Below are 53,743 nucleotides of genomic sequence, written 5' to 3'. Positions count from 1 at the left end.
ACAACGGTTTTTATCTCGATATTTTTGTAGCCTTGATAGCATGAACATTCACCATAATGCATGACCCAACTTTACATTTTTCGAATTTTAGATTCTACATAAATTGTGTACGCATTATATTCATAATTGTTGAATTTTGTGAATTTGATATTGACATGAATCACATCAAATAACTGCTCATGCATTAAATTATATAAATATGCATTGAATTAATCTGAAATTGAAAAAAAAATGAAGGATTTTGTTTAGGATTTCGAGTCGAGAACCCAACCACGCAACCATGTTTTAGTAATTTCAATAAAGTCTTAACCCACCCACGCAATCATGTTGGTCTACCTGAGGCTTGTTGTGACCCAACCATATAACGCCCTTCAATTGGTTACCATATACGAAACTCACATATCGCATCTGCACATTTTTGGTTATGCGATCCATGTACCGATTTCGCCACCTTTACTTACAAAAATGGGACCTCAGCAAAGAATGGGAATCTATGTCGGATATGATTCTCCTTCAATTATTCATTACTTAGAACCTTTGATAGACGATTTGTTTACCACTTTTTTCGTGGATTGTCACTTCTATGAGACAGTCTTTCCGTCGTTAAGGGGGAGATAAAAACGTCAACGTTCCTGAAGAATGACGTGAATTATCGGGGACGACTCCCACTTTGTCTCATTTAGATCCCTGCACCACTCAGTCTAAAACTGAAGTGTAGCACATATTAGAACTCCATAACATAGCTTAGAGCATGCCAGATGTTTTTACCGATCTAGCGCGAGTGACAAGATCACATATTCCAACTGCTAATGTGCTTGCAAAGATAGATGTACCAAATGTACGACGGATTTCCCTCTTGGAGGCCCAGGACACCAACTTTGGTGATCTACATACATTAGCGACTAGCCAATCATCTGCCCCTACACATAAGCGTGGCAGACCTCTGGTTTCAAAGGATTCACACCCCCGAAAAAGGAAACCCACAACACAGGCACCTGAAGAGCTTACCTTGAATCCGATTGTCACTTACTTATTCTATCCAACTCATGAGGAAATTCTAGATTACGGAAGTTTCCTTGAAGAGACGAATCCACCTCCCGAGAATCGTGAAATTTCGATCTATTATGCTAGCTTAGATGATGTGTGGTGTAGAAATGAGATGATCGTCGATGATACATTAGCATATGCAATAGATACTGAGATCATGTTGAGCAAGGAACAAAATGCTGATTGTCGATATTATCGATTTTTCGCCGGACTGATATTTTAATAGGTATCCAAGGGGTTTTCGTCAAAATATCGCAATATTATCGATATTATCGCGAAATTTCAGAACTGTGCAAGTCGGAGACGAACGCTGGAGTTTCTACAGCTCCGGTCGACTGTAAAACAGCCCCTAGACTCCGATCTAGGTATGAAAGTGAAATAGAAGATGAGAGGAACGTTTTTATAACGTCCGTTTGCCGTGAAAGTCGGAGGTGTTTGGAAAGTTCGTCGACACCCACGGCCTCGCCGGAGATGGGTGTGCCTATTCCCGAGCCGATTTCATCCCAAAAACCTTGCAAAAACACGAGATAGAACTTCAATTTCACATCTAAGCTTCGATCTAGAATAGAAAAAGAAAAACCCGAAGCTTACCTAACCGGAGAAATTGAAGGAACTCGTCGGAGCAGGTGCGATGGTGTGCATGTGGGTCTCGGTGCAGAGAGAAAGGAGAGGGAGGAGTAGAAGGCCGTGGTGTGTGTGTGGGTCTCGGTGCAGAGAGAAAGGAGAGGGATGAGCAGAAGACCGTGTTGTGTGTGTGGGAGAAGGGAGAAGAGAGATCGAGAAATCTGTGTGTGTGTGTGTGTGGGAGTGGAGAATTGAGAGAATAAAGAAGGATAGAGAGAGAGACAGAGACAGAGGTCTCTGTGTGTCTACGTGTGTGATGTTTGTGTGCGTGCGTTGTGTGCGTGTGTGGTTGCGTGCGTTGTGTGTGTGTGTGGGGTTCCTCCTGTCAGGAGGACACATGACTCACTCAGGATTCCTGACAACTTTTACAATTATTTTGACAATTTCAAGACCACTTTTACAATTATAACTTTTACAATTTCAGACCATGGATGGTGGTTTCATTCAAAACCGTGTGCCATTGTGATATTCTTTCAAGAGGTGAAGTATCAGAGCCATTCAGAGCATTTTCGTTTCTTCTTCTTCCCTTACCCCTTTCAAAGCTGCCACTGTGATATTCTTTCAAGAGGTGGAGTATCAGAGCCATTCAGAGCATTTTCCTTTCTTCTTCTTCCCTTACCCCTTTCAAAGCCATTCCAAATCCATTCCAGAGCTTGAACACAAAGGGTTCCATATTTAAAGTAAGTTTACAAACTTATATTTATATTATTGTAATTTATACAACAAAAAAATTTGTGTGGACTCGTATGTTAATTTTTTTAAGTAATTAATACTTGCATGTTAGTTTTTGTAAGTAATTAAGTAATGTTAACAATTACATGTTAATTTTTTTAAGTAATTAATACTTGCATGTTAGTTTTTGTAAGTAATTAAGTAATATTAACAATTACATGTTAATTTTTTTAAGTAATTAAGTAATGTTGTATAATTATTCCCTAGGATAATTTTAATATGTTTAATGTTATTTATTATTTTATTAATATTAGGTTTTATTATCAAATTGGATTATTATTCATTAATATTAGGTTTTTTTTATTATCAAATTGGATTATTATTCATTAAATTGGATTATTATCAAATTGGATTATTCATTAAATTGGATTATTATTAAATTGGATTATTATCAAATTGGATTATTATTCATCTGACACACCCCGATCCGGAGGATCTAGGTGTGCTGGCCGTCACGTGGGCGTGACGTAACCATAGGCGCGACACGGAAGCAAAATAACAACGTAATTCAGCAGAAATTCAAACCAAACTCAACATAACCACCTACGTACATAACCGGACGAGTTATAAAGTAAACACATAAGTTCAGAGCATAGGTTTAAGTGCAGTCAAGTAGGACTAAAATAAAATACATCACCCTCAGGTGAATCCTACATGTCGAAAGTCTGTCAGAAAGCCGGAAAAGACCTCGAGAGCCACCAACCGCTAAATTAGAACCTGGAGGGGCGCAAAACAAAATGAGTGGGTCAGTAAAACCAAAGATTTTTCCAAAACATTTCATTTAAAACATTTCTAACCCCTCACCGTAAAACCTGTATACTTTCCCAGAAAAAAATATATATAAATACAACTATATGAAATCTCAAAACTTGAATCCCAAATCTTCAACATTTTTCAATAAAAACATGCCATGCCATAAATCAAATATAAATCAGGTGAAATAAGGAATCAATCGGAGACCCTGCAGTTGGTCCTATACGATTAATTCAACAGCTCAATATCCCACTAAGCCGGAGTCACCACCGTGACCTGTACGGCCCTACTCTGCACATCACTCGGAACTACGTAAGGTAGTCTATACGATGAAAGGTGTAAAAATACGCTCTAGTGCTTCTCTCATCATATCATCAGCGCGCATAACTAAGGTCACCCACTAGTCGGAATCACGCCTAGTGATCTGTACGACTAGCATGTCGGAACCCTCACATGGTCTGTACGACATCCACCTACTTGGATCCAAGACGAGCGTGCTGTGTGGTGAATAATATAAGCACTAACACCTAGGGTGCAGGTTATGAGCTCAAAACATCTCAACAACAACCAATTCAATGAATAAATGAACTCACCTGACTTACCTGTGCCTCTACTGCACCATGCAACATGTATGCATCATATATCAATCATATAACTCATATGAAGTTCACATTTTTCAAATAATTCTATGCATGGCATTTTCTAAAATATATTTTCACATAAAATCGTTTTCTGGGAAAAATCGATAGTATAAAGGTAATACGAAAATAAAACTGCCCACTCACTGGTAAGTCGACGGGTCGTAACCCCCGTGGCGTCCCTGGATGCGGTCGTCCTCGGGATACGTCTCACCTATATGCGAAACAACTATAAAAACGTTAATTTTAAACACATCACCAATAATTCGGAATAACTTCTCATACGATGCTCAATTTGGGTATATGAATATACCACATCGACCTACTCGACGTCACGAGCGTCGGGAAATTTTTAGAAAAATTTTTGGAGGACACACGCGCCCCCACGCGCCGCACGTGGCACGGGCCTACGCGCCCCCCACGCGCTCTTCTTCTTCCTTGGGTCGCCGGACTGGTTTTTCCGGCGACCGGATTCCGGCCAATTTTAAAACCTCTTGTTCTCCTTCGTTTTTCACCCATTTTCTTCGTATTTTATATCAAATTGAAGCCCCAAACATGTAGAATCACGTTGGACTAGTTTTAGGGTCTAAAAATCAAGAAATCTCACCGAGAAAAATCCAAAGATTCGGCCAACTTCGAAACCCATGATCCCGACGTCCAAATCCTTCAAACGAACGTCCCCGAGCTTCCTTAGGACCTCACTAAGCTTGCTATAAGCTTGAATTTCCCTGAAACACAACATTTTACGTTCGCATGAACAGTACCCAAAAATGGAGGTTTCGGATCCCACGTGAAATCGAAGGTTTCACATCCTAAAACTAGCACCAATGAACTCAGGACGTCAAAAGGATGAAGATACATACCTTATTTGCCTCGATCCGTCAAGATTTGAAGGGTTTTGGTTGTGGTCCGTACATATTTGGGTGTGTGTGTGCGAGGTCGAGAAGGAGAGAGACAGAGAGTGCTACGGGAGGGAGAGGGAGAGAGAGAGGTCCCTTTCTGTGTGGTCCACCTTAATCCACACCAACCATAAATCATCCTAACCAATTTAACAAGAAAAATCAATCTTTTAAACCAACTTAATTATATAATTATCCCTTCCAAACTTAACCAATATTGAACCATAATAATGCCACATACATACGTACCTTAGTACTCATCAAGGGTAATATAGTCATTCCACATTCCCGTCAAAAGCACATCCGGGACGGGCTGTGACATCATCACTATGTTTTATATTAGGATTTTTTTTTATCAAATTGTTTTATTATTCATTAATATTAGATTTTATTATTCCATATTATTTTTATAATTACTTAAATTTTTACAATCATTTCTTTACTTCGTATTTAATTCTTCTGTAGAATAACTTTATTATTTAGGTTCTCTTATATAACCGTCATCACTACCATATTTTTTGGCCAAAAAATAATTGTCTAATTTTCATGAAAAATAAATATAGGTGCGTTTAAGATGTCCAGTGGAGTTACTAAACGTGATGCAGCTTGGGAATGTGGAGACCCAATAGACGGAAACAAACATGGCACAATTTGCAAATATTGTGGTCGGGTAATGAAGAGTGGCGGGGTGACACGACTTAAGTACCATTTTAGTGGATTAGATCCAGCAAAAAATGTCCAACGATGCGATAATGTCCCCCCAGAAGTGAAGGCATTCATCAGCACATTATTAAAAAATAAAAAACAGCAGAAGGAAAAGATAACACATGGAATGGAAAATATTCGAGTTGGGCTACGGGGAGAAGTCTATGGCCAAGCGGTTGACAGTGATGATGATGATGATGAGGACGAATGTGATGATGACATGGGACTTGAAGAACGACGCAGTTTGAAACAAGCATTACATGCCTCCAAACAGTCAGCATGGGAAAGAGAACACCTTCATAAAATTCATAATAGAGCACAAGGTTCCGGGACAAGTGGTGGTGCACAAATGAGACATGGAGGCAGTCTTAGAGAATCACAACCAATACCACCAATAGCCCTAAGTTTATATAAGTCATCCAAAGCACGTCAAAAGAGTGTTTGGAGTTATTTCACTGGAGGTAATGTGAAGGAGGGAACCCTGCTAAGAAAGCATCATCACATCATTTCAAAAATATGGTAGTGGGATGTCAACAGGCCAGTGTTGGAGTACAACCTCCCACTCCCTATGAGATAAGAAACAAATATTTGGATATGGAGTATAAAGACATTGGCGAGTATGTTAACAAGTTGAGGTCAAAGTGGGAAACTAATGGTTGCACAATCATGTGTAACGGATGGACCGACCCGACCAGATTGTCGATCATAAACTTCATGGTATACTCCAAGGGAAAGACAATTTTTTTGAAGTTTGTTGATGCTTCAGACCATATAAAGAACCACAAGTATATTTACAAATTATTAAGGGATGTAATCATGGAGGTGGGAGAGCATAATGTTGTCCAAGTCGTGACCGACAACGGTTCTGCATTTGTCAAAGCTGGAAAAAAGTTAATGAAGCATCATAATGTGTTTTGGACATCATGTGCAGCACATTGTATTGATCTTATATTTGAGGCAATGGGGAAGAGAGAGAATGTTGCTACTGTGGTAAAAAGAGCTAGAACGATCACAAATTATATTTACAATCATAGTTGGTTGTTGGCAAAGATGCGTGAATTTTGCAAAGGAGAAATTATTCGTCCAGTTACCACTCGATTCGCCACCAACTATATTGCATTAGACAACCTACTTAAGAAGAAAGCAGGGTTGAAGCAACTATTCACTAGTGACGATTGGGCCAACCACAATTTCAGCCGCTCAAATGCAGGTCGTATGGTGGAAAGTATAGTGCTTGATCATGCTTTTTGGACTCAATCAGAACATGTGTGCCAAGTGTTTGAACCTCTTTACAAAGTTTTACGGATCGTTGACACAGAAGTGTATCCTACTATGGGGGCAATATATGAGTTGATGCGTGTAGTGAAGGATGAATTGGAAAGAAAACATGGTGCAAGGTGGGTCATAAAGATAATTGAAGACCAATGGTATAAAACATTATACCACGATTTGCATGCAGTAGGTATAAATTATGTCATAATTTGCAATTCATTTATTAGAGTATGTGTTTCTTTGAACAACATATTATTTGAATCCTCGATACCAATACAGACCCGGTGTTGGAGATGATGGTACCCTTATACGTGCTGTACATAATGTATACTCTAAATTAGACCCTGCATCACCAGCAGTTGGCCAATTTGGAAATAAGGTACACAATTAATTAAATTATAATAATTACTTTGTGGATTAAACTTTGGGAGCAGCCTCTCCATAAATGGGGGTAAGGCTAGCCGACATTCACCTCTCCCAGACCCTGCGTAAAGCGGGAGCCTTGTGCACTGGGTACGACGACTTTGTGGATTAAACTAACACGATTTATTGAATTCAGCTAACATGGTTTAAAGATGCAAGAAGAACTTTTGGAGAACCAACATCAGTTGCTGCTCGAACAAAAATGTCTCCTAGTGAGTGTAAACATATTTCACGATAAGTTTATAATAGAATTTGTTGGAGTTATTAGGCTTATCAACATTGTTTTTCATTGTAGCTGAATGGTGGATCACGTATAGGACCGATGCACCAACTGTGAGAAAGTTAGCAATCGAAGTATTATCACAAACAGCTTCCTAATCTGCTTGTGAAAGAAATTAGAGCACATTTTCACTCATACACACAAAACAAAGAAATAGGTTGGCTCATAGTAGGTTGGAAAAATTAGTTTATTGCTACTACAACATGAAGCTTCAAATTCGAGATAAGGAAGCAGAAATAGATCATGTTGACCGTGGTGACCCACTAGATGTGTTTGATATTGTTGCTGAAGATGATGATACAGATGGTAACCAACTTTATCAATGGATTAGACCTCTTCATTTAGATGATGATGAAGGCAACCCAGCTCCCAGAGTTGCTGAAGAAGCACTTAATGAAGGGATAAATGTAGAAAGAGTATTAGCAGAGGATGTGAGATCTAGCAGCACTGACTCTTTGGAAGAACTTTTGCGCCCAAGACCAAGAAACATTGGAATTCCACCTTCTTCCAATCCTACATAACCACAACATCGTGCTGATACTAATGATAGCTCTAGTACAAGATCAGGAGGAGACTCACCTACCACCGGAGGTGGGAATGATCAAGGATATAGTGGAGCTGGAGGTAGTGGTGGTGGATATGGAAATTATGTTGAACCACCTCCCGGATTTATGAGCCCCTTCATTGGTGAGGCAAACTTCACGCATGCAATACAGGATGAGGACCATGGCAGTAGGTGGGCAGGACCAGGAATTGGTGTCATAGGGAAGGACTATACTCGTAGAGAAAGAGGCAAGGGTATTTTGTCAAGTCAAGAAGATGACTCGTTATCTATAACTTCGGACTTTGTTGGATTGGGAAGTAGTAACTATGGTTATACTCATAACCAACCATTTCCCTACCCATCATATCCGATTCCTGTTGGGATGGAATCGAGTGACTCATGGACACAATCTGAGACTCAATTTTCAAATGATTTTGCTTATGGACAAGGTCAACCAATCTCGGATCCATATGGGTGGCATGTTAACAATTACATGCAAAACTATTTTGGGGATTTATCATTTGATAACTACTCTTCACAATACACTCACTCTACACATAGAGATGATGAAGATAGTGAAAAATTTGAACCTCATAGGAACTCTATGTGGTACTAAGTCACTCATGTATCTTACCATGCAATGTATAAAGTGTAAAATATTGTACTAATTCATTATATATAAATTATTATGGTGTGTTTAAACTTCTTTCATTAATTACTACATATTTTCTACACTCACAATGTTTGCCAGCTCGGTATATAATCAACTTGATAATGTTAAATCCATCATGCAATGCATTTCCTTCCAATTTTTTTGTGATAAACTAATAGATAATTGACTAAATAAACATCCTGCAAAGTTTCAAAAAAAATTTCCAAGTTTTTCTTACAATTTCCGTGGTTTCCATATTATTTTTATCGATATCGATATTATCCCGATATTTCCATCGATATTTCCGTATTTTCGGACTACCGATATTTCTGATATTATCGATATTTAATACCTTGATGTTGAGTGATGACATTGAACCCCATTTCGTTGATGAATGTCGACGTAGAACCGATTGGTCAAACTGGAAACAAGCAATCCAAGTCGAATTCGATTCACTTATGAAACGTAAGGTGTTTGGACCTGTACCTCCTACTCCTCCACATGTGAGGCCTGTTGGCTACAAGTGGATTTTCATTTGGAAGTGTAACGAGAAAAATGAAATTGTGCGTTACAAAGCTCATCTTGTTGCGCAAGGGTTCTCACAACGCCTCGGGATTGACTATGACGAAACTTATTCACCCGTTATAGATGTGATTACTTTTCGCTACCTTATCAGTTTGGTAGTTTTCGGAAAATTGAGTATGCAGCTGATGGACGTTGTAACTATGTATCTCTATGGGGATCTTGATACGAAAATTTATATGAAAGTTCTTGATGACTTACATTGATTAGATCAAATATTTCCAAACCTTGGAACACACTCTCAATTCGGCTAAAACGTTCACTCTACCAATTTGAAGCAATCCGAAAGAATGTGGTATGACCGTCTAAGTGAGTATTTGATTAGTCAGGGATATGTGAACAACAAATTATGCCCTTGTGTGTTCATTAAGAACTCACATTCTGGTTTTACAATAGTTACAGTATATGTCGATGACATGAACCTTAGTGGAACTCCTGAAGAGCTCACAAGAACTACCATGCACCTGAAGTTGGAATTTGAGATGAAAGATCTAGGAAAGACTTGATGATGTCTCGGTCTCGAGATGAGCACCATTCGGATGGAATCTTAGTACATCAAACGAATTACACTTGGAAGGTGTTGCGTCATTTTAATGAGGATAAAGTAAAGCCATTGAGTGCTCTTATGGTCGTTCGATCAGTAGATTCAAAGCGAGATCCCTTCCATCCGAAGGAAGATGATGAAGAGATTTTGGAGCCTGAAGTTTCTTATCCAAGTACGATAGCGCTTTATTGTATTTAGCTCAATGCACTAGACCCGACATCTCCTTCGCTATTAATTTTTTGGCAAGATACAGTAATGCACCAACACGCTAACACTGGACAGGTGTTAAAGACATCTTCTGCTACCTTAAGGGTACTACAGATTTAGGCTTGTTAATCCATACGGATCCTCAAGTGATGCCTCACCCTTCACTTCTCGAGTCGATTCTAGCCTTGCTGGTTATGTTGACACATGATACTTATCTGATCTGCATAAGGCACACTCTCAAATGTGTTATGTCTTTATCGTTAGAGGCATCACAATATCTTGGAGGTCAACTAAACAGACCTTAGTTTCCATTTTGTCTAACCATGCTGAAACTCTCGCCTTACATGAAGCAACTCGAGAATGCTTTTGGTTGAGAGCAGTTGTGGGCCATATTCGAAGCTCTTACGATCTTTACCCTATCATGGATGTCCCGATGACGATCTATGAAGATAACACAACATGCATCGAACAGCTCAAGAAGTGTTACATCAAAGGAGACAGCATCAAGCACATTGCGCTGAAGTTCTTCTTCTCACATCAATAACAAAAGCATTAGAAGATTGAAGTCACTCGAATCCGTTCACAAGACAATCTGGCCGACCTCTTCACCAAATCACTACCAAAGGTGACGTTTCAGAAGCTTGTTCAAGGAATTGGTTTGTGTAAACTTTCTGAGTTGTTACATTGCTATTTCTCTTTGGAATTGTGTCAAATTAAGGGGGAGTATCCTGAAGAATACTTGCTTAATCTTAATGTACTATTTTTCCTACTATTAGGTGCATTTTTCCTATTGGGTTTTTGCTACCTAACTAGGTTTTGACGAGGTACTCACCTTGGGTTGATCATATCCCTGATGACATCCCGTAGACGTTTCATTTGACTTTGCATTTCTCATTCCTTAGACTATGGATTTTGTCCCTACTCGGGTTTTTGCCATAGCCATAGGGTTTTTTTAGTGAGACTTACTTCTTTATGCAAGTTCCTACCTTATTGAGAATAGCGTTGTTCCCAGAATCAGTGCCGACGAGTTGACTTCCTCAACTTCTACATGATGTTGAATCTACCTTGAGTATTTACACACTCAAGGGGGATTTTTGTAAACTTTCCTAGTTTAAGTGTGATTGTGTAAATTCTAGATTAGATTAGATTCTAGTTATTATTTCCTATATAGACTTGTATTCCTTGGGGATGAATGAATTCTTCTCCTCTTATTACTATAAATAAAGACACTACGTAAGAGAGAATAACACACACATTCCTCTATAATTCTACAAACATATCTCTTTGTACAACCTCTACTTGCCGCCAACCCCCTTCCCTTGGTTAGATAAAATAGGCTACAACAATATTTGGAAATAAGTTTTTTGTTGTATTTTTTTTTTTGTAACGGAAATTAGTTAACAAACGAGTTTTTAGTGGGATTAAAAAAACTAGCGGACTGATCACTAAATAGATACAAATATGTGCAACTTGTTTTCAGTTTTCCATTTTAAAATAAGTGAAAGTAAAACGCCCCTAAGAATACAAAATCAATATGACGTTGAACGTTGAAATACATTATAAATTCCAACTTCACCTTATTTTGAGCTAAGCACGGCTAAATTCGAGTCGCTATGATAAAAAGTAAACAACAGTGCTGTCCAGAAAAATGGGGTGTTTAGAGGTACTGGTGTAGTTATTCGTAACAACCGTGGTGAGTTCATGGCGGCCTGTGCTATTCTAATTCAAAGAAACCTTACTGTGGGAGCTACGGAGGCAATGACAACAACGTTTGAGCTTCAGTTCGCCAGTGATCTGGGTTTCTCAAACGCAGTGGTGGATTTATCAATAGTGATGAAGGTTTACTTGACAACATAAGAGCTCATTGGGTACACATGATTGGATTGGAATAAAAAACTCTCCAATTTCAAATTATAATAAGGAGAGGATTAGCTAGGAAGGGAATTCATCCCTTATAATCTAACCATTTAACAAGTAGGGATGTGCTATTCACACACCCCATTTTACTTCTCACACATCCCTTGATAATTTATGTCCGTTGATCTTCTTCAATTCATCCGATTCGACGGCCGAAAATTAAAAAAAGTGTGTGAGAAGTAAAATAGGGTGTGTGGATATCACACCCCAACAAGTATTGGAATGTTTTAATCTTTCCATGCGTACCATTAATTTAGTATAGGTGGTCATAATTTTATATTTTTTCCCTTCAACACATCTTTAATTAGTAGATTATCAATTTCAAGGTTTATTTTTAGTTAAGCTCTCTGGAACTCTATTTTAATCTCACCTTACCCTCTGTAATTCAAAAGTTATCAATTTACTCTTTGAAACTTAAAATTCGTTGCACTTTGACTTGTGGACTCTGTCTTCTTTCTGAAATTTGTAGGTCACCTCCTAAAACATGTGGGACCCAACACCCAATAAGACTATGCCACATGTGCAATAAATTTGATTGTAAATCTCCATTATGCATCAACATTCAACAATTAGAGAACATTAACAAGAAATTGAAGAGATGAAAAAATAAAAAAAGATATTGATTAACCTGGCTCTCCCAAATGAAACACACTTAAGAAGTTAACAGATCTAAGGCAATGTGGAGTGAATTTTGAGTTTTATATAGACGACTTTCAAGTTTCAAGGAGCAAATTGGGATCAAAATCGAGTTCCAGGGGCAAAGTGAAGCGAATTTTAAGTTTCAGGGAGTAAAGTTGTGACTTTTAAGTTATAAGGAGCAAAGTAGATTAAAATTGAGTTCTAGAAGGCGTAGCTAAAAATAAGCCTCAATTTAATCATGCGTACAAATAGAAGCCCGAATTTAGAATGATTCAAGAGATAAGAGCTATGTGTTTGCTCCTTCATTCTCCTTATTGATATTGCAAGAGGTACCAAGTTCGAAACCCGCCTCGTATCTTGGTACAAAGAAAAGCGTGTGTATATATGTATATATAGATATTTTTCGTGTTTACTGAGATATAGAAAACCTACAGACTGGGCAATGACCATTGCTTTTCACCCAAGGCACAATGCATTCTTCATGAAACATATGCTTACAAGGAGTGAGCATAACCTCTTGTTTGGGCTCAAAGTCTTCCAAGCAAATGGCACACCTCTTGCTATTTTCATCATTCCCCATTTCCTCCTCATTCACAACTGTGTCTCTGTAATACAAGTTCACCCTCTGCGATATTCTTCGAAAAGGATTGTATATCTCTTTCTTCAGCTTCTGCAATGCCATCTTTTGCTCGTCACGGGTCAATCTGGAGTCTGCTTCAAGTCTAGGGGAGGCCGTATTCCATTGTCTGCCGATCATCTGTCTAGGGTTTGCCTGTCTTGCCATTTCATCGTCAAGGACCAGAATATGAATTCGGGAACCTGGTGCTGCTGCTGAACTGCGAAATTTTCACCAGTAGAAGGTGATTAATTGCAAATCATCAAGAGAGGGATAACAAATAAAATGCAAGAGTAATGGCTGTGCTCGAACGAGGCACATTAGCGGTTAGATCATATACGAACTGATGCTAAACCAAATACATATGCGTATTGATCATTTGATTGATATGTGAATCAATGACATGAAAAAATGAAAAGAAAAAGCTGCATGTGAATTGTGGTCTCGACTGCGATTACCCTGCTAAGCCAGGAGGTCTTGCAAGTGCTAGCGTTCCCTCAAATGGTCGCCTTGAATCCGACGCACCCGTTCTGGTAACCTGATTATGCAACGAAAATAGTTTATGTCATAACCTATACATGGTTTCATAAAGAAAAAGGGAAAGAAACCATACTTACCCGAGTGTCTTGAAAATTATCATACAGGGGAGCAACAGGGTTCCCAAAAGCCCATTCACCATCATCGTCCTCAAAAATCCCGAAGAAGAAGTCAAGCGGCTCATGGTAGGTTAGACGAGGATGAGGAAGAGGAAGAAGAGGAGAGTAGGCATTGTTGGTACTGCTCATGATGTCTTATGTTCTGTCCATCTCCGGAGTTTGAACTTCCCATGCAATATTGTTGATAGGTTTCGGGGTTCTAAGAGTTTTTATTCCTTCCTCCTCTTCAAGGTTTACATATATCCTTGTCAATTAAGATTGTCATCTTTTGTATTGTGGATGCTTTTTTCTGCTGGGGTGTGCAAGAAAAGCTACTGTAAATTCGACAAAAAAAGCAACGTAGGAATCGATTCCAATCTGTCTCAGATTCTATCTTTTCCTGTTTCCGCGATGTGATTGAGATAACAATGCACTCTACGGCAGAGGCTTCCCAGCATTGGTCACACACACATTCACACAACCGAACAATCAATCACTCATTCTTATGAGTCAATCAACAGTTTACAGACGCTCGTGCGCCTTGGATTTTGTCCATTGTAGTGCACTCGCCAGTTCTTAAAGTTTTTTCCTCTGAGTCTCAGCTTTCAGTTGCCACCTTTTGGTCCCATTAGTTAACTCAAGGCTTCTCAATTCTAAACATTCTTACCTTTCTTTCACGGAGGACGTTGTATGATTGAGTATGAGTCATGCATATGAAAAATTACGTGTAAGATGAAGGTAATTGATCAGGTATGTTATGAAACATATCGGCTTTCCTTTCTTCTTTTATGGCTAGCAGAAAAAGAACATAAGGTCCACATTGTTATAACAATCCTCGAATTCGAAGGGCTTGAATTTCATTTTTTAACTAAAAAGTTGCTTCAGGTCGTCATTTTCTTCTAAACCTGTGGTCTATCGGATGTCAGACTCCCAAACCAACCTGCAACGAGTAAAGAAATAGCATAAAACAGGAAGAATTATGAAGCTCAAAGCAAGGTAAGCAATCGGAGATGTAGAAGATACCTCGTGACCAAAGTTCTGCTTGCTGACAACAACTGTTGATAAAATGCATAGATGTTACTTGCTCATAGTTGAAGACAAGCAGAAGTTCCAAAAAATTGAACCCACAGACATGAAAGCTACACGAGCTTGAAGAGGAACCACCCTGTAGAAAGCTATTCCGGTCAAATTTTTACACAAAGCTACCACTTAATTTGGTATTTAAAAGTGAATTGTATGCCAGAGTATGATGTTATAGGAAAATAATTTTTCCATCACCCACTGCAAAAAAACTTTCATTATCTTTGTAGAAAATAAGTAGTTTATAAACGATTTCCAACTCTGTCAATGATGGCACTAATGGAGGCACGGCCAAATTTCCCGTACCAAAGGAGACAGAAAAAAGAGGAAATAAATCGCAGAAGAGAAAATGGTGTACCAGAAATTCAAAAAAGTGACAGGTATCCAGAACCTAAACCCTGCACAAATTAATATAACGAAAATTGAAAATATGAGTTTATGAAATCTGAGCTACAAAGTGAATGCAAATAACAATCAAAAGAAGTTTACCATAAAGTAAAGTGGGAAGAGCATCTCTTTGGTACTTCCCTGGAAGCTGTGACACTTTCCCTTGCCATAAATTGTTCCATGCAAAAACAACAGCAATCACACATGGACCAAGCACAATTTGATTTAACAAAACCTGTAAGTAGAAAAAAGCTATGAGATACCTTCCTAATTAGGTGAGATGCCTTCCAAACTAGGCTTACTTTCATTTTTTGTTTCCTCAAAATTTATTTTGGGGTTTTTCTGAGTTCCTTACAGTCATAATACCTCAAGATTGATGTAAAAGAGGTCAAACCTTCAGCAGTAGGTTCTCCACAGTTTTTGCAGGCAAAGAATGATCAAGATACTGGTACCAGGCATAAGAACCAGGGCCGTACAAAAGAAACCCATAGGAAGTCATCCGCAGTGCACGAAGCCAATCATGGTCTGAGAGGAGAGCACGTTTTACATCCTAACAAAGAGAATTTGGTCACTAAACTCAAAGGAACACAAATACTAATGTACCAAAGCAATCTTACAAGCCATAAACTATAAAGATTAGACAAGACAAGACCAATTGATGGAGCTACAAAGAGTCATCAAGCTTGGCGGATGGACCACACAAATCAACTAGGAGGCACACCATGATCTTCATAGCTTATCCATTATAAATGAATTTTCTAGCATTTGACTCCGCACCACAGAGATGTTTGGTCACATACTTGAAAAATAACCCAAAAAAAATTAAGTGAATGCTTGGATAATTGGTTTACATCCTTCCCGGTTGAGACCACATATAAGAATGACATTGCCGTAAACTGACAAGATAACTTTTCCACTTATTCATCGATGAGGGGTATCCTTTGAAGACAGAACCCAGTCAAGATGCTACAGGTCAACTCCTCCTTGCACCAAAGATCTTACCATTTCCAATAGAGACTTGATTCTTTTCCATTTCCATGCAAGAGTTCTCCCGGAAAATGGACAACTTCCTTTTCTTAAGAACCCATACAAGATTTGTCACAGCAAAAAGGATTATGGTAATATGTTTCGAACCTAGAATTGTGTTCGCTAGCGGAGCCAAAAATCTAAAAGAAATTCAAGATCTACAGTCCAAAGTGTTGATCCATCATTTCACCTGCTACAAACTTGAATCCACAATCTTCGGCTAAGCAATAGCTTAGCGGGTAACAACCTATAAGCTGAGAAATTGTAGTCTACCAGGGCCATCCAACCATATTAGGCACTTGTTCTTTCTAGTCAGTTTAAGATAACGAGATCCAAGAGTTTAACACAACACATACAACCAAGGAACATCGGTTTAGCATTCGCGCCAACTTTGGTACAGTTACAAGAAACAACATTCCAGCAAATTAATAAGTAGCTGCTGCACTCAGAAATACACAACCAACTCTCAGTTACAAACCTCGATATCCACTGGTTTATTAGCTAAAATGCAATTGGCACGTACAATACGGCCAGTGGCTTCTTGTGGATTTTCATAACCCTGCTGTGCAAAAACGGGATATGCATTTCAAAGGAGTGCCTGGGTTAGTATATGTATCATGAGCGATACGGAAATGGATCGAGTAATTTACACCGCCAGATACCGAAAAGTTTGTCCTTTTCACTCCAAATCCCAACTATAAATAATTCTAAGCCTCAAACTTTATAAACCCTCAAAATATTCTGAGCAACCAAACACATCATAAAATTCCAAGATTTATCTTTATCCTACATTTTCTCAGGAACCAAGCAGCTAAATAAAGCCAAGAAAGAGACGTTAAATTAGACAAACCTGTTGGTTTTCCGCCTCTGCTTTTCTCCAGCGCTGTGTGAGCTGAGCAATTGTATCTCCCGTCAGAGCCAGTGAGCCAGCCGTGGCGGCTTGCATTAAGGGGAACCAGTGACGGGCTCTTCCGGTTGCGTCCACAGAATTGGAATTGGAGGAGGACTGGGATTTGGAATCGAATGGGCGTCTTCTTGGCTGCTTGGGTTTTCTGGGTGATGAGGAGTTCCAACCCCAGAGGCCGCCATAGCCGCCACCGCCAAGAGCATTCATATTCTCAAGGCAAAGCAAACGCAATGTGAGTAACGGTGTGCGTGCTGCGTTACTGTTACTGACTGCGGACACGGGTCTGGTTGGCCCGGGTAGAGCTCCAGCGGACCCGAATTAGATTAGTGGTCTTTGACTCTCTCTTGGTAGTTTTAGGGGTTGGTTTGGTATTGCTGTACTTTGAAAAAAAACTGCTGTGAGAATAAGCAGCTGTGTTGTGAGAATAAGCGGTTGTGAAATAAATTAGCAGAGTGTTTGGTAAACTTTTTTGTAAAAGTGCTTTTGGAAAAAAAAGTAATCTGATAGTGGATCTTTTCATTAAAGGAGCACTGTAGCTTCGTGTGCTTTGAAAAAAAATCAATTTTCCAAAGCTGCAAATAGCAACTTCAGCTTTTTCCTTTGATTTCAGCTTATTCTCACAGCAGCTTCCAAAATAAGCCTTTTTTTTTTCAGTTTACCATAGGTGCTTTTTTTTAAGCACATCGCTCCCAAACCACCTCTAGGTTTATCCTGATTTTATTTTGCAATTCACTTTTATTTATTTAATTTAACAGTTAAAAATAGTAAAAAGAAGATGTGAAAATCACCTCGCTTCTACAATGAATCAGACGATTATTTAGTCATACAAAACCGACACTAGTGACGAACATGTTCAACATTGGAGAGTGCACATTGCCCAACAATGGATGAGCGAATAAACGGATTATTATTTCAGGATTAATTATTTCCAATGATAATGCTATAATACGTTATGGCACATTTTAGTGGAATGATCGTCTTCTAGACTTGTAGTCCACAAAACACTAGGCAGATTGTGGTACTGAAAGCAGGAGACAAGGCGTTTACGCCACAAATTACACCGGCTTCAACTGCAAAGCAATCTCATCGGCCTAATGAGGAGCCCGGAAATAGTAGAACGAGAGACACTTCAAAGAATTCTGATAAATCTAAAGAGGGTGTGTTTGTACCATACTTGATCAATTTCAAAACTATTAAGCACTGATCAACTTTATACCTTCAAGGACCCACTGAGAGGTTCACGAAGCACAAGTGTTTTTCGTCAACTAAGAGACCAATCACAAAACGACACATGTCAACGTCAGAATAAAACTCCTAAAGTCCCACATCGACCGTGGACGAAAGCCGGATACTCTCCTCAAATATAAAAGGAGATCATTTTCCTACAATTAATCCCTAATCTCATTACTGTATTTAAAATTGTCATTAGAACCCACCAATGAGGATTATGTTTTAGTCTATGTATTGTGTAACCTCTTCACTATTAATGAGAACTCCTCAACCCCGTGAACGTAACACCGAACCCTTGAACCTACTTATTGTGTAACCTCTTCACTATTAATGAGAACTCAACTCTTCAACCCCGTGTACGTAGCCAAACTTAGGATGAACCACGTACATCTTGTATTTGCTTCCCTACCTCTATCTCTTTATATATTATCATCACTAAGTGATCGGAGCAACCGAGCGAAGATCACAAAATTGACATTTTACGTTTTGCTAAAATCTCACTGATATTGGGCATCAAGGGCATCCAACAATGGAATGAAAAGGACCGTGTCACAAGTCTGAAGAAAAAGGTGAAAACCGAACAAAAGAACCAAGATGAAGTTCCAAATTTCCAATGAGTGAACTTTGTCTTGCAATCTTTGTAACGTGCACTGCCATAGTGAGATTATCAAGGGATCTCACCTCAAACGGTACGAAGCACCAGAATATGGTGCAAATCTTGTGATGTAAGCTGCACTACAACCTTTGAAAGGAAAAAAAAACAGAAACAAATGTGGAAGAAAGCAAATATATTGAAGAACTTGACATTGATTTTATTGTAATGTTGAGACGAGTTCCAGAAAGGGGCATTTGTAATGAAGGAAACTATGCCTTTTGAGAAGTTGGCATTGCGAGATTAACCACGCTGCTGCCTGGTAGATTCTTCCATTGCTGAGTAACTGTTTTGATCTGTGTGAAAAAGTTAACACCAGCTTTGCCTGTAATTCAGAGCAAACAAACTCTTACAATTTACCAAATCCAGGTAATTTATTGTATACAACCAGCTTTTGAACAATTAAACTATTGAAACGAGAGAAAATATTGCTATTATCATAACAAGTTTGCGTAAGAGGTGATAAATATTTTACCGTAGAAATTCAAATCTCCTGCAAAAGATGCCTTGTTGCCAGTAAAAGAGAAAAAGGGCAAGGGAACTGGAATAGGAACATTGATTCCAACCTATTTCATGCGCAAAGTTAGAAATTGATATTAAACGTATCTCTGTATCCATCACAGTTTAACTGAATATAGCTCCAAGTTAAAATGGTAAAACATTGCCAACCAGAGCCAAACTAACAAATCTGCTGTTATATACTACCGTCAACTAATTTCCATAGTTCATATTACTTTTCTTGCAAACTCAGCCGCAACAGATGCTTAAGAACTTGATTTACCTGTCCAGCCTCAATCTCAGTCTGAAATTTCCTTGCTGCTACCCCGGACGTAGTAAATATAGAAGCTCCATTACCATATCTGCTCAAAATAATTCACTCACATGAACAACATATTTTTCTTCTCCACTAAAGCTAATTAAGGCAACAAGAAAAGCAATGAGTACTTGTTTCTGTTAACAATGCTTATTGCCTCGTCTAAGCTGTCCGCCTGACATTAAGAAGAAATCAAATTTGTTAACACCCATACCAGGCTATGAGAAAGATGAATCGCAGAGAAACACGAATGGAATCAATAAACATACCTCCATGCAGAGAAGAACAGGACCAAAAATCTCTTCCTGCACAAAACAAGGTCGAAAAACAATCAAGTCCATCCCAGCATAAAAGTTAAGTGACTCTTTTCCTTTAGAAAATCCATTGAATTTGAGTCAACAAATAAAAGGTGTTGTCGGATGCCAAATCACTTGGACCTTGGTATCCAAACAAATACGTACCCAAGATATTGGTACCTTCAATCTGTTGTGTAGCCAATGACCACCATTGTTTTCATAAAAACATAAGTGAAAAAAAAGGTGCTGTTGTTGGCACTCCAAAACATCATTGTGCATTCCAAAGTTTCTATGTTTAGAAAGAAAAATACATTTATGAGGAGTGCACAATGAGTTTTTTGGAGTGCCAATAAAAAGCACCCCAAAAAAGGGACAGGGACCAAATCTGAAACCATCAAGTTCTCCAAATTATGTGGATGTCATAGCTACAGACAATACCTTGTAGCACTCCATGTCAGCTGTAACATTTGATATGATTGTAGGACCAATGAAATTGCCATGCTCATATTCCGGGACCTGTTTTGTCACCCATAAATGAGTAGATAACTGACCAGTGATTATCTTTGAAAAAAAATTGAGTCATTCAAGCATACTTGTTATCTAACAGAACAGAACACATGCCGACACTTGCAATAAAATGTCAGAGGCATCTTATGCAGCAAGTATTAAGTCAGAAAGCATAAAAAAATACCGCTATACTTCTGCCATCAAGCAATAGCTTGGCACCACTTTCAACACCAGATTGGATTAATTTGCATATCCGTTCCTTTGCCTGTGAATGAACCCAGTAAACAATTGTTATCAGTTAGTCAAGAGCAAAGCGGATGTTAGCTGTCAAGGAGTTGCCACTTTAACAACAAATATGCTACTTGGTTACCACTCATTCAAGTATATGATGGATAATATATAAAAATTAGGCTTCAATAACATCACTATTTGGTAATCTGATTGATGGCGGGACGAAAAAAAAAAAAACCTTTAATTTGCTTACCTGTCTGCTAATTACTGGACCAAGGTCAGCATCAGGTTCTGTTCCAGCACTTACTTTCAGACCTTTGGCAGCCTCCACAAGTTTGTTCTCCCTGAAAAGGTTAAATAGCTAAAATCCAATGACAGTAATCAAATTAAAACCTAGGTTACATGGAAATAACAAGACATCTGGGATACCAAGAGAGAAATGTGACAAGGTTTTAGGTGATGTGTACACTAACAAAATGGACACAGACAAGAAATCAATTTTTACTAAAATCTTTTCTTGGTTTTTTTTTCCGGACGAGTCTTCTAGGAAGCAGAATTAAGGGTGTGCATTGTTTTTCATCCTTCTCAAGCCCCAGGGATCATATTGGAGAAGCCTTCTAGCAAATAGAACATTGTCTTAGCGGTAAGTGGAGATGGATTCAAAAGGTCAGGCCACTGAAGGTCAACCTTCCTTTGGTAACACTGAAGGTAAGTTTCAAGCTTTCAGCCTTCAATAAAAAAGGGATACACTAATGGTGAACTAGAAGGCTAAACCTTATCAAATTTAAAAATAATAGTAATAATAATACCATGACTTTGAATCTCCAACAAAGACAACTGTGCTGAGTGCCATGCATCTTTGTCCTGCAGCACCAAAGCCCGCAGCAACTAAAGCATTCAAAGTAGCTTCAGCACTAGCATCAGGCATGATAATGGCATGGTTCTTTGCCCCCATATTGGACTGGAGAAATAGTCAAATCAGGAAAAAATAAATTTCACCCTCAACTGTTTCAAGGGTATGAAAGCTACCATTTGGCTCAAAAGCACAACTGTTATATATGAAGCAGACTTACTTGAACACGTTTCCCTTTAGCTGCAGCTCTTGAATATATGTGCATGCCAGCCTTTTGATGTTAACATAGGAACATTGTGTAAGGATACAGCTAGGGTCAACTGATACGACATGAACGAAAAAATCGCAAAACGTAGAAATCTAATTTTTTGTTATGCAAGGGAGAATTTGGTAAGAGCATGTTCCTTTGTACCAGAACTACATCGGCAACTATACTGCTAAACAGACATGCAAACTTATAAATTTGAACAACAGTTCACAACCAAGGTAAAAGCATAATATTAAACCCGGAAAATTTTAAGTTGCAAAATTTTGGAACCAACTAAAGGTGTCTGAACAGAAACCAACAAACTTATCCCTACAATAAACAGTTCAAACTTGTCTAACCACAAAACATCCAGATGCATAGAGAAACTCAAAATAAAAAACTTTATACTTCAAAACTCTAACCATCTGATTAAAAAATTCACTTCTACGAACAAACTATAATATTATATTTACTCTCAGTGACATGATATGCAGGCGAGCACATACATGAAAACAACAATAATTAACTAAATAATCTGACAAAAAATTAATATTCAGGCATTTTCTTTTGTTTATAAGATTAAATATAAACTCAAACCGCAAAGCAATCCATAATGTTAAAACTACAAGGCTATTAGGGTTGTCGACACTGCAAGCTACAATCTGAAAACTATAAAAGTAAAACAAATTGGAAGGTGGTTGTGATCATTATGAGTAAACTTACAGTATTAGAACCCACAAATGATACAGCTCTGATATCATCATCATCACAAATTGCATTAACAATATCCTGCCACAAAGTAACATACATTTAGGAAAATCAATTCCCCTAAAGGTAGCAAACTTCTAATATCACTTCGTCCAATTAAAAAAAAGTTGTATTTCAAGCAGTCATAAACACAACTGTACAACACATGGAATATAGCATTGTTGAGATTTATAGGTGCAAAACTCTTAGCTTCTCTTTGTCACACTTAGATGCAACCAAACTACAAAGTCCCCTTCTATTTAGGGATCCCTCATACAACCTTTACTAGAGGGACACCCTGTGGGACACGTTCCAAATAAAATTCAATGATCCTAACTGCCTATTCATAAATGGATGGTTTAAAGATCATCCTTGCAAAAGAATAAACCTATTGGAAATCATTAAGACATCCAATTGTATCTAAGAAAAACCTAAAAACTATTTCTAGTGTTGATGCACAAAATCAGTGAGACTTTGGAAATCATTAAAACACTAAATTGACAACCATTTACTTGAGTGGTTAATTGCAAGGATGATCTTTGAAGGAGGCCTAAAAACTAGACTGTTAGGATTGTTGAAACCAATGTTAGTTGGCCCTACAAGTATGTCCCAAAAAATAAGTTTATCTGGGGGATCCCTAACCTGAAGCTCATTACTGAACTACATTTATATTTCTAAGGTCAGCAGCAATCAATTATCAATACAAACCACAGGGAAGCTTTTCTTCATAACGAAGGAATTCGCACGTAAAATGCTTCACATTTGCCTTCAAATGATTTACACAATAATTAAATAAATAAATCTACAGCGCCAAGCAATGAAAACAGATGTTTTCTTTTTATGGATCTCTTTATTTTGCTTCTTACCAATGACCCATGAGATGGCAAATATATCTAAAATGCATTGATCAAAGATTTTCCACATCTTCTGAGTGAATATCAATTAAAGATCCTACGTGAATCCTAGCAAGTATTAGGCCATCTACTTGGGCAGAACTTAAGACAATAACAGTAGTGCTTGTAAAAGTAGTCTGAGTCATACATTGGTTCCATGAACAATATTTAAGACACCATCAGGCAAACCAGCCTCCATTGCTAACTCTGCCAGAATTACAGAAGCCCCTGCACATATTAAAATATAACAACTCACTTTCAAAGTTTAAGCATGAAAATTAAATTGTATCCTTGCCTGCATGTACAGACCCAGCCAATGTACGTAGGTCATTAGGGAAAATAATAGCATGTTAGACAATCAAGATGGTATCTAAGGATATGACCAGTGATTTCATTAAATCCTTCCATTTGATAGATTCTAGCAAGTAATAGTAACTAATATGTTAATCAAAAAGCATCGCAAAAATTAATCATTTAGGCTCATGTAGTAACCATTTTGTTTTTAGTTTTAGTTCACTTTTTGCGCTTGATATAGGGTTAAAGTATATGGGGAAAAGGAAGGATGAAGAAGGGTGGTGGGAGAGAGGGCAAGAAACAAAGAAGAATGAATGAAAACAAAATTGTTTTAAGTGAAACCACTTTAAACAGTTTCTGGTTTTTGGTTTAGTTTTCATTTTGTACGTGTTTCCTTCCTTATACATCTCTCCCAGCATCCTGTCCCTCATTTCTCCCTCTAGCCTCTACGAACAAAATAATGAAAACTAAACTAAAAAGGGGTTATCAAACCGACCCTTAGGAATATCAGTCTTCCAAGTTTCCTAGCGATCAAAATTCTTGTTTCATGAATAAATTGAACAAGTTGAAATCAAAAGAATACCTTTCATGGCAAAACGTATTATGATATATAAGCAAATGTGTTACTACAAAAATACTCCTCATTCGGATAATTGCCCCTGCTGGGAATCATTCATGCCAAACAGGACTTCTTCACATAATATAATGTCCTTCTTTTGACGTAGGTTAAAGGGTTGATCCTGTGACTGGGCCTAGGCAGTTCTCCAGAAGGGTATCGTCAAGACCTCTCGAGACAAGAATAGACGAAGAGAAAGGAAGGAAAGATTGTTGATAAAAAATTACACAAACATTAGGCCGCAAATTAACTTTTTCTAATGTTCTTACTCCTATAATTTTATAAAACAAAAGCTTGAGGGGGCTAATGTTCCACGAGTAGATATACGAGGTCAAAGTAAATGGTAATCACCTGGATCTTTTTCTGATGGCTTTAAGATAAAGGTATTCCCACAGGTAACTGCAACTGGGAACATCTGCAGTAGCATAAAAGGACTAGAGCATAAAAAAGATTTGCTAAAATGACCTAGTGTTTGTTTACTTGCGAGAAGACATTCTCAAGAACAAGATAAAAGGATGCATATCAGATGCGTTTTGACAGTGTTGGCAAGCCTAAGCACTTAGATGACCGAATGCATACAATGCCCAATAAAGTTTTGAACAAGAAACCTAAAAAATAGAAGGGAAAAGGAATAATATCTTTGATACATCAACCCTGAAGGTAAATCATTCATATGAAAAAGAATAGAAAAAAGCAGTGGGCATTTCAATCATATAACAGGGAAAGCAAGAAGGCTCACTCACCCATAAGGGAATCATTGCAGGAAAGTTGAAGGGACAAATACCGGCACAGACACCAAGTGGCTCTCTAACACTGTATGTGTCAATTCCATTTGATACGTTAGAAACATACTCCCCCATTTGGAGAGTTGCTGTACCACAAGCATGCTCCACCACCTCTGAATAAGAAAAAATAAATTCTCAGAGCTTCATTGTCACCCACTGAAATCCAACATTTGCAGAAACAGTTCGACGACAAAATACAGACACTAACCTAGCCCACGGAACACATCTCCATGTGCATCCTTCAATGTCTTCCCCTGTTCGGTAGTAATATTCAAAGCAAGCTTATCCTGAAACAGGAATAAAAAAAATTTCATAGCTCAATCAACTGTACTTTTACTAAGTAAAGAGGAGAAGGACTCCAAACCCAGCATACTTACAATGTCTCTCCGTATAAGCTCTTGGAGCTTGAACATGACACGTTGACGAGCCGTAACAGGTGTATTACGCCATGATTGGAAAGCCTTCTTTGCCGCAGACACTGCAGCTTTAAACTCTTCAGTTGTGGTTAAAGGAACTTGCGAAACAATTTCTTGAGTTGCCTACGAAATAATTTTGAATACAAGACAAACACAATGAGTTCTATAAAGGAACAACCGACCAAGTAAAAAAAAAAAAAAAAAAAAAACCCAAGAAATTGCTGGATACATGTCATGCACTTACAGGGTTTATAACGTCGATGGACGCAGATGATTGTGATTTCGCAAAAGTACCACCAATTAGATTGGGAACGCTCTGATACAACAAAACGGATTAAAATGAGATTAAATGTCAGACAAAATGAATATGTCGTCACGGATTAATTGTAAAATCTGAAATCTACTCCAATTAAAATGGGTAAATATTTGAATCAGCAAGGTTAACATGGAGTAGGTATTCATCTGAACAATCAGCACCACTCTCACACCCCCCCTCCCCCAATAGCATATTCCATTTCATTTCTCTTCATATTTGTTTTTGTCAAAACATTTTCTGAGCAGCTAAACAGATTATAGGAACCAAGTGTACTGAGTAACCACAAATAAATACACAGACGTGGAACATCACTTTTACCGAGAAAGAAAGCGCTAAATTTTCCGAGGAAACAAACAGGAGATAAGGCAGGGTAGGTAAGATTGATTACCGGAGGATTAGGCTGCTTGGAAAACGGATCGGCGGCTGTGGAGAAGTGAGAGCTTCGGAAAGCAAAGATGGAAGCCCTCCGAAGAGCCTCCAAATTTCTCACTGCAAACAACAATTAAAATCAGAAAATGTTTCGGATCGATGGATCAAAATCAAAATCTTATTGGATTGAATTCGTTTGCGTACCTTTCGGAATTGAAAGCTGCAACATTTTTTGCTTGTGTGTTTGGATGAAATGTGAAGGAAATGTAGCTGACTCGAGAAGTGCCAGTGCCAGTGCCTGCCCCACTCTACTATTGATGCGTATCGATCTCTTCTTATGTTTATCCGAAAGTCCATTTTCAAGTGGAGCCCACTGACCCACTGTCCCACCGCACCCACCCGTTGGATGATTGGATCCATTTGTCTTTTGGACATATTTAGCAAAATTGACTATAATACGCATATTTACACATACCTATGATTTTTTTTAATATACTTTATTTTTAGTTTGGTATGTGTCCAAATCTGTTATTGCTTATCGATTATTATTGACTATACATGTGACCACGACATCTGCAAAAAGAAGTTTTTCAAAATTAAAATTACTAAAATCTTACTTATGGACCACTATGACTCAAGATAGGGTAAATGAATAACAATCTTATGCATTGAAAATGATGAGGTTGAAGACTTGGATTATGATGATATAATTGATGATTTGCTTCAAAAATTGCAAGAAGACGATTTCTTAAAGGTTGAAATTTCAAGAAGGAGTTTTGCTTGGAGTGGTTGAATATGATTTGTTTTTTATCATCCGGGTTTAGGTACTATGACCTCATGTTGTATGTTTTTCTTCAAGTAATATAATATAGGTGTGAGGGTTTAGGCTCCGAGCTTTCACTGGGTACTATACCTCTTTAAATATTTCTTTTTAATATATATTCGTGTATTGAAAAAAAAAACACATTTTAAGCTTTCTCTCCGAGCACAAAAAACTTAGGATTGACCCTGATCAAATCCAAAATCTCACTTTTGTACTCACATCCACTTCATCGATTGGAATTTTCAATCAAGAAAATGTGCACTGCACCATTGTTTGGGCCCAAAATAATAGCTTGGGCCGAGGGTAGGATCACTCTCGGTCCAGGAGGCCGGGCGGCAGAAGGACCATGGATCGGTCAACACGTGGGCGTCCAAACCTAGGGCGGTTAGGACGAATCCTAGTGCAATGGGGAGTCTCGACGGGATCGGATATCCAGGAAACTAATCTAGCTTAGCTAAGGACTAGGTTCATAGTCCTAGTAGATGTAGGACTGGTCGAGGTGATCCGGAGAGGGAAACCTAGTCCGAGTAGGATTTAAACTCGGACTCAAGGTTCAGTACTATAAAAAGGGGACGCTGTGCATCAGGAAAAGCCCCTGCAAATCAACACAAAAATTGCCCTGCGCAAACTCTCACAACTTGAGATCTTTTTCTTTTCCTTTTTTGCTGACACATCTTCCGTTGGCATCAACAGCACTGTGGAAGCAACCGGTGATATCTTAAGTCGGCATAGATAGCTCTGTCACCGTAGAGTCGGTCGGTCTCGCAGTATCTTCCGTTGGCATCAACAGCACTGCGGCGAGAACGGTCGATTGCCTATCCAAGTCTCGGTCGAGAAGGGTTTTCGAATCCTTGTTGGTCGAGGTCATCTCATTAGCCTTCTCGGCGAGGTGAGGTGTTACAGTTATCACATTCGGCACATTGCAAGCCGAATTCGGTTCGTGAACTTTGTAAGAAATAGCAGCCTTGTCTTCAGGCTCGAGAACCCAAGAGGCCGAGACGCGTTCCTTTCTCGGCCGCAATCGCAAGACGCAGAAGTCAGTAGTGCGACCCAACGCAGCATCATCAAATTTACTCCTCGGCCGAGCCTCGGCCAACGAGTTGGCACGCCCCGCAATCACCGAAGGACGTAGTTAGCTTAGAATATATTCGGCCTGCGCGCCACGTAGGCTTTGTAATTTCTAAGGTCAACATTTTGGCACGCCCAGTGGGACCCAGTGCTAAACTACGAAGTTCATGCCAATTGAAACACGATCGGTAAAAAAGAAAACAGCTATGGGAAAGTCGACAGCCGATTTACCGAGTCAGAGCATAGGACAGAGTGTGCCACAGGCGCAGAATCCCCTTAGCGTTGGTACACCTGAGTCCACGAGCGCGACTCGGCGAGAGAGAGAAGTTAATCTCGGCGGTCAACTCCGTGGTTTAGAGATCCCTAACAGAAACACATGCGTTCTCAATGAAGGGATAATAGAGGAGTGTGACGAGGATGGTGGTGAAGGATCAGACCCACCAACGAGGTCGTTTCTCCGAAAGCGACTGGACGAGCAGTCTCGGTCAGTCGAGCAGACGTTCAGTCGAGGCATTGACAAGCTGCATGACGCGATACTCAGTGCCAATGATCGGCAAACCAAGCTGCTCGAAATGCTGGTTAGTCAAGTTGGTGGCAGCAGGCCTTTTGATCTTCGCCAACCTTGTTTACCAGGAAATAACCCGGCACCGATTGTACCGGCCGAGCCTATTCCTACCCTGCTCAAACCAATTAACTTGGAGAAAGGAGGAGGGTCGAATAGTAGGTCAGACGGACCGACCAGAGGGTCGAAGCAACACCTGTTGATATGACCGAAGTTCAGCGGATGATTGACTCGGCCATGAAGAAAGGGCCGAAGTTTCCTAAGTTTATTCATCCGTACCCAGCTTACGTGGAATCGTTTGGGTACCCGAAGGGTTTCAAGATCCCAGATTTTAGTCTTTTTACCGGTGAATCGTCTTTATCTTCGTTGGAGCACGTGGCTCGTTTCACTGCGCAATGCGGAGATGTCAATAGCGACTTTCATAAGTTACGGCTATTCAACTTCTCATTGACCGGCTCGGCATTTGCTTGGTACATTAATCTACCCCCCAATTCCGTCCAGAACTGGAAAGAGTTGGTCGAGAAGTTCCATGAGCAGTTTTATCGACCAGGGATGGAGATGTCAGTTTCTTCATTAGCAAGGATGGCTCAGGCATCTGATGAATCACCAATGTACTATCTCACTAGGTTCAAATCGGCCCGGAATTGGTGCCGAGTGCCCTTACCCGAAGTCGAATTTGTCAGGCTTGCTTTGAACGGCCTCGACGTCGAATACAAAAAGAAATTCCTGGGGGCAAACTTTCGGGACATGTATGAATTAGCCCAGCATGTTGAACAGTACGACTACTTGCTCCGTGAGGAGAAGGTTTCGAAAACGCCATCTCGGGGGACGTTGTACAAAAATCCTACTGTCAGCTATGCGTCAACCGAGGATGAATGCGTCAGTGTGGATGCGGCCGAGATAGTGATAGATAAGCCATACGTTTGCAAGGCATTAACTCAGGTTGATTCTAGAGAAGTCAAAAGTCGCTCGGCCGCTGAAGGAGTGTTGAAACCATCAAAGGTCTACACTTTTGATATTACCAAGGCTGACGCAATCTTCGACCAACTGTTATCCGCAAGAATTATCAAGCTTCGGCCTGGTCACAACATTCCTAAGGCCGAAGAGCTTAAAGGGAAGGTGTATTGCAAATACCACAATTCAAGCAAACATACGACAAACAATTGTGTCGTATTTCGCGACAACGTTCAAAACTGGATTGATAATGGCAAACTGAAATTCCCCGAAAAAAAGATGAGTGTGGATACTGATCCATTCCCCACGGCAACAGTAAACATGGTCGACGCGTACCTACCCAAGGACAAAGGGAAAGGCAAGGCTAAAGTGGTTGAGACACAACGCCCGCGGAATCAGAATGTTCGGCCACGGTTCATGGCCGATTTTCGTTCAAATAAACCACCTACGGCTTTAACGGGGCCCGCTATTGTCAAATCTATGATGGATTATAGTACTGATGAAGATAGTGGGACGGCGGTTTTGTGCAGGAAATGTAGAGCGAAGGTCGACAGTGAATCAGAGGAGAAGCCTTCTTCGGAGCCTGTGGCCGCAACTCGGCAAAAGGTAGCCAATGAAGGCCACCATCACGGGGTTTTTGAGAGGCTCGGTCCTAAAGTACGGATGGAAGATACACCCCCGGTCAGGCGGCGCCTTGATTTTGATGCTTCATTTTATGACGATGATTACTATAAGCGTAATTCTAGCAGTTCAGGATCATCACGGAGTCAAAAGACCTTCAAGCCTCCCGAGCCTAGAGATCAACGTTGGTATACATACCATTCTTCGAAGGGCGTTTACACCGCGTTGTCCAAATCTCAGAAACGCCGGCATCAATGGATAGATTGCATGGCTCGCCGACAAGCAGCCCAAGAAACTTCGGACCCTAAGTGGCGACCGAAGGATACAGTTGCCACTAATGAGGAGCGACCACCTCCACCAATTATGACAGAGTTGGCTCAGGGGAAACGGCTGGTCGATCAAGACGTCGAGACCATGTTTGAAGAAGCTGATAAGCGGATCAAACTTCTCATTCGACCAGGGGAAATGAAGGCACGTTTTGAACATTTCAGGCAAGAGGCCGAAAGCAAATTATCCCCACTAGTTATACAAGAGCCTTTGGTCAAAATTCGACGGAATTTGCACCCCCCGTTCCTTGGGGAGTCTTTGGAGTATATGCGAGAATTTCATAAGAAACATTCGGCCAACGATTTGTATGGTTTGCCGAAGGCATGTCAGGACACTATTGATCTTGTCTTGACTTGTCCGGATGCTGAGCGGATCATCCAGAAGACCTCAGATCCAGGATTGAAAGCAAGGTTCCAGCACATACGAGAAGCTCGTGTCTTTGGATTTGAAGTTGACCCGTATACCGATATCGATGTCGCTGACCTTCCTTTCTCGCTGGAGGACCTTCAGTATTTACGGTATCACTTTGAAGTATTTTCAGCGGTTTCTCTCTTCGGCCTTACGACCGATGAAATCGCCCGTATTGCCCGTCTGGATGCTTATCTCGACACTAGGGATGCTCGGCTACACTACCAGGAGCAGGTTCAGGTCTTGACCCCAAGTTCATTGTCAATCTCGACCTTACCTGAGGCGGTCACGCAGAACCAACAAGTGGCCGAAGCAGCTCCGCCGAGTGACATTATTGAAAGGACGGAAGAATCTCGTTGTCCGACTCTGACGACAACTGAGTCCGTAGTCGCTGACCAACCGAACGAGGAGGGTCTCGACCAGATGGGCCCGTTAGTCCTGGATAATATGGAAATTAGTATGGTCCATGTGTTACCTGCCGATTTTCAATCAAGCACGGCTCAACCAAATTTCCTCGATGGAGATGTGGTTGTCGAGGAACCTGGCCATGTTGATTTTGTATCGATTGCTGAAGGCGAGTCAACAGCAAAAGATGATAGTCTAAAGGCCGCTTTGGCCGAATTGTTCCCTCGTTTATCATCGGCCAAGCTTCACCATTTAAAGCCATTGTATGTAACGGCACACATCGAGGGATATCCGGTTTCTAAAGTTTTTGTCGATTGTGGAGCTACTGTCAATATCATGCCCCTGAACATCATGAAGGCCTTACGCCGTTCAAATGACGAGCTTATTCCGTCAGGGATCACAATGAGTAGTTTCGTCGGCGATAAGTCCCACACCAAATGTGTGCTTCCGTTAACTGTGAATATTGCCGGTCGCACCCATATGACCGCCTTTTTCGTGGTTGATTCCAAAATCGAGTATAATGCACTGCTCGGCCGAGATTGGATTCATCAAACCAGTTGTATTCCTTCCTCATTGTACCAAGTGCTTGTCTTTTGGGACGGCAAATCGGTCACTGTTCATCCGGCCGATAGCCAGCCCTTCGAAGCCAACATGATTCAAGCACGGTATTATGACGATCACGTCGGCTATATTACGTTGCAAGGCTTCAATGAAGAGGGACGGCCGACTCGGATTTCCGTTCAGAAAGCTATCGAGGTTGGTGCCGAGACTGTCCAGCAGGATTCGGCAAGACTCGGATTAGCTAACTTTCTCCCCGAAGCCGATGTTTGACACCGATCGGGAAGCACGCAGGGCCGCGGTTTCATCTACTATGGAACGACTGCTGGCCCATTGGTATACGATATCTAAACAACCAAATTCAGGCGTCAACCTCATCGAGTTCCTTGCTGAGGGAGATAATGGGCCTGCATTATCCTTTGATAAAATTCGAGCCGCCCCGGCCGAACTCGAAGATCATCGGCCCCTTGTTAAGGACCCTTTGGAAGAGATTAATGTTGGGACGGCCGATGACCCACGGCTTTTGTTTATTAGTGCGTTGCTTCCTCAACAAATGAAGGACGAGTTGCGGGCCTTGCTTACGGAATTCAAAGATTGTTTTGCTTGGAGTTATCATGAAATGCCCGGCTTAGATCGTGCTTTAGTCGAGCATGAATTACGTATTAAACCCGGATTCAAGCCTTTCCGTCAGCCACCTCGTCGATTCTCGACCGAAGTACAACTCAGTGTCAAGGACGAACTAGTTCGGCTTTTGAAAGCCGGGTTCATTCGGACAGCTCGATATGTCGAGTGGTTGGCGAATAATGTTCCTGTATTAAAGAAAAGCGGTGCACTGCGCATCTGCACCGATTTTCGAAATCTGAATCTGGCAACGCCCAAAGATGAGTATACCATGCCGATTTCAGATCTGTTAATCGATGTCGCGGTGAATCATGCGATCTTATCCTTTATGGATGGACATGCCGGATACAACCAAATATTTATTGCCGAAGCCGATGTGCACAAAACTGCTTTCCGTTGCCCGGGGGCACTCGGCACTTACGAATGGGTTGTCATGCCATTCGGCCTCAAGAATGCCGGCGCCACGTACCAACGGGCGATGAACACCATCTTCCATGATTTAATTGGCACCATCGTCGAAGTTTATATCGACGATGTTGTCGTCAAATCTAAACGCCGACAGACACATCTGGACGATCTCTGACAGGCTTTCCTCCGCATGCGTCAGCACAACCTCAAGATGAATCCTGCCAAGTGTGCCTTCGGTGTATCGGCCGGGAATTTTCTTGGTTTTCTCGTACATCATCGTGGGATTGAAGTCGATGAGAATAAGGCTCGCGCCATCATCACTGCTCCACCCCCAACAACGAAGAAACAATTACAATCCTTACTCGGCTAGATCAATTTTTTACGCCGATTTATTGCTAATTTGGCAGGTAAGATGAAAGCGTTTTCCACACTTTTGAAACTCAAGGACTCAGATAAGTTCGTGTGGAATAAGGAGCATCAGGCGGCGTTTACACAGATCAAGGTTTCTCTCACAAATCCACCTGTCCTGGTCCCTCCTCAGCGCGGTAAGCCTCTCAAGCTATACATTTCGACGGCCGAGGAGTCTATCGGTTGCCTCCTCGCGCAAGACAACGATGCCGGACGGGAACAAGCTATCTTTTACCTCAGCCGTAATCTGAGTCATCCGGAGATCAATTATTCCGCCGTTGAGAAGCTCTGTCTCGCCGTGTTCTTCGCTGCATCCAAGCTTCGGCACTACATGCTCCCGTCGGTCACCCAAGTCATTGCCCAGACCGACGTTATCCGGTACATGCTTACCCGGCCAATTGTGAAGGGCCGAATTGGGAAATGGACGATGGCGTTGTCCGAGTTCAGTTTGCAATACGTGCCGTAAAAAACTGTGAAGGGACAGGCGTTGGCCGATTTCCTTGCCCAGCACCCTTCGCCTTACGGTTTTGGGAGTGCTGACGTCGAAATCGGCATGGTGGTGACCCGCGACAACTATTGGACGATGTATTTCGATGGTTCCAGTACTTCGTCCTCGGCCGGCGCAGGCATCGTCATTCAATCTCCTCACAACGATCGTTGGTATTTTTCGCTCAGATTGGATTTCGACTGCACCAATAATCAGGCTGAATATGAGGCTCTTGTCATTGGTCTTGGCCTCCTTCTTGACCTACATGCCACTCGTGTCCTCGTCCTCGGGGATTCTGAACTAGTGATTAACCAACTTAATGGGTCTTTTCGCTGCATGAGTTGTACTCTGGCGCCTTACCACATGGTCGCCAGCTATTTGGCCGAGTCCTTTGACGGTATTACATTCGAGCATGTTTCTCGGGTTCATAATACCGACGCAGACGAGTTGGCTCAAATCGCCTCCGGTGCACAACTCCTGGGGGGCAAGCTAGGCCGGGAGGTACCAATATTACGACAATTATACCCGGCCTTGGTTGATCAGCAAATCCTCCGTCGAGACAATGTGATACGCACCAGGGTCATGTCCCTGCCTTCGTTGTTAGATCGGCAGGACTCTATAGAAATTTGCGCGGCCGAGGCAGTACCAGATGATTGGAGAAAGCCCATTATGCAGTACCTTGACAATCCTAACGGGAAACATAGTCGTAGGACACGGGCTCACGCCACGAACTATGTCACGTACCAGAACGAGTTGTACCGAAAGGGCGAAGATGGTTTGTTATTGCTATGCCTCGGCCCCCAAGAGAGTGCTCGAGCGATCGCAGAGGTTCATGAAGGGGTATGCGGAGCTCACCAGTCTGGACGGAAAATGCGATGGCTACTCCGACGACACGGTTATTTTTGGCCAAGAATACTGAAAGATTGTATCGAGTTTGCACGAGGATGCGTACAGTGCCAAATCCATGGACCTATACAAAGGGTCCCGGCCGAATCGCTACATTCGGTCATTAAGCCGTGGCCGTTTAGAGGATGGGCCATGGACGTAATCGGCAAAATCACGCCGACTTCTGGAGCTGCTAAGCATGCCTGGATAATAGTCGCAACTGATTACTTTACTAAGTGGGTCGAAGCAAAATCATATGCCGAGTTAAAATCTAAAGAAGTTTGCGATTTCGTGGAAGAACACATTGTGACCCGGTTCGGTGTGCCAGAAACGATCATAACCGACAATGGAACAATCTTCACAGCCGAAAGGTTTAAGGAATACACGGCCAATTTGAAAATTCGGCTGGAACAGTCCACACCGTATTATCCACAGGCGAATGGGCAGGCCGAGGCAAGTAATAAAGCGTTGATCGGTATCCTCGAAAAAATAATAAAAGAAAGGCCTGGCATGTGGCATTTGAAGTTGAACGAGGCATTATGGGCATACCGAACGTCGCCCCGATCGGCAACTGTAACGACCCCATACGCATTAACCTACGGACACGATGCGGTGCTACCAGTCGAGTTGAGCATAAATTCGTTGCGATTAATTGAACAAAGTAGTTTGTTTAGCGCCGAATATAATCAGTCCATGAGACAGGGACTGGAAGATTTGGAAGAGGCACGACTTGACGCTTATAACTTACTAGTGGCACAAAAACAGATTGCCGAGCGAGCCTATAATCAGAAGGTGCGACAGAAAACGTTCGGCGAGGGTGAATTGGTGTGGCAAACGGTGTTGCCCATTGGATTAAAAGATCCTAGGTTCGGCAAGTGGTCGCCGAATTGGGAAGGGCCGTTTATTGTGCATAAAGTATACGGAAAAGGGGCGTATCATCTTAAAGACCGAACCGGTGCGGTCCACAGATTACCGATTAATGGGAAGTTTTTGAAGAAATATTATCCGGTCACATGGGAAATGCAGGAATAGTAAACCAGTCCATTAAAATTGATAAGTATATACAAAATAAGTAGGTCGGTTGGTTTACATTCAGATACATCTAAGGAGAAGAGGGAAGAAGAGTGCTGAGCAGAGCCTTCAACTCCAATCACCGCACGTCGGCCATGAGGACTTCGGCTTGCCGATTCTTTTTGTCCAGCTTCAGCCGCTCGACCCGTTTTTTGGCCGCCGCATACTCAGTTAGGCGATCCTTCCTGCCTGACTCGAAGTCCCTCGCAAGATCAGAAGCAATGGCCGACCGGCGTTTTGCTAGTTCGGCCATCTGACGGTCGAGCTCGGCTAACGCTTCTCCTTTTGCCCGTAGATCGTCAATCTTTGGACGGAGGGTGTCTTGAACGGCCGTGGCGGCTTGCAGGTCCTGTTCGGCCTTCAGAGCAGTCTGGAAGATACTAAATGTCTCCCGAACGCGCTCCAAGGCAGACGATGCCCGAACAATGGCATCTTCGCTCAGGCGACCGTCGGCTCCAAGGTCGTTCAGACACACGCCGAGCAGATCAAGACCGTTGCGCTCAAGTACTTGCGATGACGAGAGCGACAAGACTTCTTGCAACTGGGTTAGGGCGCTTGGATCGGCAGCTTCGGCCGTAGCGGCCGAAGGACCAGACTCTGCAGTAGTACTGGAGAGGAGGGCTTTGAATTCGACCTCCCACGAAGCCTGCACATACAAATTGGGTTGAGTTTGAAAGAAGTCATGACAGGAGTAGCAAGAAAGTTTCGTTTTTAACCTGCCGAGAGGAGACCTCGGCCATGTCTCCAGGATCGTTGCTCGAACCTAAAGAACTCAATGGCCGAGCCTAGTGTCTCAAATTGCTTCTCACTTCACGCGGCCGATGGAGGTTATCTACGTTTGATGGCCACTGAGGCGGCTAGGAAATATAGATAACGCCCTTCGGCGCATAGAATTGACGGTGAAAAGAATGTACAGGCACCTGACATTTAGTATTTTCCTTGTTTAGAATTCTAAAGCAGAAAAGCAATCAGGAGGAGACAATTGAAGGTACTTACAAAAGCCGAGGTGACTTCCTGTGGAGGAATGTGGAAGCCTTGGTCTTGAGGATGGACCGGCGATTCCGCCGTGGCCTCGGGTTCCTCGAGCAGCCGTTTGCCATGGTCGGCTGCCGATAGGCCGACTGGCGTAGCTGCTTCAGAGGTGGCAGGGACGCCCTGGTCCTGAGAAGGAACGAGAGGTTCGGCCACCGGGGTCGGTTCTTCGACCGTGCGCTTGCCATGATTAGCCGAAGAAGGGCCGGTTTGGACCGCCATCTCTGGTACTGGAGGAGGTTGTCGACGAGTATGAGGACGATGCGCCAGCGGGACCTCGTCGCTCCCCTCACTCTCTTCCAACACGAAGACCGGGGGCTTTGGATTCTTGGGAGAGGTTCCTTCGGTCGTAGAAGCCACCTGTTGTGAGACAGGTGCCTTCTCGACAGAGGGAGGGACAACTGATTCGCCGGCCACAGAGGCAGGTCGCGCTGGGGCCGTCTCTGCGGCCGAAGCCGGTTGTTTCTCGACCACAGAATGGCCGGCGGCGGGAGAAAGGGAAGCACTGGGAGTCGTCGTGTGACTGGAGATAACGTGGATCTCCCGTGCACCTTTCTTCGCCATTTGTTTGACCCGCTTGGCAGGCGGGGAAGGCTCGACAGCCGGCTCGACCTCTTGGCGAGGCCGTTTGATCAGCACGGCCCTACCAGCGGGTTTGTCCAGTGCGGCCCGGCCCTACTAGCGGGTTTGTCCAGTGCGGCCCTACCAACGGGTTTGTCCTTTAGTGCCACGACCGATTTTTTCCCGGCCGTGGCAGCGGCAACTGCCTCCGTCTTTCTCAAAGGCCGACTACCTAAAAAGATAAAGACAATTCAGCAAGGCAAATCAATATGCAAGGTTGATGGAAAGGAAAAAAGATGGAACAGATACCTTGAGGATGGGGGGCCGAGGCCTTCTTAGGCCGGTCACCGAAGAGTCTGCTAAACACATCTTCGACCGGCACACCAAGAAATTCCTGGGTGTATTTCTCCCACCACTCACCAAAGGTGTCGGTGCAATGGGTTTCCGGGGTGGCTGGTCGAAGGCGGAATTTTTGGCAGCGCTCTTGGAACTCCCTCACGGTGGTTCTACACTCCTTCTCAAAGGAACGAGGCTCGCGTCCACGGCTTAGGACCGTTCGGGAGGAGAGAAGGGGGATAGGGTAGCCCTGAAGGTAGCCGAGCTGTCGGGCAAGGAAGTTCGGATGATATACTTCCCAACCTGACCGTTTCCCATCACAGCCGAGAGGGAGGTCGCGAGTAAGCACAAATGACCCCCAGGTCTGACGAAGATCGGCGTCCTCCTCCGCGCTCCATGGGGAGGTAGGCAGCCTGATGGAGGAAGGATAGTCCCGACGACGACATATGAGGAACTCATCGTTGGAGAAGTCGTCGAGAGCGAAGAGGTACCGAAATACCTCTTCGGCTTGATGGGGAGGTGTCGGTCGAGAGGCCAGCTGAGGTCCAAGCGCCTCTGTTGGTGAGAATTCAGCTATGGCCGGCCGAAGGGAGGCGAAGTATACCTGCAGCCAGAGTTGGAAGACCCAGAGAGGACCATTCTGGTGTGGGTCAACCTTGTGGAGGGTCGCCTCGGCCAGGCAGCGGAAAAGTTGGGCGAGAATGTTGGAACTCAGTGCCAAGACGTGACCACTAGCCAGGGCTTCGGCTACCGGCATGTTCTCGACCAAGCACTTGTTTGACTTGGTACAACAAATGTATTTGTTGTACCAGTAGAAGAGGAATGCTTCATGCTCTCCTTCTCGCAGATCCTCTTCTCCTCGACCGGCGAAGTGAAGATAAAGGGTGTTGTAATTACAGAAGTTCTTGTGGAGCTTCTGAATATCTTCATTCGACGGGATGTGACCGTCACGGTTCAAGGTCTCGAAGGCCCGACGATCGAAGAGCGTTTTCAGGTTGATATTCGACCTATGCCCAGAGAGGGTCGCGTCGACGGGGATCCCGGTCGCCGAAGTCCCCAGAATGGCAGTGATATCCAGGATGGTGGGACCAATGAGACCCAGAGGAAGGACCATTGTGTTGGTGGCCGAGCACCAGAAGCACAGAGCGGCTTGGAGAAGCTCCTTGTCGGGGACGATTTCCATAGACGAAAGGAGGATGGCGTCGTAGATGCCAAGGGCCTTCCACTGCTCGCCGAAGAGTCATTCCATTCGAACGACCCAGGCTGCCCAGGATGTGGTCGTCGAAGGCCAGGAACCCTGGGGTTTAGCCGCATCCCATCGCGGCCATTCAAACCCTTGAAGCAAGGGTGTTAGGCAGTGCTCCTGCAGAAGGCCGATGATAGTCGGCGGTATTGTAGCCTTGAAGAGAGGACCCAGGATTTGGTACTGGGTGCTCATGTCGTTTTCAAACCGGATGGTCTTGATAGAGCTCCGATCAAAAATCTTCTGATGTTGGTCACATTCCCTGGAAAGCTTGGAGATGAAGGACGCCATTGTGAGAAAGAAGCACGGAGTAGAAGGGTTGTCTGGGTTGGGGATTTAAAGACGAAGACTTGGAATAGGAGAAATGCACTAGAAATCAATGGCAGAGGATTTCAGGAAGTTTGAGAGCGTAAAAATACAAATGAGGGATTTTCGGTATTTATAGAGTTATGGGGGAAGAGCAATCGTTCGAAATTCAAAACAAAGGGCAAAATCGACCGAAGGAGTTACTGATCATAATGAACCTTTGGGGAACGCGGTTGAGAAGACCGAAGGTTTTAGGGTTTTGGGGGCGCATGATTGCGTGTGACTGCGAAATTAATGACGAAAGACGGTTCGACGCCCGCACGATGACAAGTGGGCTCACGGACTGAGGTAGTGGCTCGCGGATTGAGATGGTGGTCATAATGGCAAGGCGGTTCAGGCTGCCGCACGCCTTAGACGTCATTATGGGGGATTGGTCATGTTAGAGGGCGCCACGTGGCGAGTGGGTTAGCAGGATCAAGATCGTGCGATCGTGCTCAATAAATGCGCCTTGGAACTCGGGTATTAGGATCCTGAGTGGTAGATTCGCTTCTTCAAGGCCGAAACTTGGCCGAAGGTTTCAGGCCGAGGACCTCAGAAGCGAGGGGGCAATGTTTGGGCCCAAAATAATAGCTTGGGCCGAGGGTAGGATCACTCTCGGTCCAGGAGGCCGGGCGGCAGAAGGACCATGGATCGGTCAACACGTGGGCGTCCAAACCTAGGGCGGTTAGGACGAATCCTAGTGCAATGGGGAGTCTCGACGGGATCGGATATCCAGGAAACTAATCCAGCTTAGCTAAGGACTAGGTTCATAGTCCTAGTAGATGTAGGACTGGTCGAGGTGATCCGGAGAGGGAAACCTAGTCCGAGTAGGATTTAAACTCGGACTCAAGGTTCAGTACTATAAAAAGGGGACGCTGTGCATCAGGAAAAGCCCCTGCAAATCAACACAAAAATTGCCCTGCGCAAACTCTCACAACTTGAGATCTTTTTCTTTTCCTTTTTCGCTGACACATCTTCCGTTGGCATCAACAGCACTGTGGAAGCAACCGGTGATATCTTAAGTCGGCGTAGATAGCTCTGTCACCGTAGAGTCGGTCGGTCTCGCAGTATCTTCCGTTGGCATCAACAGCACTGCGGCGAGAACGGTCGATTGCCTATCCAAGTCTCGGTCGAGAAGGGTTTTCGAATCCTTGTTGGTCGAGGTAATCTCATTAGCCTTCTCGGCGAGGTGAGGTGTTACAGTTATCACATTCGGCACATTGCAAGCCGAATTCGGTTCGTGAACTTTGTAAGAAATAGCAGCCTTGTCTTCAGACTCGAGAACCCAAGAGGCCGAGACGCGTTCCTTTCTCGGCCGCAATCGCAAGACGCAGAAGTCAGTAGCGCGACCCAACGCAGCATCATCAAATTTACTCCTCGGCCGAGCCTCGGCCGACGAGTTGGCACGCCCCGTAATCACCGAAGGACGTAGTTAGCTTAGAATATATTCGGCCTGCGCGCCACGTAGGCTTTGTAATTTCTAGGGTCAACAACCATGAAATTAAGTTAACTTTGAGCCGTAAAGAAAAATAGAAATAGACACACTGACAAGAATTTTATAATTTTATTTTGTTTATAAAAGAAAAGAAATACTCGAGATTGCCAACTCAATTAATCTTTGTTAACTGAAAAATCATAAATTTATTCATGAATGGTCACAACCTATCAAACAATGTTTTCATTCAACAAAAATAATTTAATGAGAAATTTTATTTAAACTCATTTAATCTCTTTTTACACTCAACTTAAATTTTAAATATTAATTGTCTATTTTACACTATTGCATAATTACTATTAAGTACAAAATCAAATTAATAATAAAACTCAAATTTATCAATAAACTCAAACACTATAATTAAACCCTACGATCACTCTTTGTTTATCCTACGCTCATTCTGGCTAAAACCCTAATAACTCTCATAGAGAAAAATAAGTTTTTTTATTAATGGATGGTGATTTTGCAGTTTTGAATCCTCCAACCAAGGTATGACTCAATTTATGATTTTTTTTGTTTGTTTGATTTCAATTTTTTAGAGTGTAGAAGTTACTTTATTGTAATTTTTTTTTTCAACAAATAGAACGAAAAACATCCTGAAGCTAAACCCATGATTCCTTTGCATTATCTTGCTCGGCTAACGCCCAGTCTGATCGAGGCAAAAAATATAGATTATCTAGACTCCAGCACAAACACAAATTCTGCATCTATACATATTGAATATAGACCAGTTATTTTATCTAGACTCAAGCGAATTCATGTTTATAGTGTCGTGTTTCCTCGTTACCGTAATCATGTTTCCTCGTTACGTATTGAACAAACACAAATTCTGCATCTATATACATATTGAACATTATCTAGACTCAAGCAAATTCATGTTTCCTCGTTACCGTAATCATATTTTTGTCTTTATTTTTTTAGCAACAAGAATTCGACGATGATTCTAATCGAGGCAACAAGGTTGGATAAGAATGTGTAGTGGATTATATTGACCAATTTACAACTTATGAGGTAATCATATATTTATAGTGTCGTTGACTTGTTAGTTAATTTTAGAATTTTACTTCTAAATAAAATATGTGTTATGTGCAGATATTCAAAGGAAAAGATGCGTTGATTAGATGGGTTCGTGAACAGGGAAAACTGAATAATATGGTAATTGTTATTAAAAGGTTTGATTTAGGATGTGAAGGTAAAATTGTGAGTCGCCCTCGACTAACACTTGTTTGTGAAAGAAACGGTATATATTCGTCATACAAGTGTATTGTAGCATATGGTCAAAGGTCAGATGAGATTGGTCACACAAAAAAACAATCTAGGAGTTCTGGTACGAAAAAATGTGGATGTCCATTCTTGTTGAAAGGTGTGAATATTGGTGATGAGGACTATTGGACATTGAAGGTAGTATGTGGAGTGCATAATCATCCTACTTCATAATATCTTGAAGGACATTCTTTTGCAGGGCAACTTTCTAAAGAGGAGAATGAATTATTGGTGGACATGTCAAAGAGTTTGGTGAGGCCCAAAAATATCTTGGTCTCTATCAAAGACAGAGATGCACTAAATGTATCAACTATAAGGACAATATATAATGCTAGACACTGAAGTAGGATGAAAGAATTTGCTGGGAGGACACAGATGCAACAATTACTTCATAAGTTATCAGAACACAAGTATGTTGAGTGGCACAGGAGTTGTGGTGATATTGTGACTGACCTTTTCTGGGCTCACCCTATTACTATTGAGATATTACGAGCATTCCCACATGTACTTATCATGGATTGCACATATAAGACTAACATGTATTGTTTTCCACTCTTACAAATTGTGGGTGTGACATCCACTAATATGACATTCTTAGTTGCTTTTGTGTATATGGAGGCTAAGAAAGAAGACAATTACACTTGGGCCTTGACTAGATTAAAGACATTGCTTCATGGCTATTGTCTTCCTGGGGTTATTGCCACCGATCGAGATTTAGCACTCCTGACTTCTATCAAGTATGTATTTCCTAGTGCACAACATTTATTGTGTAGATGGCATATTAACAAAAAAGTGTTGTCAAAGTGCAAGAAAATGTTTGAGTCAAACAAGTAGTGGAATAAATTTAATAGAGATTGGAATTGCCTTGTGAGTTCGGAAACAAAAGAGGAGTATCAGCGTTCTTTGCAAGAAATGGAATCTAAGTTCAGTAATTATGATGATGGTCTTGAGTACATATGAAACAATTGGTTAATTCCATATAAGGATAAGTTCATAAGCACGTGGATAGATAATTGTATGCATCTTAGTACTACAACCTCAAACATGTATATTTCTCCTTACTTTTTCATAACACTATTATCATAGTTGTGTTGTATACTAGAATATGCTAAAGTATGATAGATAATTGTGTTCTTAAGAAAGATTTTCAATAATTATTATCGTGGAACCTGTACAATTTTGCGTAACAAAAAGAATTGGGAAAAGCAAAGGACCTTTGAGAAAATCTGGACTTATTAGATTATTCCAACGGATTTGTTTCAAGTAAGAGAAGACTAACTAATTAAGATGTAGAAAAATGCTTTTGAATAGGGCTTACCAATGATTCCGCACTCAGAGGATGCTATTCAAGTGACCCAACACGCTGCTTTTTAACTTTTTAGCTTTTGTATTTTTAATTCTATATATAGTTTATGCTTACTCACGTATTGTTATAAACAGGGCAGAAAATGCACATGCAAAGTTAAAGGGACAACATCGCTCCAGTCAACTTAACTTTGAGACGTCGTAGGTACATATACACTCTTTGTTGGAGTTGCATCATACAGAGGTTAAAACATTTTTTGAAAAAAGTCGATATTTTGTTCAACACAAATTCAAGAAACTTGAGTTGCAACGACTACTAGGTTTTGTTTCTACCCATGCCTTGAACTTAATTGTCTCTGAGTCCAAAAGGTAGTTTAGGTTTGCCTTGCATTTACATTATTATTGTTTAGCCATTTAAACTATATTGTATTTCAAGGTAACTTAAATTATATTGTATTTCTTTTAATAACAGGTTGGAAAAAGAAAGGGTGATTGTTGTATCTTGTGGTTGCACCATTTGCCAAACTCATAAGTTGTCGTGTACACACGAGATTGCAGAGTATAGAAGGCTTGGTAAGCCGGTCCCACTTGATGCTCTTCATCCGCATTGGAGAAAATTAGATTTTATCAATGTGCCAAATAGTAGTGAACAACTAGTTCCTCCGGAAAAATCACGAGTAGAAGATTTAATATGTGGTATGAAAAACAAGATGATGATAAGAAAAGAGAACTCGAGATGAAAATTGAAGAGCTAATGAACTCAAATACGACTTCACTTAATGCTCCAAAAGAAAAGATTAAGACAAAAGGGCGACCATGCAAAGTCGATAATTTTACTCGACGTTTCCCATTAGCATTTAAGATTACAGAGGCTGAACTTGCCCAATCTGAATCTGGATTTGATTGCCAAACACCAGTTACTAGTACAATGGCGAATGTTAGCACTGTCTCACGAAGAAAAAAGAAGCAAAAGGAAAATTTCATAGCGCCATCAAACAAGAAACAAAAAGAGAATGTCATTACCCTACCAAAAAAGAAACAAAAGATGAATTTTGCTGCCACATCACCAATCGTGAATGCCGACATTGTCCTTGATCAATTGAGTTATGACATTCAAACACTTGAGACTAATATATTGCCACAACGTAAACAGTTTAAGGTAGGTAAAAATTTGAGTTTCTCTTGAAATACAATAAAGCTTTCCTTCATTACTTTGAAGAAACTAACGTTCATTTTTTTTCATTTTTTTCTTTATGTCATACTGGATTTATGCACCTTCTGAATTTATTGATTCCTTGCCGACATAGATATATAGAGAAGAATTCCCTGAGGCTATCATGACATATATCACTGGTCAAACTGATGTTAATCCTGATGAAAACTGTGGATACAAAGTCATATCTATGACGTTAGGGATTGATAATGGATGGCGTAAGCTACGAAGAGATTTACTACATTAACTACGTCAAATGCCTTCTCTTTTTCATGAGTGTTTTGTAGGGAGCTACAGGTATGCGAAGATTGAGCGAGCACTTGATTATTTTGAAGATGGTTTTGCACCAGAGTATAGTTGGTTGACCATGCCAGATATGGGGCATATAATTGCTACATGTTATAACGTGGTTTTAATGCACTTGAGCATGACACAATGCATTACGTTTCTTCCATACTCTTTAGAGTCATCAACTCAATCAAGTGATACTGACCTACGTGAGGTTGCCATTGGTTATCTAATTGAAGATCATCATTTTATCCAGGTATAAGATATGTTTTTTCTTTTTACATATGTTTGTACCATACTTAGGGCATACGTATTTAGATCTCGTATAAATACTCGGGAGACTCAAATGTAATTATGTAATAAAGGAAGGGGCAAATATGTAATAAGTGAGGAGCCCTTATTCTATAAAAGGACTCCTCACTCTCCTCAATGAGAGAAGCCAATCCTTAGGCCTGACCCTCACCCTCTCAAAGCCTCACATCCCTTCTCGTATTCAGAGAAGCTCATCCTCACATAAGGAAGCTCTCTCTCCCTCTCAATCCTCTCACAAACAGAGAAATACAATATCAGTGTGGACGTAGCCCAAATATTGGGGTGAACCACGATACATCTTGTGTTATTTACATTTCTTGCAGATTCATGGTCGGATTTACGTTGTTCCAAGACCTTCGGTTTTGTGCATCAACATTTGACGTCGTATGTGGGAATCGACACGAAAAGTTATGTCGGTTCTCTCTCAATTTTTCACCTCCATCGTGGATCTGCAAAACCCAAGAGAACGAAAACTCTCTCTGCCAACATCAAAAGCAGACATCTCAAATTGTTGATTGATTCAAATGCCCCAACTAAAACCTGAAAATTCACCAAAACATTTTTCAGTTTTTGTGACGATTTCGGATCCCAGTCCAAGTGTTTGATTTAGTATTGGAGTTCAAAAATGGAAGCAAGACAAATGGAAAAGATACAGAGCAAGTTGGCGCTGCTGAATTATCCTAGAGCCACTGCGGCTACTCGGTCCTTCCTCTTCGCTGGCATGGAGCCCTACGCCCTTCTCGAGTGGCTCTTCTTCCACTTGTTGGGGGACAGGTCGCCATTCTCTCAACAAAATCTTCAAGGGAATGCCAACGAAGAGATCGCTCGAATCCAGTGGACGAGGAAGCTATGAAGTTTGCATTGAAATGCTTCATCTAATTGTAGATCTTATGGAGGCGAGTATTTATGCTTATAATCAAGAATGGAGTACCGACGAGCAGGTAGCAAAGGACATACAACTAATTGATTCCATAGCTAAAAAACAAGCTCAAATATTCTCCGATGAGTGCAAATTATTCCCTGCAGATATTCAGATTCAGTCCATATATCCATTGCCTGATGTTTCTGAACTGGAGAAAAAGCTTTTAGAACAATCAGAGATATTCTTAAGTCTTCAACAGAAAATTGAAGATTTGGCTTCAAAGGTTCTACTCCTTTACTTAGACTCCATCTTCTTTGCCATCCATGGTGTCTGCAAGCTCTCTCAAAGTGATCTCGTCCCTCAATTTCTCCTGCTCAGAGCAACAGTCAGCAGCTAGAGCGAACCATCCACCTCGCCGTCGTCATCGACCCCCGCAACCACCATCTATTTTCTCTCTCTACATCTCACTCTCAGATCTCCATTTTCTGATGGGAAAAAGGGCAAGTCAGACGGGCCGAGTCAGGGTTAAGGACCCGGGAGTGGATCCAATACGCACAGCGATGGGGATCTGGTGAACTGGGGCTGTTCAAGCTCGTGGGCTTCAAATTTTGGTCTCCACTCTCCAGCAACCAAGCCAGTGAGCGACGGAGATGGCTGCGGTGGTGGCCTGCTGCGGGATGAAGTTCTTTCTGTACGTGCTTATAATCGTAGGCTTGGTATGCTTCACCGGCATGATGGCCGGACTCACTATCGGCCTCATGTCCCTCGGCCTCGTTGACCTCGAGGTCCTCATGAAGTTCGACCACCCTTAGGATCGTAAACACACCGATGACGGTGGTTGACATCACGTTGCAAGCAGTGGTCAGACGTGATTTTCTTCTCCCTGGTGTTTATCCAAAAAAAGAAGGTTAGAGGCTACGTGTTCAGGATAGAGGCTATATGTTCGAAATTTGAAGAAGGGAGGTATTTTAATTGATACTTGTGGAATGTGACACAATTGGGGAAAAAGACTGATATTGATCCCAATCTAAGAGTACCGGCATTGACGTTTGAGGAAGAAACATGTCTCCTAGAGGTCGCTTCTTTGAGGACGTGGCCGAGTCTCGTGTGGCATTTACAGATTCTGATGTTGCAACTTCCACTGCTGATCTAAAGGCTTCTCCATTCAGAAAAGCGGCCCCTGGTTTGTTTGGAAATTCTAGAATGCCACCAAAGAGTAATGTGCACGACCTACTCGAGTGTCCTGTTTGCATGAATTTAATGTGTCCTTCAATTCACCAGAAAGTGAAGAGAAGTCGTGAAATTAATGCTAATAGGGTTTGAAACATCTGGTATTACTATAAAGTTACACACATGAATGGAATTGGAGAAGCAACCCACGTTGGAGCCTCCTAGTTACAGCTGGTCGAATTGGAGATGAAAGCAATCTTCTTTGTCCCCAGCAAGGTCGACGTCTCTTTCCTCCGCCCTGTGGTTTGATTCTCGCCGGCATTGGAGGAGTCAGGTGGTGCGTATGGCACCGGATGAGGAGAAGCTCACCCGCCGCAACAGAGGCAAAGACTTGAAGCTCACAACCCCAGTTCTGGATGCCAACTCGTCCCCGACCCACTGCTCGACTCAGCCAACTCGTCCTCGACCCACTGCTCAACTCAGCCAACTCGTCCTCGACCCACTGCTCAACTCAGCCCCTACTCGCTCATCTCAACTCACCCACTACGATTCGTGGCTGCAATGATGGATGTTATTATTTGCTCTTTCCCTTTGATCTTTCGGCGTGTCTGCACATGCATGACAACAAAATAGAGACAAAATGATTACCTGCAGTGATGATCTTACTTTAAGGATTTGGAGATTATAAAAAATTACGCCTAAAGGATTGCATCAGATAGGGATGGGGAATATAGGTGGGAAAAGAAATGGAGTGGGAGAAACAAAAGCAGAAAAGAAAAGAGAAAACGAAAGCAAAAGAAAAAGCAAAAGCAAAAGCAAAAAAAAAAAAAAGAAGGAAATGGCATTATTCCCTTGTTTGTCATCTGCCAAAAGAAAGAAAAATAAAGAGAAAAGGAAAGGTAAAACATTCAGTAGGTGTAATACGCACATGGAAAAAGATCTACAACAACCCAGTACGCACCAACGATCTGCAACTGTCGAAGCTTTTGTGTCGAAACCTTTATTTTTGAATGATGTAATTTATTTGTCGGAGACATCTGTATAAACCCCATCATAGGGTAATAAAAAAATAAAAAAAATAATAAAAAAAAGGGCAAGCCCAAAATAATGGGTTGGAATGTTAATGGAGGACCAAGGCCTATATGCCCAAAAGAGCCAAGCCCTATGGTCCCAAAATTATTCGGCAACCTGCCGCTATTACCACCAACCAGGTGATCAAAAGTACGCCTAGTACTCCAAAATTATTCGGCAACCTGCCGCTATTATCACCATCTAGGTGATCAAAAGTACAACCAATACTCCAAAATTATTCGGCAACCTGCTGCTATTATCACCATCTAAGTGATCAAAAGTACGCCCAGTACTCCAAAATTATTCGGTAACCTGCCGCTATTATCACCAACCAGGTGATCAGAAGTACGCCCAGTACTCCAAAATTATTCGGCAACCTGCCACTATTATCACCAACTAGGTGATCAAAAGTACGTCCAGTACTTCAAAATTATACATGAGCATTACTCATGTTAATCATACATAAACATTCATGAGCATCACTCATGTCAATCGTACATAAACATTCATTCATGGCAACATTCATGAACATCACCTATGTTAACATTTATGAGCATCACTCATGTCAATCGTACATAAACATTCATTCATGGCAACATTCATGAGCATCAGCCATGTTAACATTCATGAGCATCACTCATGTCAACATCCATGAGCATCACTCATGTCAACATCCATGAGCATCACTCATGTCCATCAGCTTCCAAACCTTCATTTTCAAAAGCTCTAGCTTCAAAATCTTCATTTACAGAGCTCTAGTTTCAAAAGCTTCATTTACAAAAGCTTTAGCTTCAAAAGCTTCATTTACAGAGCTCCAGCTTCAAAAGCTTCACTTGCAAAGCTTCACCTACAAAGCTTCAGTGTAGGGTATACAAATACCGCATCCGAACAACCGCCACTTTGGCCCATACATGGATTCAATTTGAAGTCTCCAGCCAACAAACTCTATTGACCGAAGACTTGGGGGACTACACTATACACCATATATTGGGTCTCAACTGGGCCTCATGAGAAATACTTGGGGGACTTAGCCCATTATTTATGTACTAAGGAGCGAGCCCTTATTCTATAAAAAGGATTCCCTCACTTTCATTAGAGAGCACCCATTATTCATGTACTGAGGAGCGAGCCCTTATTTTATAAAAGGGACTCCCTCACCATCATTAGAAAGCATCGCCGCCTACTGAGCAACTACCTCGCCATGAGCATCATTCCTAACCCATCATTTATGTATTGAGGAGCGAGCCCTTATTCTATAAAAGGGACTCCCTCACCATCATTAGAGGGCATCGCCGCCTACTGAGCAACCGCCTCGCCGCGAGCATCAACTCTAGCTCATCATTTATGTATTGAGGAGCGAGCCCTTATTCTATAAAAGGGACTCCCACACCTTCAAAGCCGAGCCAATCGAGGTAACATAAGCCATAAGCAGAGCAACCTCGCAACATGTGCTACTTTTAGTTGAGCATCATTTCATATTGAGCACCGCCTCATATCGAGCATCAGTTCAAGACAACATCTAGTTACTTCGGCCCACACATGGACTGAATTTCAAGTCTCCAGCCAAAAGACTCTTTTGACTGAAGACTTGGGGGACTACTGTTTGTACCATACTTAGGGCCTCCGTATTTAGATCTCGTATAAATACTTAGGGGACTGAAATGTAATTATGTAATAAAGGAATGGGCAAATATGTAATAAGTTAGGAGCCCTTATTCTATAAAATGACTCATCACTCTCCTCATTGAGAGAGGCCAATCCTTAGGCTTGACCCTCACCCTTTCAAAGCCTCACATCCCCTCTCATATTTAGAGAAGCTCATCCTTACATAACGAGTAGTGATATTAGAGTGAAAAACTTGTACTCAAAATACCAGGGGCGAGTGGATCAATTTAAGCAACTTCGAGGGCTAGAGAATGTAGCCACTAATGATATTGTGGATCTTGAAAATGATTAAAACATCGAAGCATTTCTCGACACCCATGGACCTCAATTTATGTCGGTTGATGCCCAATTTCTTTTGTCGACTGCTCGAGGGGACATCAGTGTGGTAGTACCGGGCTTGTACACTGCAGTGATCCTAATTTGCCAACACGATAATCACAATACTTCGCAGTTTGATCTCGTGCATCTTTCCAGTTTTGATTTTATCTTTTCGATGTTCTATTCATAACAACAATATTGTTCTCTCTCCCTACATTCTCTTAAAATTTCATGTACTAGTTCAGTACGATTTCACACTTTAATTATAATGCAATTTGACTCTAATATGATTTACTATCATTAATAATGTTTAGTGTTTATTAAGTTTTATCCAAATTTGGGGTAATTTTTTTTACATATATCTGGACTTCACTTCACATAAGACGATGAATTCTTCAAGGCGTTGGCAGCCGGTTTAAGCACCTCGCTTCTCACGGGCCCTGATCTTGTCGATTTTCTCTCAACAATGCAAGCACGTCCTTCATTGTGGGACGATCCTCTGCCCGGTTGCTGGTGCAGATGAGTGAGATTCTAAGAGCTTAAAGCATTTATTGTACCTGTGTGTCTAGGTAACCTTGAAGTTTAGAATTAAGAATCTCAACATGGTTCTTCTTGCTCTTTAGGTGGTCTCGGAGCCACTGAATCACATGAATGATGGATCCATTGAATGCCTATCTTTAGGATCAAGCCTGTTTAGATATTAACTTATGAAGCAATTGTTGAAGAAATGGGTGTAAAAATAAATCCACATATTGAATTGGGTTTATGGGGGTATATTAGGTATTAAATTAGGGTTTAAAGAGATATTAATAGTAGGGGTGGGCAAATGAGCCCTGGGCCCGCGGGTCGGGGCGGGTATTAGTGGTTCGGGATGGGTACGATGTAGGTTCAAATTTTCAAAACACAAAACGGGGCGGGGTGGGACGGGTAACCAAAATTGGTAGGGCAGGGCGGGTTCAAAAATAGGAAGGAGCAGGCCCCCGACCCGACCCGTTTCTAGCTTGAGAAAATTGGGTAGGGTTTCATGTTTGTCAAATCTCACTTTTCACCGTTGATTTCCATATTTTCATCTCACACACATACCCCCCCCCCCCCACTTCCCCGTGTTTCCCCAACCCCCAATCTCTCGAACCTTCTCCCTTTTCACTTCTCCCACATTCCTCTCCTTGTTTCTTCTACCCCCATCTCTACAACTCTCCTTCCCGAAGCACATACACCCATACACCACCGTGACCTCCACCACCGTGGTGCACATTCCGGCGAGCACCATCACCACCTGTGGACCGTCCCTCCTCCGTTTCTCACCTCCATGCGATCGGGTCCAGGTGAGCGAAGAGATAGGTTTCGTTGCTCAACGATTAGTCCTTGATTTTTTGCAACTGAATTTTCAACTCAGCATCTATGTGTGGGAGGGAGCCAGTCAGAGAGAGCAGACTGGGTAGAAGTAGAGTGTGAGCGGGTTGATTTAGGGCTGGGCACGGGCTGGAGGAGTTGAAGGGTCGGAATACTTGGGATTGGGACTCCAGGGGCTTGAGGGATTCAGGGTCGAAGGAGAGGACGGCGACGGCGTGAGTGGGTTGATCCGGAAGAGTTGAGGGGTTGGGATTCAATGAATCTGTGCAATTGTTAGTTTATATATATATATATATATATATATATATATATATATAACCAAAAAAAAAAAAACAAATGACTTGTGGACCCGGCTTGAACAGGCCCGTTTCAACCGGGCCAGGTTAGGTCTGGTTCCTATATTAGAATGTGCTATCCCCGGCCTGGCCTGACCCATCTCCTTTGCATCCGGGTCCGCCCTGATCCCTTCAAAATTGGGCCCAGCCTGGCCCTTGCCCACCCGTAATTAATAGTTTAGTTAAAAATCAAATGAATGCAAAGAGTAAGTTGAGTGTAGAAATAGGTTAGATGAATTTAAATAAAATTTCCCTAATTTAATTCATTGTGAATTGAACTTCCCAACATCCTCCACAAACAAGATCCTCTTTAGTACTTACATAGAATTTAAGATAAAAAAAAATATATTACTCCGAAATTAATTTGAAATCTTTTTCCATTTTAGATTCTACATTTCCTTGTTGACGATAATAAACATGGAAATTAAGGATTTTTAATTCCAAACTATAAAATTGTTGTAAATATCGATTTTAATTTCCTGAACAGCAAATCTAGAGTTGGAAATCACTTACATCACTCAGATACTTTGAGATCCTCTTCACCGCTAAAACTGTATTATAAATAGATCCCACATTAAGCTAGGGCTCACTACATACAACAGTGCAAATTAAAACAAACCTTGAATTCAGCATCAAATCATCCCAGGCGTTACAGAAATATCAAAAAAATATGGAGAAGCCTACATCTCAAGCAGCTATGACGGTCGTCCTCCTGGTCATTTCATCTTGTGAGTTTTCTCACTCTAGTTAGCTAATTTATCTTCATGCATACATTTATTCGAAGTGGCGATTACAAGGTTAATTTTGTATATCTAAACAGTATTATTGCTTTGTATAATTACACGGTAAAGGTAGATCTCTAAATGGAGCATTTTATGAGTGTGTTTCTGTCTATTTTTCAGGTGTACCATTATTCTCGGCAGCCAGGATCAGTGAGCAACGCTGTTCTTCCAATGCCGACTGCAAAGCGTTTCCATGTCATTCAGGGTTCGTAAAGCTTTGTTTTGACAACCATTGCTCGTGCCAACTATCCTCAAAAACTGTTCAAGACTCTGGCCTCCTGCAGCCAAATCGAAATGGTCTCCAGTGTTCCAATCAGAATGATTGTGACAAACTTAATTTTTCATGCACATCGGGACAGTTTATCTGTCTCCACGGACAATGCCAATGTAATGATTTTCTCCAATAAGCTAATTAGCTAAAGGTGAAAGTTATTAATAAAGTATTAACGAAATATCATAAATTAAGTTTGGACTCTCTTCTATTAGAGTCTTAATTTCATCTTTCTCTCTCGTTAGCACGTTTTGTTCTGCACAAATACCTTTATTTTTCTATTTACTTCACAGGTTGTCAAAAGCTTGAAAGTATGCAGGGGTAGTTATCGTTTAATTCCACCTTCATTATTTTCTATTTTCTTTGCCCTAAATAATTACACATAAACATTTTGCTTATAGTTCACCCCATATTTATACTTTTTGTTTGTTTTAGACCATTCCTCAATTATCGCTGGTTTCCGGTATTGCTGTCCAATTTTCCGGTCAATTAATTGAAAAAGTTATTCCTCGCAATACTTATGTTTATTATTCTAGCGTTCA

At 41.6% G+C, this 53,743-nt stretch overlaps 4 protein-coding genes, 1 long non-coding RNA gene and 1 pseudogene across 5 annotated transcripts; 2 read left to right on the top strand and 4 right to left on the bottom strand.

Moving 5' to 3' along the window:
- Positions 1-2,947: 2,947 nt before the first annotated feature.
- On the bottom strand, positions 2,948-4,513 carry LOC126582093 (uncharacterized). The gene is made up of 3 exons (XR_007609266.1): positions 4,402-4,513; positions 3,942-4,008; positions 2,948-3,120 (listed from the first exon to the last, which is right to left on the bottom strand). It is a non-coding gene; the product is annotated as an uncharacterized LOC126582093 (long non-coding RNA).
- Positions 4,514-12,719: 8,206 nt separating this feature from the next.
- Positions 12,720-14,309, bottom strand: LOC126582092 (probable E3 ubiquitin-protein ligase RHG1A). The gene is made up of 3 exons (XM_050246095.1): positions 13,692-14,309; positions 13,533-13,612; positions 12,720-13,294 (listed from the first exon to the last, which is right to left on the bottom strand). Exons 1-3 carry the CDS (start codon positions 13,857-13,859, stop codon positions 12,868-12,870), a joined length of 675 nt encoding a protein of 224 aa, XP_050102052.1. The 5' UTR covers positions 13,860-14,309; the 3' UTR covers positions 12,720-12,867.
- Positions 14,310-14,464: 155 nt separating this feature from the next.
- On the bottom strand, positions 14,465-17,440 carry LOC126582091 (uncharacterized). The gene is made up of 6 exons (XM_050246094.1): positions 17,053-17,440; positions 15,571-15,726; positions 15,279-15,411; positions 15,148-15,187; positions 14,733-14,874; positions 14,465-14,649 (listed from the first exon to the last, which is right to left on the bottom strand). The coding sequence occupies exons 1-5, from the start codon at positions 17,314-17,316 to the stop codon at positions 14,787-14,789; spliced, it is 681 nt and encodes a 226-aa protein (XP_050102051.1). The 5' UTR covers positions 17,317-17,440; the 3' UTR covers positions 14,465-14,649; positions 14,733-14,786.
- Positions 17,441-18,925: 1,485 nt separating this feature from the next.
- On the bottom strand, positions 18,926-26,730 carry LOC126582090 (methylmalonate-semialdehyde dehydrogenase [acylating], mitochondrial). The gene is made up of 19 exons (XM_050246093.1): positions 26,580-26,730; positions 26,395-26,495; positions 25,935-26,006; positions 25,652-25,813; positions 25,483-25,561; positions 25,233-25,387; positions 24,841-24,904; positions 23,728-23,807; positions 22,663-22,728; positions 21,913-21,963; positions 21,649-21,800; positions 21,093-21,183; positions 20,793-20,873; positions 20,540-20,617; positions 20,075-20,110; positions 19,937-19,980; positions 19,773-19,851; positions 19,467-19,557; positions 18,926-19,316 (listed from the first exon to the last, which is right to left on the bottom strand). The coding sequence occupies exons 1-19, from the start codon at positions 26,602-26,604 to the stop codon at positions 19,204-19,206; spliced, it is 1,620 nt and encodes a 539-aa protein (XP_050102050.1). The 5' UTR covers positions 26,605-26,730; the 3' UTR covers positions 18,926-19,203.
- A 16,111-nt stretch (positions 26,731-42,841) lies between these two features.
- Positions 42,842-45,324, top strand: LOC126633926 (uncharacterized). The gene is made up of 5 exons (XM_050304450.1): positions 42,842-42,993; positions 44,034-44,257; positions 44,416-44,720; positions 44,869-44,992; positions 45,062-45,324. Exons 1-5 carry the CDS (start codon positions 42,842-42,844, stop codon positions 45,322-45,324), a joined length of 1,068 nt encoding a protein of 355 aa, XP_050160407.1.
- A 675-nt stretch (positions 45,325-45,999) lies between these two features.
- On the top strand, positions 46,000-46,633 carry LOC126633925 (AUGMIN subunit 7-like; annotated as a pseudogene).
- Positions 46,634-53,743: the final 7,110 nt, after the last annotated feature.

This window comes from Malus sylvestris, chromosome 9 (assembly GCF_916048215.2).
Source record: "Malus sylvestris chromosome 9, drMalSylv7.2, whole genome shotgun sequence".
Taxonomy (NCBI): domain Eukaryota; kingdom Viridiplantae; phylum Streptophyta; class Magnoliopsida; order Rosales; family Rosaceae; genus Malus; species Malus sylvestris.
Note: the sequence above shows the minus strand (reverse complement) of the source record. Positions and strands in the feature narration are given on the sequence as shown.

What these genes read in the sequence shown, in the direction of transcription:
- LOC126582091 (XM_050246094.1), bottom strand. Translation starts at nt 17,316, where the DNA reads ATGAATGCTCTTGGCGGTGGCGGCTATGGCGGCCTCTGGGGTTGGAAC. An exon ending in TGGAGAACCTACTGCTGAAG is followed by an intron (nt 15,412 to 15,570) that starts GTTTGACCTCTT and finishes TTCTACTTACAG; the next exon opens with GTTTTGTTAAATCAAATTGT. An exon ending in TCTTCCCACTTTACTTTATG is followed by an intron (nt 15,188 to 15,278) that starts GTAAACTTCTTT and finishes TAATTTGTGCAG; the next exon opens with GGTTTAGGTTCTGGATACCT.
- LOC126633926 (XM_050304450.1), top strand. Translation starts at nt 42,842, where the DNA reads ATGACATTCTTAGTTGCTTTTGTGTATATGGAGGCTAAGAAAGAAGAC. An exon ending in GCACTCCTGACTTCTATCAA is followed by an intron (nt 42,994 to 44,033) that starts GTATGTATTTCC and finishes TTTTAATAACAG; the next exon opens with GTTGGAAAAAGAAAGGGTGA. An exon ending in AGGGATTGATAATGGATGGC is followed by an intron (nt 44,993 to 45,061) that starts GTAAGCTACGAA and finishes AGTGTTTTGTAG; the next exon opens with GGAGCTACAGGTATGCGAAG.
- LOC126582092 (XM_050246095.1), bottom strand. Translation starts at nt 13,859, where the DNA reads ATGAGCAGTACCAACAATGCCTACTCTCCTCTTCTTCCTCTTCCTCAT. An exon ending in ATAATTTTCAAGACACTCGG is followed by an intron (nt 13,613 to 13,691) that starts GTAAGTATGGTT and finishes TTGCATAATCAG; the next exon opens with GTTACCAGAACGGGTGCGTC. An exon ending in AGACCTCCTGGCTTAGCAGG is followed by an intron (nt 13,295 to 13,532) that starts GTAATCGCAGTC and finishes AAAATTTCGCAG; the next exon opens with TTCAGCAGCAGCACCAGGTT.
- LOC126582090 (XM_050246093.1), bottom strand. Translation starts at nt 26,604, where the DNA reads ATGTTGCAGCTTTCAATTCCGAAAG. An exon ending in CTGCAATGATTCCCTTATGG is followed by an intron (nt 24,905 to 25,232) that starts GTGAGTGAGCCT and finishes ATGCTACTGCAG; the next exon opens with ATGTTCCCAGTTGCAGTTAC. An exon ending in CTGAGATTGAGGCTGGACAG is followed by an intron (nt 19,558 to 19,772) that starts GTAAATCAAGTT and finishes CGCATGAAATAG; the next exon opens with GTTGGAATCAATGTTCCTAT.